At 46.3% G+C, this 72,089-nt stretch overlaps 2 protein-coding genes, 1 long non-coding RNA gene and 1 pseudogene across 4 annotated transcripts; 2 read left to right on the top strand and 2 right to left on the bottom strand.

Moving 5' to 3' along the window:
• Nucleotides 1-2,953: 2,953 nt before the first annotated feature.
• Nucleotides 2,954-6,411, bottom strand: LOC136470835 (sialyltransferase-like protein 4). The gene is made up of 12 exons (XM_066468569.1): nt 6,227-6,411; nt 6,069-6,142; nt 5,577-5,666; nt 5,256-5,333; nt 4,887-4,987; nt 4,599-4,791; nt 4,426-4,516; nt 4,280-4,347; nt 4,037-4,191; nt 3,870-3,951; nt 3,639-3,748; nt 2,954-3,463 (listed from the first exon to the last, which is right to left on the bottom strand). Exons 1-12 carry the CDS (start codon nt 6,336-6,338, stop codon nt 3,268-3,270), a joined length of 1,350 nt encoding a protein of 449 aa, XP_066324666.1. The 5' UTR covers nt 6,339-6,411; the 3' UTR covers nt 2,954-3,267.
• A 4,738-nt stretch (nt 6,412-11,149) lies between these two features.
• LOC136470834 (probable serine/threonine-protein kinase PIX13) lies at nt 11,150-15,358 on the bottom strand. 2 transcript variants are annotated; one of them, XM_066468568.1, is made up of 7 exons: nt 15,224-15,358; nt 14,968-15,113; nt 14,107-14,486; nt 13,301-13,436; nt 12,995-13,131; nt 12,729-12,852; nt 11,150-12,008 (listed from the first exon to the last, which is right to left on the bottom strand). In XM_066468568.1, the coding sequence occupies exons 2-7, from the start codon at nt 15,026-15,028 to the stop codon at nt 11,542-11,544; spliced, it is 1,305 nt and encodes a 434-aa protein (XP_066324665.1). In that variant the 5' UTR covers nt 15,029-15,113; nt 15,224-15,358; the 3' UTR covers nt 11,150-11,541. The 2 variants fall into 2 exon arrangements, with proteins under 2 accessions (XP_066324665.1, XP_066324664.1); XM_066468567.1 differs by lacking the exon at nt 15,224-15,358 and having other exon boundaries at nt 14,968-15,209.
• Nucleotides 15,359-48,271: 32,913 nt separating this feature from the next.
• Nucleotides 48,272-68,608, top strand: LOC136476944 (protein trichome birefringence-like 12; annotated as a pseudogene).
• A 171-nt stretch (nt 68,609-68,779) lies between these two features.
• LOC136475350 (uncharacterized) lies at nt 68,780-69,485 on the top strand. The gene is made up of 3 exons (XR_010763164.1): nt 68,780-68,976; nt 69,189-69,353; nt 69,437-69,485. It is a non-coding gene; the product is annotated as an uncharacterized lncRNA (long non-coding RNA).
• Nucleotides 69,486-72,089: the final 2,604 nt, after the last annotated feature.

The following is a 72,089-nucleotide window of genomic DNA, read 5'->3' as shown; positions in this document are numbered from 1 at the left end:
AGGAGTGTTCAAATTTGGTAATCAATATTCTTTTTTTATCACAGGCTATGTGCTGCTGGTCTGCTTCCGTTTGCACGCTTGGTTGAGCGACACCGGCATAGGAGTGCGCGTTTTCTGGTTGACCGCACACTCCTCTCTGATTGGGTCGACCGTTGGAGACTAGAGACGCACACTTTCCACCAACCTATAGGTGAGGTGACCGTCACTCTACAGGACGTCGCCATGCTGTTCGGTCTACCTCTCGCTGGTGCCCCTGTCGGCCCTGTAGTATTGCCGGGGGACTGGGAGGACCAGATCATGCACCGTTTCCGGGGTGTGTTCCAGCCGGGGGAGGGAGAGGATGAGCAGTTTGGCTTCCACGACTGCCATGGCCCTCCGAAGGCGTGGTTGTCTCAGTTCCGTGCGGAGAGGCTCACGGAGGACGAGGACGACTAGAGGGTCCAGCGACACTTGGAGGCGTACCTGTTGTGGCTGTTCGGCTGGGTACTCTTCACCAGTTCTCACCATGACACCGTCGACAAGCACTTGGTCCACTACCCGGCGCAGATAACGTACGCACCACTTGGGGTGATTCCCCAATACAGTTGGGGTTCAGCGGTGCTTGTAGCTACATACTGGGCTTTATGCGACGCTTGCACTCGGAGGACTACGACATGTATGTTGTCTGGTTGTCCGTTGTTGCTGATGTTGTGGTCATTCGAGCGGTTCGATATCGAGAGACCGGCCCTATCGTCGTACGAGCCGTACGACGACGAGATGTACGCTATTGACCAGGTTGGTGTGGCCGACGAGCTCGACGCCCTGACAATGGGCACACTCTGGCTGTCCCGTGACATAAGTATTTTGTCTATACCATTTGTTGAATTATGTTAGTATTATGCTTTCAATGTTCAACAAGTTTGTTCTTTGCAGCCGAGGTGGGCACCAGGCACAGGTAGAGGCACATACAATACGTACGTCGCTGCGTTGGACCAGCTCACAGCTGACAGGGTTCAGTGGACCCCGTACACAGCACTTGACATACAGCACCGTGTTCTACGTGGCTTGTTGGAGACGTGCTACGTGACCAGGACCTGTGGTACAAGAGGAAATGACTAGTGTTCGACATCTTCGTCGAGCCGTATTGTCCGGAGCGGGTGGCACGCCAGTTTGGGTGCTCGCAGGTCTTCCCCCTTCCCCGACTTCAGCTTGACGGGTCGCACAGGTAAGTCTTGTTGTATTCACATTTCTTCATGATGCTGGTACAGCCTTGTTCATTATTAATTCTATTGTAGGATTTCAAGGAGAAAGGTCAAGGTATAGTGTTTGAGCAGTCGTGGGTGGATAGGATGATGCCTTGGGTCAACGCCTAGGCAGAGGCGGCCGTCGACGTGCACAACCTAGGTGCGCCATTCGACGAGGGCACGTACTGCGAGTACTTGTGTTGGTTCCACGGAGCCACACGCGTTCGTTGCTTCCCCGTGCTGGTACAGGCCGCGCCGCACGAGGCCAAGATCATCGACACGTTCACGATGGAGCCACCCGCTGCTTTCCATGCGCTAGTAAGTAAATTTGTAAACTTCTTTGTCCTATCGTTACTTTGCCAATGAGTCACAACAATTAATGCAACAATACATGCCTGCCTTGTAGATAGATATCTACAGCGACGAGGGCAACGAGCTGCTTTTGTATGCCCAACGGTTCGAGCAGAACCCCCCAACGGTTGGTAGGATCGAGTTGATTGCCGCCCTTCGACGACTGGGGCAACGTTGCTTGGCGGGACTACGCCGGGCATCATGCCGCCACACCACAGACGTAGTTGTTCACGTCCAGCAGGGTGAGGCTCCAGCGCCGCCTCCACCTCCGCCTCCAGTCGTAGGATTTGGAGGACGTGCTCATTCTTCGCACCCGACGGTTGGAGTCCTAGGTACTTTTGCGATGACCTTCCCATTTCATCATGCATTTTGTACGTAACATGCTCTTTGTGACCTTATAATTTTTTGGTAGGTGGACGTGCTTCTTGCAGTGACTACACGATGGGTACTAGCAGCTTCGCGACCTTTTGCACCGACGACAGTCTTCCTTGGTTCCCCGATGAGGTCGGGCCCTCACAGCTTTCAGGTGCACCTCTGCCTACTCAGCTGACTCAGCCGACTTCGACCCCGTCGACACGCCAGCGCTGTCCTCCAGACCAGCTCACTTACCCTACGGCGCAGATTCGTCACCGAGGAGCACAGGGCGTCAAACGTGGATGTCGTGCTGGTTGACCTATATTAGTCATATGGTCGTATGGTTGCATGCATGTGAACAAATGTACTCCTGGATTTCTGATGCCTCCAACCGTATTAGTCGCTTTACAACCATTTAATGGAGGCGACGCTCCAATAACTTCCGACGCCTGCATCGAGGCAAAGGACAATTCAGCGGGCAAACGATGTAGGCTTTTACAGGTTTGGTCCATGCACCGCGCTGGGTTAATATTACAATGTGTTTGCCTTCAAAAGTTTGTAAGGTTCCTTAGGTTATGGTGCGTAATATATGTTTATATGTTCGGAAAAGGAGAGCAAATGTTTTTAGTGTTGCAGTGATAAAGTTAGTTTTTCTGTCTGATGATGGTTACGTTCGAAAAATAGATCATATCGGGTCATAAAGCATGAAATAGTGTAATTGGGTGCTGGATGGCCAACAGGCATGGCGGTCGCTAGAGGGCCGACGCCTGTCGGTCCCCCAAAAGCCGATAGGGACTGTCGGCCTTTCAGCTGCCGACAGGTCTGCTTTCGACGCCGACAAGACGGCGTCGGCTGCCACGTCACCCCTATCGTCTGCTGAGGTGCCGACATGAGACCAGTCGGCCTTCCTGCGGCTTCCCAGTCGCCGACAGGATGCTATATCTACAATTTTTGTATAATAGCTTTTAGATTTGCAATTATTCATTAAAAATATTATTTAAAAAAAAATCATCCACCGCCCACCATTCTCACCCTAATAGACAGGACACAGCACACCAAAGATCTCACCAAAGTGGCTCGCAATCAGGCTAGCACCACGCCTCCTCGATATGTATATGCTGGTCTCCACTCTCCACCAGCCAAAGCCCTTTCATCAAGATAACTTTCTCTACACTCGAAAAAATTATACACCAAACATTCTCTACACTCAAAACATTGTACAGCAGCTGCATAAATCAAAGACCCCGGCCTTTTCGTTCCCTCAAGCTGCACATTCATCACAAGCATTCAACTCCATTTTTTCTTCGTCTGGGCACTGATGCCATGATCAGCCGTAGTCCTATCTATCAGTGATCATGCAGAGGTACCCACCCCCTGCATTCCGCTCCAGGGGATACCTGGTGGCACCTTTCATGTCCTCGAGGTGCTTCATGGCAGCATCTCGTAGACCAGATCTGTTTGGTTCCTTCCCTTTCCTGCGCTTCTTTATCATGGTGCAAGTCCCCAGAGGGCTATTACTTCCAGCCCCAGGTCTCCTGCAGTGACAATTGCAAGTTTGAACTTTCAGTACAGTTACCATCAGTAACGGTTCATCAGTTTTCCTAATACAGCGCCGTGATTCAAGGAGATACAGACACTGAAGAAACACATCAATTATCCTGATGAACAGATGAACTAAATCACAAAAGAAAGGAAGGCCCCGAAACTTACTTCAACAACTTCTCAGAAGCAACTCTGGCAGCCTCGATGGTAGCCCTGGTAGGCAGCCACTTCACTGTCCTGCCAGGATCACCTCGCATCGGTGAATGGATTTTTACCAGCTGCACATGATATATTTTTAATATCAGTACACCACATTATCATGGGTAACAAGCAAAATAACATAACATAATGGATGTAAACAGTTTTGTTAGCTAAGATTACAGCAAGAAAGAAACTCACGCCAAGACATTCCATCATCTGATAATATGCTCTACCATGTAGTGGAGTGTGTCCCTTTCTGACCTCTGAAAAGTACCTTGTCCTGAAAGATAACAGCTCCAGCTGTAAGCAAAACTGTAGACCAGAATTCATTACTGTCACTACGTGAAGATCAACCATTCACTAACCATTCCTTGTAACCTGGGTCTACTGTGAAGCCATACATATCAACACTGTCACAGATGGAAAGGGCGAATTCAAGAGCTTTAAGCCCTGTTCCTTTAGCTGAGGAACCAAATGATGTGCCTAGCATGAGGTATACCGGATTGGTTATTGGAAGTTCCTACATAGCAAGAGTTCCAGCAGCCAGATAAGAAAATATAGAACATGTACTCAAGGTGGTCTGATTTCTAACATGGAAGTTAAATTACCCGAATCATTTGGTTCATAATATCATGTATTGTCGTCTTAACGATCAGTACTTCTTTTTTTGTTTTTTCTGCAACCATAAAAATTAGCATGCCTTTTCATATTGATATCCCACTTATAGGGGACAAAAGATAGATGGCAGACTTACCATCTAACTCAACAACTTTATCTAGTGCCTTTGCAGATCCTCTATTCAGAAGGCGAAATGTACTCTTTGTACCAACATATTCAGTGTAATTCTGCAGTATGGATAGAACGAGTTCAGGGAACATCCAAATGTAGGGGGGAAAACTGGCCAGCTAACAAATCATCTTAACAAACCTGGGTGGGTGCACCATTTTCTCTGAAGACGGCATCATAAGAATCAATTTCATCCCCAAATTTAGTTTTAAGAAGATCACCTGAGTTCCCAACAACAGCACATCTACCAAATTGGTGAGGAACATATGGAGATGTCTCAGGTAGAACTAGTGAGAGCTTTTCCATGCAAAGGCTTCTGTTCTGGCACTTATTCCTGCAAACTCAGAACTATATATGCTTAGTAATCTATTGGAGTTAAACCACACTTTATAAGTCTAGGTTAAATGGCAAGGATTTGTATCTACCCACAGAAGGATTCCTTTGTTGATCCTTCTCCATGCATACTCCTCCCAGCCATTTGGCAAAGCATCAATGTACTCCTTTGTGAGTACTGTTGTACTGTTTCGGACCTGGGAGAGAAAAACTACTTACTTAGTGACCATATCAATAGCTAATCATGTAGCTGTGAAGAACTATAGACCAACATTGCAGTACAGTGTATGTAATGGTGTTCATGAAATTCAGATGGGGCAGCTGAAAAGTGACAGAGTACAACTTTGTCAACATTGCCAATGTTGTCAGGCACTCGTCATATGACTTTTGAAAGCAGCGCTATATGATATTGGATTCATTGGGTTCAATAAATCACATAGACTTATGAATACGAAGTATGATCACCTGCTCCCATGAGGCTACAGCTTCGCACAGATTGAACTCAAACGACAGACCTTCAACCTTATGAGTGATTGGATCTCTCTGCAAAAAATTAGTCCATGATAAGAGCTCCAAAAAATGGTCATACACCCTAGTTACGAGAGGAGGCCGACATAGTACTATATTTGCTGGCCAAACATGCAGCAGAGTTTCAAAAGCATATAAGATGCTAGGTAAGCACAGAACCAAATGTACTTTGCAAGCTGATCCATAAGGCTGAAATGGGGAAAGTCCTGCCTGTATCAAGTAAAAGCTTTGCTTGACACAACAAGGAAAAGAACTTACCCACTTAGAAACTGTGTCACTTGGGTATTGTATCACAACTCGACAGTAGTCCTCCCCAGTCACCGCTTTCAGTCCTAGCCCATTTGCATCCTGCAGATTTTTTAAGCAAGCAAGTAAGGTTTGTCTGAACCAAGACATCAATGAAGATCCTGAGGCTGCTAACACTGCAAACCTATGCAGCAACTGCCATCCAATTGAACTATAGATACGCTATAATCCCAGAAATTTGTATTCGCACCAAAACAAAAACCTCACTGTCACTGTGCTATCTCGTACACACTAAACAGTGCATTTCAGAGTCAGAACAATTGGCACACGGAATGAAGAATTTTGAAGCAATCACCCTCCCAGTCCACCACAGCTGGTGGCTCCGACGAGTTAGTGGCCCCCAGAGGTCACAACCACAATGCGGCACGAGATGAGCAGGAGCACTAAGACAAATCGAATGGTAATCAGCTGATCCTGAGAGGAGTTTGACGAGCAAGACCGTACCACGCACTTGCTGAAGCTGCCCCGCAGCGCGACGAGCGCCACCAGGTCCGCCTCCGAGAGCCGAGCGCCGCCATCTGCACGCACCCACCAATCCGGCGTCAGGGATCTCCCGCACGACACGCAAACTGAAGGACGAGAGAGGGGGGGCGGGGCATTACGTGAGGAGGAGACGCCGGAGAGGTAGATGAGTATGGCGGTGAGCCCCGAGAAGATGGCCGCTGCGAGCGCCAGCGGGAGCACCCGCAGCGCCGGAGCAGCCCTAGGCGCCATGATTCGGCGGTGTGCCGCCTCTTGCCGGAGCAGGAAGGGGAAGTGTGGGGCACACCGGCACACGCCTCGGTTTGCTAATCCCGAGTAGCGCAGGGGGGCGCTTGCATAATCGCATGTTTAGTTTAGCTAGCTAGCCCAATTGCATCTTTAGTCTGTGGGCCTCTTGTGCCTTAGTACTGAAGTGGGCCGTGCACATTAGGCCCAACGTAGCCACTGAACAAACAGCCCAGACCAATTCATTTAGCAGCACAGAAGTAATCAACTCCATTCATCCTGCGTCCCCTTTTAATTCCTGTGATGTGATGTCATCTTTTTTGTTATATATACTGTATAAAAATTACTGCAAAGTTAGTTTCAAAAAAAAAAAATACTGCAAAGTTGATGTGAATGAAACTCGTATATGTCTGGTTCCGAACAAAGGTTGTTTTTCGTCCACTGGAACTTTGACGGTGAAAAGTTTTCATCCCTCGCTGACTCTTCTCCGGGAATCTAAGAACAAGGAAAAAAACGGTCTACGCGTTGGAAACCTGGACGTATTACATGTACCACACCAGTGTCGCAATCAACACGCGTCTTCCTGCCGGAGTGTCGTGTCGGCACAGTTACGGCGAGGTTAATGGCGGTAAAAGGCGCGAGGCGACGTCCTCTCCGGCCAAGTCTTGGCGGCGACTCGCTTGCGGCGCGTCCCCGGCCTGGATTCCGGCGATGGCTTGGCTGGACCTGAGACCGAGAGAGATGGGCCTGGGTTGGTTGGTTGGTCGGTGTCACACCCAATTTTAAAGATAAAATTGAATGCACAAAACTCGTGTATGTCTAGAGATCAATCACACACACAAGCTGACAAATTACATAAAGTATCATCACGATGTCCTTACATCATATCCATAATATAACTTAGTCTTACATCACACAGCGGAAAAATAAAAAGATAACTCTCTCGTGAGCTTCATCACAGGGAAGGTCAACTGATTGACCACAAGCCTAAAAATCCTTAGGGAAATCCTCATACCCGTTGTCATCTATTACCCATCCGGGATTTTTATTCCAAATAAAGAAAATAAACAAGCATAAGTACATCCCGTACTTAACAAGTTAACATGGGGTTATGAAGCTTAAAAAGGTTGACACTGGTTTACTGCAGTTAGCATTTTTAGTAAGTCAAGCTTTTATTCTCAAGTATTATCAAATTATGCTTAAGCTCCCATTTAATCCCATATGAACAGATATCCGGGTTAAGTGTATCATATATCATCATAGAACAACTTAAATGATCATCAACAAGTATCCAGTTATTCTGTGAGTTTTTCGGGCCGCTCGTGACCGTAAGCACGGCTGTTATAACAGTTTGTTACCCTCTGCAGAGGTGGTGCACATCCACCGCGAGTCATGATTCCCATATGCTCGGGTTAATTACTCCCATGTCACTGCCAAGGTGAGCGGGCAGGGTACACTATGAAGCCATTTCATAGGTTTCTCTAACAAGTTAGGGCCGCTAGATTTCCTCGGCAGGCAGATGTAGAAACCCTCTTTCCTATGGCACATATCCATCGCGGCTATACACATAGGAACAGAGGCAGCCCTATACCCAACGTGGCAAGCCCCATTTGCGTCAAAAAGGTAACATCTAACTAGCTAGAAAAGGTCCTATTATTGAGCTAAAGTCAGAGCCATATGACTCTCCCGATTGCACTGTCAGTCCCCGCTTTTGCCGACAGATAAGTCCTTATGGAGGATCGGGAGCAACATGATCAATAGTCATTTGCACCTTCGCCCTATGAAACAGTTGTTATAAATCATGTTATACTTTTAGTTCCATAGAATCATTCATCATCATGTAGATCATGTTCAGTTAGAGCACTAACAATCTACCCATATGCAATTAATCCATAGGAGACAAGGGAACAAGTCATCAACTGTCTAGAATGTCCTTAGGGTTATCAAAATTAGACACATGCACATGAGTAATTGATTAAAGTGAAATAGGACATCAAGGTAAGCCCATGCTATACTTGCCTTGGTTCACAAACTCTTGCTGGTCCTGCTGGTCGTCGAAGAATTCTTGGTCTCCAACGTTCTCCTCACCGTCTGAACGCGACCAACACGGCAACATACAATATTCCAAAGGCATTCATGCAAAGCAAACATTCCTATAATTAGAACAGTACACCAACAGTATAGAAAACAAGATAAAATATTTGTGAAAATAATCTACGTCTCGCTACGATCACGTCAACGCAAAGTTCACGAAAAACGGAGCTAAAATGCGTAAGTTATGATTTAAACGGGATTTCCTATAGCAATATATTTAATTAAATCTAACCATGAAATTTAAAAGTTCCAATCTTGACTAACAGTGATTCTAACATGTAGATTATGAAATTACGAAGCTAACGCGATTTGAACGGGTTAATTCGGAGCTAAAACGATAATTTTATAAGCAAAACAGTTCAAATGACATTTCTGTAAATACTGAAAACGTATTTTAGATTAAAGCAGTGAACTTTACGCTTTCAAAACGAGAATGCGTACTCGGGGAAATGCGCTTTGGACTGCGGGTTCTATTTCGGGAAAAGAGAGGGGCTCTTTAACAAATTGACCCACGAAGGGGTATCAGTCACTGATGGCCGTTGATCTCGCGATGGACGGCTAGGATTATTTCGGAGGAGAGAACAAGGGGGGGCTGGCCAGAACAGTGCTCCAGGCGGCCAGGCGCCATGGCCGACGACGAAGACTCGCCGGCGAGCTCGGCTAGGGGGGCCACGGTCCATGTAAAGCATATCTGAAAGCACCTGGAAGATACGGAGGAGCAGGGGATCACGGCTAGGCCAAGAAGGTGGCCAGAGGGTGCGGCCGTGGCGGCGGTCGCCATGGACGGCGGCCAGAGAGCTATCGACGCTCGCGGCTACGGCGCTAGAAGCCACCAAACGCCAAAGAAAAAGGTCGGGGAGAGAGAGGGGAGCATGGGGACGCTCACAGCGGGGAAAATCAGGGTCGGAGACGGCTCGGGGAAGACGGGCGACACGGACGGCGGTCTTCGGTGTTCTCCATGCGCCGGTTACGGGCTCCGTGGCGTGAGCGAGAGCGAGAAAATAGAGCGGGGAGCGAGAAGGGGACGCGCGGGGGTTCGACTTTGCTTAAAAAGAGGCCGGGGCGCGGGGAGGGGGCGCTCCCACGATGCGCGTGGAGCGGGGCGTCGGTTGCGGCAGCGGCTTGACCGACTGCGGTTGCGGGAGGAGGGTGGGGGAGCTGACAGGCGGGGGCCGGGCGTCAGCGGCCGGGGAAAGGGAGGCGCGGCGGTAGTTGCTGCAGCGCTGGGCTGGCGGCTGGTGCGGAGCTGGGCCGACGCGGGACGCCAGGGGGAGGCGAGCGGGCCGTAGAAGGAAAGGCCTGCGGGCCGAATCTGAGGAAGAAAGGAGGGGGAAAAGAAAAACCCTTTTTTAATTCAAATTTTCCCAAATTCCTTTTCCAATGATTTTTTATTCCTATTAAGTTTAAATAAAAACCACTCAACAAATTAAAGACAATGCTCCAGCATGAGTGCATCAACATGTATACATCCTTATGATTGATTTTAATTTCATAAAAAAAATATTATTTCCCTAGATTCAATGCTCACATAAATTGCTTAAATAAATTAATTTGGTTATTTTTTTTTTTGAAAATGCAAATTCAGGGTGTTACAGTTGGCAGGTCGGAGACAGGAATGAGTTGGACTATTGGACCTTTGCTTGGGCGTCAAAATGGTCGGCCAGCTGGCCCAGTAAGGTCCAGACAGCCTGTCCCATCCCACACCCCTCTTTGCGTGCGCGCTGCTCGGTCAACCAAGGACGTTCACGGGATCTACAGGATTTTGGCGTATTGATTGACTTTTCTCACGCTTTGTTTGCGCTCCCACCTCTCATAAACGTTACGCGCTCGATCTTTCAGTTATTCTTCATCGGATATATAATTTTATTATGGTTCAGCCATAGAAAAAAAAAGTATGAATTACCTCTTATGAGTTGTTAATTTAATCGTATTTCCTCTGTTTTTTTACATGTAGATTTGTCTTAAGTCCAACATTTTTTACTTTGATCATCGATTTCAAAACAATGAGATCCAACCTAGGAGAACTAGGTGGGTTTTCATTATATTATAAGAATCATTATAAGAAGAATAAATAGGTATCCAGATTCAGTCCAAGACGGAACTTAAATCTGGGTGGTTGGGTGCATTGCCACACCTCTCACCCAACCAGTTGAGCTAGGCTAAACTTCGTGATCATCGATTTCAATATAGTTCACATGTTGTGAAAGTATATGGATGTTTTCGACATGTGAACTATATACTATTATTATCTAGTTCAAAGAAAAACTATATACTATTATGGAAGTAATTTTTATAGTGAATCTAAAACACACAAATGTTAGACACATGTTAACCTATACAACATCTTTAAAACTGATGGTTAGACATGTTTGCTAACCTATACAAATTTTAAAATTGATGGTCAACATATTTGATTTAGGAAAAAACTAATACGATGTGTAAAAAAATAGAGGGAGTACTAATTGGTTGCAGACGCCTGAATACATCAATTCTCTTATATTTCGCACCCCTTTTTGTTCTCTTTCACAACACGCACATTATTACTTTTTTATTAAAAAAAGGTAAAGGCGAGACTGGTATAGTATTTTATATGGCTGATGAAATAAATTCTGCAGACATTTGACGCAGGCGCAAGCATCACCACGTTGATGCACTTCATGGACCCATGACCATGATGATACAGCTGAGATTTCAGAGAGACCAGCAACGATCAATTCAACACGCTCAGCACAGAAATCTATCCACATCTTCTCAAGTATAAACTCCACGTCCTTTTCCAAAGGTTCATGGAAAAACAACAACACATACACAAAAACCTATCCTTTTTCCTTTTTCTTTCGCGAAATTACAATTTGAATGGTTATTCCTTTCTTCTATTTCTACTATTATATTGGACTATTGGCTACAACTTACAACAACCACCACCCTTCTTGAATTCCTTGCTAATTAATCTCATAATACACCTCATCATGACTGGGCAAGAACCACCTCACGAGCCATGACAACACCACACCAGCAATCACCAGCAGGCATGGCATGAACAGCACACAGATCAGGCAAAAAATTACGCCATTTACATGAAGAATCGTCATCATCCGTCACTGCCGGAGTAGTGTCACCGCGCAGCCCTGCCGGCATGGCCATTGGCGGCCCTGGACGCGCCACGGCCGCGGGGCTCGCCACTAGCGCGCGGCGACCGCTGGTGCGCCGCGCCGGTGCGGCTGTGGTGCCGATCCCGCGACGATCCGCCGCCGCGTGCCTCCCGCGCCCGGCTCTTCATCGACTCGATCTGCTCCAGCGTCTCCACCACCTCCTTCATCGACGGCCGGCTCCGGGGCTCGCCGGCCAGGCAGTTGAGCGTCAGCTGTGCCGCCTGGAACGCCTGCTTCGAGTTGTACTGCCCCTCGAACCTCGGGTCCATGAGCCGGGCCAGCTTCCGGCGGTCGGCCAGGTACGGCTTCGTCCAGTCGGCCAGGCTCAGCTGCCCGCTCGGACGGTTCGGGTCCAGTGCCCGCTGCCCGGACAGCATCTCCAGCATCACCACGCCGAAGCCGTACACGTCGCTCTTCACGTACAAATGGCCTGGACAAATCATCGGTTCATCAACATCAGCAAGCAGCTCAAGGAAAGTAACTGTACTGTAGCAAACTCTGCATTCGGATGAGAAGAATTTGCTGGAAGGATTAATGGGTAAACAGATTGCACATCCTTGTCATGGTTTTTTTTGTGGAAAGTGACAAGGCACTGGAATGGCCATGCATGATCCTTGTGGGATATTATCCGCTTGGGGGCAGCAAGTGCAGGTGCAGGTCATTTTTAGTAGTGCCCCACTACTCTAGGAATTCAGTGACAGCAAATCTCTCTGTTCCCTTCTACTAGTAGTTAGAGACTTTAGAGTAGGAAAATGGGTTCTGCATGGATTCTGTTTCGACGTCCATGGCCATGGTCCAGTGTTTGCATCTTCTGGTGTACAAGATTCTAAATTAAGCAAGACAAATGTGTAGAGTCTGATGCATACCGAAAACATGGGTGAGGGTGACCTGGATGGAGACTAACAAAGGTGTGAATATACTCAAAGTGACGTGAATGATATGTATGCCTGCTGTTTCACACAAATCAAATGTGGAAATGTCTGCAGGGCGAGAATAGCGTGATATTGATTGTGGGGGACAACCGAATCTACGTCGCGTATGTTTCTGTTTCAATGTGTGGAATGACTAGCACGTGGAGTGTTGACAATTCATTTACAAGGGAAGCAGAGTATGATCGTATCAGTTGGTGAGAGGACATGAGGACACATACCGGTTGCTACGTACTCTGGAGCTGCATAGCCATATGTTCCCATCACCCTGGTTGTGATATGTGAGTTGCTACCAGTTGGCCCAAGCTTGGCAAGGCCAAAATCAGAGAGCTTTGCGTTATAGTTCTGCCAAGAAAAATAAAGCACTGTCACTATTTGACCTTAATAGCGAATTGATATATCAAAGGTACATTGCATAGCATTTGCCTGTAGGGGCTTAGGCCCCTTCAGTTCCGTCAAAAAAAACATTGCATAGCATTGAACTTACCGCATCTAAAAGGATGTTAGACGCTTTGAAATCACGGTAGATTACTTGCTTTTCTGATGCGTGCAAGAATGCAAGTCCTCGAGCTGCACCAATGGCTATCTTCAGCCTCAGTTCCCAAGACAGCGGGGCGCATCCTCCTAAAGGGAAATGCAATTAGTTGGCTCCAATATCAGTAAATAAAAATCACAATATTATGATAAAAAAAATTTGGTTCCGCCACTGTAAGCAAGGTGATTTCCAAACTTGTTCAGTGAAATGTGCACGGAACTTCATCGAGGGTATTTTTAATGAGCAGTAAGAACTCACTCCTGAATAGATGGTTTTCCAAGCTCCCTTTGGCCATGAATTCATACACGAGAAGAAGTTCCTTGTCCTCCCAGCAGTACCCCAAGAGCTTCACTAGGTTCGGATGGGAGAGCCTTCCTAGAAAATTTATCTCCGACTGCAGGTAGATTGAGAAGTCTCCATTAGCTATGCTAGTTAACATTTAGCAAGACGATGACATTTATTAGACTAAACTAAGAGAACTGAGTCAATTATGGCCACAATTAGCAAATGTGGCACATCGATGAAATTGTTGAGTTTTCTGAAAATGACATACTTCACCAAACAAAAAGTTTTTTTTTTCTTCTCAAACGCGAGGCACCAAACAAAAAGTAACTGCATTGTGAAAAATATGTTTCTGGTCAGCATTGGACCATTGGTACTACCGAGATAACGCAGCTGAATTAAACAATCAGCCATCACACATGTACTGAACTGACAGACAGGTCATCAGAAGTTAAACAAAGCATAAAGAACCATAAAGCATCCAGTGATCAGGAGAACCTTCAAAATCGTTGTGCTTCTTTTAAGCTCTCTAGCTCTATTAGTGCTGTATCACCAGAAACTGAACTGCATCTGTAGCTAACAACAAGGCGATTGTTTTGCTCGTACTGGTACCATGTACCATCATCAGAGCAAACAAAACCAAGTCAAAGCCTAGTTGTCACGATCTTATACTAACTAATGCAGTAATGCTCATCAACTTGGCATCCTCTATTCCAAGATTATCATCGTTGTTGTTTAATACAGAATATATAGAAGGAAAGAAAAAGGAGGCTAGATTTTACCTGCCATTCCTCGTAGCCCTGCATGCTCTCCGAATTGAGCTTCTTGACGGCAACAACCATGCCGGTGCCGTTCCTGGTCGGGGCCATGGTCTTCTCATCCACCCACCCTTTGTAGACTCTCCCGAACCCCCCTTCACCGAGGACGCTGTCCGGCCGGAAGTTCTTGGTGGCCGTCTTGAGCTCCATGAATGTGAAGGTGCGGAGGTTGGGCGCCTCCAGGATCTGGCCGTCGGGGTACTTGGCCCCCTCGTCGACGAACCCGCCGCTGGTGCTGCGGCTGCCGGCGGACGCCATGAAGCTGCTGCTCACGGAGGAGAGTTTCCCCGTGGTGCTCTGGGTGGTGGTTATGCTGCCGCTCGTCTTGGAGGTCATTGTCGTCCCTGTCACACACGATTGGGCAACGATTAAGTGTGATTACTGAGTACGGTGGGAATTAGTGAAGAACATGGAGAATTCAGCAAAAAGCTAGCCTTTTCCCACCCCTCGAGAATAAAAACTGCGAATTTCTGATAAATAAATAAAAGTGAAGAGCAAGAATTGAGCACGGAGAAGTGCCTTTTCATCACAAATCTGAAATACCCCCGTCTCTAAGTCTCTACTGCCATGATACATACAAGGAACAGGAAATCCTAATCTAGGATCCTAAACAAAACATGTATCTTCAGCTAGGCGAACTGCAGGATGAAACTTCCAGGAAACAAATTGAGCAGAAGCCAGGAAAGTTTTCTCGACCAGGATAGGCCGCCCCAGCCTCAGGATCCACGAATTGGAAGGATCACATGAAAAATTACAGGAGAAAGAAGAAGACGAAGAAGGGGGAAAACAAAACAAAACGGGTTCTTGATTGATGTAGGCCCTCACCTGGGCTAGACGGCCTGAAATCCTCGGCCACCCGATCCTTCCCGCCGCAGATGTTCCCCATCTCCGGTTCTCTCAGAGCTCGCTCCCTCTGTCTGGGTTCTCTCGCTCTACAGGGGAGGAGCCGAGGAGGAAGAGGAGGCGGAAGTCTGGAAGAGCCCAGAACAAAGCGTAGGAGAGGGGGATGGCGAAGTCAAGGAGGGGGATATAAGTACGCAGGGAGAGGGAGACTGACTGACGAAGAGAGAGTGCAGCTGACCGAGAAGAGAAGAAACCGAGCGCTCGCCGGCTCGGCCTCGGCGAAGTCTCCGCCCCGTTTCAGTTGCCCGCCTGCACTGCCGCATGTGGCTGGCCTACCCTGGACCGGAGGCTCCGGAGCCCAGTTTCAGCTTTCCCTTTTTTTTCTCCTTCATTCACGACAAACTGCAAACTACCTGTTTGCTTTCCATGGATTCGTCACCAATCTTCCTCCTCCGCCTGCGGCTGCGTGTAAAAGCATGCCTGAAATATCCTATTCTTAATCTGGGCAAGCAGGGCACTTTATCTGCTGCATTTACCTTTTTGGAATTGGACAAGACATGTTGAACCGCTTAATGCCAATTTTGTTTCAGTTTTGCAGTAGAAATGCAGCTTTTAACAGTGAACTGGACATTCTATATATAGAAACTTTGCCGACGACAATGATTCAGTACAGATTATGTCTAGTACTGTTTATTAGTTATTGAGCATTTTACATCATACACAAGAAAAAAATGTTTTAATTATGCTGTCAACTAAAAAGTGGTACCGTAAGTTCAGGTTTGCAAACCGTAGTTCCTGCATATTTCTTTCTTTCTTTCTAAGAGAAAGCAAATGTCATGACTTGGGATTTGTTGGGATGTAGGAGTAGTACTACGTAGCTTAGACTGGGTCCAACCCAACCCAACAAGAGCCAGCCAGTGGTTTGTTTGACCAGCCACGCTAACCTTTCACGAAATAGTAGTAAATGTTCTGCAATTCCATCAAAAAGCAGATGGACAAGGACAGAGACTTCAGAGCATGCACCGAGTCATGAGATCTTCAGAGGTTTGACAATATTGGTATGGTATGTACAGGTGCTAGACTGTGTCAAACAAAATCATCTGTACTACACTGTACATGATTTTTTTATTCTATTTCTCTCGCTCGAGTATCAGATTGTGGAATATTGCATTTTGATTGGTTCTTGAGTGTGAGTATAGACAAATCTAAAACCATGTTTACATCATGAACCCCAAATGTTCAGTCTATACCATCTCTTTTTCTTTAAGATGTGTTCACACATTCTAGAAAAGGATGTGTCTTTTATGGACTTGTGTTGTGCGTACAACATTTGACTTGATTTTAGATTGAGCATCTTTTTTTTTTATCTTACCCTTCTCTGTTTGAGGCAAATGTTGGCGGTAAATTCGAATAGAATTTCAAAATAGATTCAATCCTCGCAAGGCGTTTAGAAGTATCACCCTTCTTATAATCTTGAAGATTTGGAAGGAACGAAAATGCAACAATATTCAGAAAGTGCGAAACAAGCTCTCTGCCTCTTTTTGCACAAATCAAAACGGAATTGCAGCAGGAGCAAAAAAGTCTAGCGATTTTTTTTTTGTCGAGAGAGTAATCGACTTTGGTTTTCTTTGCCCATTATTAAAACAGGCTGTCTGTCTACCTCTTCTATATCAATGAAAAAGGCACACTCTCGTGACCATTCGTTTAAAAAAAAAAGATTCAGCTGCAAGTTAGTAGAAGTTGAGTGTATACAAGACAAAACACAAGCAGCCAAGCAATCACAAGAGCCTGATGCAAGCAAGCGAGCATCGCTTCATCTGCTCCCTGAGACTTGCCGGTTAAAATCAGATATGTGACTTCAAATTCATGGTAAAAAATAATTATGCTTCATTTTTCGTCAACTTCGATTGATGTACATGCTTTGACAGCTCATCGTAACGCTCCATGAAACACGAAAGTAGCAGCCGTGGAACCGTTCTTCGATGACGACTGAACATATTGACAGGCAGAAGAGAGAAGTTCAGTAAAAAAACTCCTACTTTCTTTATATCTTGTGCCACGCAATTGGTCGGTTAATCTCCAGTTATTTCTCCATTTCACCCACCAGATATTTGTTTATGCAATGGCATGTAGAAAGCACAACAAGAGGATCTTGGAGCAATCTTTCAAAAGAAAAAGGATCTTGGAGCTAGTGATGCAAGCACTGCACTGCATCTGTACCTATCCGACAGTTGGGAACAAATAGTCCTAGCTCCATCATTTGCAACTTACAGTGGTTGACATTCTATCTTGACAACTGCATTATTTCAGGTTACATTACATCGATCATTTCATACATGTGTGTATATATATAACAAAAAGACAAACCTAAAAGCTCCAATTAGCATATATAGTGCTTCTTATACTGATCCATGATCTGGTAGGAAAGGCAGATCATATAAGTGGCGAGCTGTGACTCCCTAACAGCATGTGGTTGAAGCCTGCAGAAAACGCATGCTATGGTTGACTTGATGCAACCAATTAAACGCCACTAGTGGTAAGCCTTAAAAAAATTAAAACTACTAGTTGCATATCTCCTGATGCTGATGCATTGCATAACCCTTAGGAAAATGCCAACCCTTTCCCTTTTTTTTTTGTCTCTTTTGCTCTTTTTGAACAGAAGCAGCACTTTGCAATTTAGGGGTCGCAGAATGAGATGATGACTACAACCATCTTCTAACTACAAGATCGGCGCAGTCGTTTTCTTTGCATCTTCTCATCACCTTCCAATGGTAGGTTAATATATGCATGGTGAATAAGTGAATATATAGTTTGTCACTCTGAAAGTCCATTTCCCCCCTTATTTATATTCTAATAAAAGCAGAAAGACGTACAAGGGAATAGACTACAGGGCACTCAGTCATGGGATCTTCAGAGGTTGACATGCACTTGGGGCTTGTTTGGATCGGCACCTGGAAATGACGCCTGGGCCAGGCAGCTTCCCCAGGCCGTCGATTTCCAGCGCCTGGGGCTGGATCGACCTGCCTGGGCGGGGCTCCCCAGGCGAGGCCGCGATCCAAACAAGCCCTTGCAGCAGGTGCTACTGTGCTAGACTGTGTCAAACAAATCAACTGTGAATTGTATGTTTCTCCCAAGTATAAATCTGGAATGATGTGGTTTAAGAGTATAGACAAATCTAAAACCATGCTTACTTCATGAACCCAAACATTATGTCATCTCTATCTCTACTCTTTCGTGTGTTCACATATCCTAGAAAATTGAAAGGATGTGCTCAGAACATTTGACTTGACTTTAGCATCTTACTTCTAAGGTTGAGAAAAATGCTGGACTAAATTTAAAATAGCAGGTTTCTAATAAAAGAGTCCAAGTCGGTTCAGCACCAAGTAGCATCTCCGTTTAGGTAAATAATAAATCTGGTATATATCCTCATGTTTCCTCATATGACAAGGTGATGCTGGTTAAAGCCAAGAGAATATTTGACTTGAAAACACAGTTTTTTTTAAAAATAAAACTTGAAAACACAGTAAAATTAATTATCCGTCGCTTTTGTCAGCTCATTGGATGACGCTTGAAAGTAGCAGCCACTGAACCATTCTTCGTCGATGAGGACTGAATAAATTGATACACACCAATGACTGATTCAGTAAAAAGATTTATTTACCTTTTATCTTGTTGGGCCGATTGCTTGGTTACTACTAGTACAAACTATCCAAACTTGTCTGTTCCTTCACCAGCTAATATAATCTTGCTGAGCTTTTGTGATATATATATAATATATATATCCAATGGCCAAATGGAGGAGACATGCACGTTGATTTTAGAATAAAAAATACCACTTGAAAGATGACATCACATGAATGTGAGAATCATTTTTAAAAGTGATATTTAGGAGAAATTATCTATAATTTAGACTTTGGCACATATTAGATGAACAATTGTAAAACAAGCTATGTGCCATGCTCCTAAACAATTAAACCATGTAGGTTTGCTTCAAGGGTTAAAAGTGAAACCGAGCAAGCCTACCATAAGATATACCTAGTGTATGCAAGATAAAAGATTAAACATGCAAATGCAAACTTAGACATGAAAAGAAACTAGATGCTAATTGAGATTGCAAGAAATTAAATCTAGTTACTTAACATAGGAAGAAGAATTTGGGTCCATAGTATTCACTAACCCACTTGGTAATTACCTTGTACATAATGATGCACCCCATGAAATGCACACATACTTTGCCAAGTCTTCAAATTTTCCGAAGTCCATCGGACATCTCACTTCCCTTTCGGGATCCAAACCTTCTTGGTGCTCTTCATGTTGAAAATGATCTCCTTTGGCATTCAAATACGTTTGGCCCCATTGTTGTCTTGCTTGTTCACCTTGATGGCCACCACCTTGTCATTTTTCTTCTTCTTCAAGAGATAAGGTGTGGAGGCCTTTTTGTCCACCTTGTTGGTGTAGGTGTTGGTGAGCTTGCTTGTTTCCTTTTTGTTTTTCTCTTTCTTCTTAGCTCCTCTCCTATTCTTCACCTTATACTCATAGGACTTGTGGCCTTCCTTGTGGCACATGTAGCAAACCATGGTTTGTCCTTCATCAAGCTTCTTCACTCCCTTGACGGTATTATCTTGATGAAGTTGGGCTTGCTCCATCTTGCCTTTCACTTGAGTCAAGTCCTTGGTGAGGCGAGCCACTTCTTGCTTGAGTTGCTCATTCTCTATTGCGACCTCTTGTGTGCATGTTTCTACAATAACTTTCTCAACACAAACTTGGTTGCACAAGGGTGAGTCTAAACATAAAATCATTACAAGAAGTAGAGTCATCCTTTTTAGGCATGTCAAAAATTGAACCTTTCTTTTTATGTGCCTCAGTGGGGGTTGTACCGACGGCTTCAAGATTTGCAACTTTATTAGTTAGCTCATCACAATATTTGCACATGGTTTATATTTTAGCAAGCAAACTTTTATAAGCATCTTGTGAGCTAGCTAACTTTCTTTTAATTTTTCATTTTTCTTTACAAGTCGCTCATTATTGATTGTGTATGCATTTGTTATTGCACTAGCCTCAAGTTGCTCAATTTTAATAGATAATTCAATATTGAGATTAGCAAATGTCTCATATTGTTCAAGCAAGGTTTTATATGCTTCTTGTGAATTATCTAGTTTTTCTTGCAATATTTTTAGCTTCTTTTGTTGGCTAGTGCAAGCCTTAGCATATTTAAGATTTTTCTTGCACAAGTTCATTAAGAGAAGGCATTTCATCATCACTATCACTCTCACTAGAGGATGAGCTTTTGTTACCTCGTGCCATAAGGCACACACGAGAGGAGCTTGATGATGAGTGTTTGTAGCCTCGCCTCTTGTGATGGTCTTCTTCTTCACTTAAAGAATCATCCCATAACCTTATTGATGTGAGGGCTTTGTCCTTGCACGTCTTCTTCTTTGTATTGGGTGTGGGATTGTTTGGACAAACTTCTACAAAGTGCCCTAACTCACCACATCCATAGCATCCTTTCTTTCTTTGCTCATTTCTTTGATTGGTGAAGATGAAATTTTGAATTTGGATGGGCACACCCTTGATATTGAGCCTTTGGATCATCTTCTCCACCTTGTTGATAAGTTTGATTGATTCTTCATCAAGGTCGGAGGTGGAGGAGGAATATTGATCATCATCACTTGAATCTTCTTCTTCATCATCATCATCTTCTTCTTCTTCATCATCTTCACTTGAGGAGCTTGAGCTTGAGCTTGTCTCAACTTGCTTGTCCTTCATCTTATTTTTCTCACTACATGCGAGCATTTTGCCTTTGTTTGATGATGAGGCTTCTTGTTGACCCATCTTCCGTGACATTTCAAATGCCACTATTTTGCCAATGACTATGACCAGGGTCGTGGTGCTCAAGTCCTCCATGTTGTGAAGGATGGTGATGATGCTTGTATATTTTTTTGTGGTAGCACGGAGATGATCTTCCTCACGATGTCCGCATCATCTAGCTTCGTTAATCCTATTGAATGGAGCTCATTGATAATTAGATTCAAACGAGAATACACATCACGAACAAGCTCATCATCATTCATTTTAAAGGAATCATAATTTTGTTTAGCTAGACAATATTTTTGCTCATGGACATTTGTTGTGCCGTCATGGAGCTCTTGGAGTTTTAACCAAATTTCAGGTGCCGTATTTAAAGTGAACACTTGGTTAAACACATTCATGCTAGAAGATTCAAACAAGCAATTTTTAGCTCTGTCATTGAAATGAATTTTTTTCTTCACTCTGTGGGTTTATCAAGATTCTTAATGGGTTTTATCCTGTCACAAGTGACTCTCTAAACACTCAAATCTACCGTCTTAAGGTGACAAGCCATTCTAGCTTTATAGTAGGGGAAGTTAGTGCCGTCAAAGTGCGGAGGATGCCGTACATCAGCTCAACCACTCTAAATAGCGTCAGCTCAACGGCGGTGAAGCCAAAGGTTCAAATTGAGCCAATCTGGCTCTGATACCAATTGAAAGGGACCGTGACGCCTAAGAGGGGGGGCTCGGGGGCTCCTATCGGGTTCATAAATCCGAGGTCCCTAATGGACCTACTTCACAGCAAAAGCTCGGTCCAGCAGACAACGTTGCGAACGACGCACAACTCCTAGGCCGGCCTGGATACCTAACGATAGGCTAGAAGGGCGATCCCGTCTCCAACCAGAAGGCCTGGCCAAGGAGGGACGACGCTCGCTTCTGACTCTGACTCGCCTCTCCGACCGGAAGGCCTAGCCAAAGAGGAACGACGCTCGCTTTTGACTCTGACCCGCCTCTCCGACCGAAAAGCCTGGCTAAGGAGGGACGATGCTTGCTTTCGACTTCGACCAGCCTCTCCGACCGGAAGGCCTGGCTAAGGACAGGACAATGCTCGCTTCTAACTCTGACCCGTGTCTCTGACCGAGAATACACCAAACCTCTTCCTATGGCTCTTCTCCGATGGGCGCGGCTGGAGTCGACTGGGAACGACCGAACGGGGGCGCCCGCTCAGTGAGGACCCACGAAATCAGGCAGAGCAGATAAGGTAAGGCGCATAAGTCAACCGCAATACCAAAGACCGTACCCTGCACACTTGCATGATAGTACTGTCAGCCATGTCAGAAGGGTACTTTGCAAACTTCCAGACATGTTAGGACACGAACAGTGTTGTGGGCACCGACATTTGTCCTACAGCACGGTAGGCGCCGACATTTGCCATACTAGAAGAACATAATAGAACCAACCACATGCATCAGGGCGTCAACAATATTGTGGGCGTCGACAAATCGTCTCGTACCCGACGGCATGGGCAACAAGACTAGGTAGCACACACTCCCTCTCTCTCACTTGTAAGGTCGTCCCCTTCATCTATAAAAGAGGATGCGCCCTCTCCCAAAAGGGGGATCGATTTGACAAACAACAGACAACACACGGATCATTCCGACTTACTTTCTGCTAGCTTTAGATATTCTAAAGCTACATAGAGCATACGTTCCAATACTTAGCACACGTAGGAGCTCCCATCACTCTCAGCCCTTTTGTCCAGAGTCCGACCAGACCTCTGATACTGCCCATCTTATTTCCACTCGTTTGTAACCCCACAGCAAACTTCGAGCACCTAGGCTCAGGAATAAAGTCACCGACTGACTCAAACTGGACGTAGGGCATGTTGTCTGAACCAGTATAAACCCTATGTCATTGAGTGCTAGGCCACACCCGATCACAATATACAACAAAACGACAAATATTTACTAGTTGGTCACTTTTCGCACCGACAGTTGGCGGCGTCCATGGGGAGGACGCCGTGCGTTCATACTTTTGTTCATCAGATGGCCCACCTTTCCACCATCTTCAGCATGGCGGGCTCAAGCGATACAACTCGCTTTGGTTCGCTGGAGTTTCCCGCACTCCCACCTGTTGGGATGTGGGTTCCTCCCATCTTTGAGCCATCCGAGACCTTCCTCTTTGGAAGCCTGGACTTCGTCGCCAACCGGCTCGGCGTACTTCGCCTCCATGCGGAGGCACTTGTCCTGGCGCCCATCGGAGGAGGAGCGCCCTCTGTCGACTCTGGGTCACCCGGCAACCTCAACGATGAGACGCCTACACTTCGCTCTGAGCTTACGCTGGGCTCAAACCCCACTATGAGTAACATACATACTATTCTTTACTCGCTTTTTTATATTTTCTGCTGGCTCTCCGGAAGGACCTTGTTGTCCCTACCGTGACCGCCATGCGACCAGTTCCCCTACAGCCTCGCATCCCCTATGGACGCATACGCACAGGGACTCCAAAATATGCTGGCGCCGCCCCCTCTCACATTCGAATTCATGGGGATGGCGGTCTATGCTCCTGCCACTTTTCACGACCTCATGGATGACGATGTTGAGAGCAACAACTCCAGCATCGGCGATGTCGTGGCACCTAGCCACCCTCTGTCCTGGTAGTGTGCTATGGCGGATGTCTTGGGACAATCGTCGGTGGTAGCGGAGTCTCTACAGACCCACATCCCTCTGGACCCTCGCGCAGAGGCCCTCACGTGTGCACAGGAGCACGACGAGAAGCTACGACAAAGATGGTAGAACTAGCCGCCACCTGCGCCAGTGCTCTCGGCGTAGCACGCTGTGCCACACACGCATAACCCGACGAGCGGCGCTTGGGGTCGCGCCCGCTAGGTCCAACGTGACATCATAGATGGGAGGAACGATCCCCCACAATCCACTCAGGCTAGCCAGAAGATCGCCGCCACAGCGATGCTTCTGTGTGGCCTTCCAGAGCCTGTCGACCCCCAGGAGCAGGCGATCCACCGAAACCTCCAGGTGCTAGTGGAAACCACCACCGTTTAATAGGCGGAGAGCTCCGCATCGCGACACTGACTCGCGGCCTCTCTCCCCACCAGGGGAATAGGGGTGCACTAGTCGCATTGCTCCATCCGCTCATCTCTACAGTTGCTAGGCGCAGAACAGGAGGCCGCAACTGCACCATGGCCTGACTCGGCGCCCGCTCCACACCGACCACCTCTGCGCAAATGCCTCGGGCCGAACCGAGACGCTCACAGCGTCATCAACAACCGGTGCCAGGCCTGGCATGATGATGACATCCATCAGGCGGCGGTGAGAGCAGGCGGCATGGGCCCCGGTCAGACCATCGAGGGGAGCGGTGAAACGCACCCCAGGAATGGTCACTGACCCAACGACCGGAGTACCAGCCCAGATGGCCTAGGACCACGGACTTTTGTCCGACGCATCCAGAGAGCCTTGTTCCCACAACGCTTTGGACCACCTACCAACATCACCAAATATATCGGGGAGACGAATCCTGGTATATGGCTCGAAGACTCCCGGCTCGCCTGCCGAGCCGGGGGAGTGGATGATGACCACTTCATCATTTAGTACCTCCCCCATCTACGTGGGGGAACACGTTCGAGCATGGATTGAATTCCTCCCACATGATAGCATCCTTGACTAGGCGGATCTCAAGAGGATCTTCATCGGCAATTTCTAGGGGACGCATGTCCATCCTGGGAATTCCTGAGACCTCAAGAGCTGCCAACAGGAGCCCAATGAGTCCCTATGGGATTACATCCATAGGTTCTCAAAATGATGCAACTCCCTTCCTGATGTCGTTGATATAGATGTCATCCGTACGTTCCCCTCTAGGATAACCTGTGAGTCTTTGATTCATAAGCTTGGTTGTCTAAAGCCCCAGACCACCCACGACCTGCTCGATGTCACCACAAACCATGCCTTCGACGAGGAGGCGGTTGAAGTGGTCTTTAACGGAGGCCAGGATAAGGGCAAAGTGAAGCGTGAGGATCAAGACGAGGGCCCCTCCATGTAGAGGGGCAAAAAGCATAAGAAGGATCAGCGTCGATCGGCCAACTCCATGTTGGTCGCCACGACTGATCGCACGGGCAAGCAGCCCTAGCAGGGCCTACCTGACCACTTTGACAAGCTCATGGAGAGCCTATGCACCAACCACACCTACCCTGTCAAGCACCTCTATAAGGACTGCGAACTCCTCAAGTGCTTTCTACGATAGGCCGACGGGCCGAAAGAGAGAAAGGGCAAGGACACAACAGCCATGATCCTAAGGAATGGTGATGGCTTTCCTGATCCTGAGGAATGCCTCATGATCTTCAGGGGTCTGATGCCATCTACTCCAAGCACCAGCACAAAGTGCGCTACAGAGAGGCATGCGCCACCAAAACGGCCATCCCCTCCTTCCTTAGTTGGTCGGAATCTCCTATCACTTTTGATCAGAGGGACCATCCCTCCCACGTCGCCAAATCGGGTCATTACCCACTTATCATCGACCCCATTGTCCACAAGAAGCGCCTTACCAAGGTGCTGATGGACGGAGGTAGGGGCATCAACATCCTCTACGTCGACGCCCTCGATTCCATGCACATCCCTTGGTTGGAGCTCTGCCCAATGAGCTCTCCCTTCCACAGCGTGATCCTGGGGACGCAGGCATACCCGCTCGGGCAGATTGACCTACCCATCATGTTTGGCGACCGAGCCAACTTCCACTTAGAGGTCCTTACCTTCAAGGTGGTGGACTTCCCAGGGTCCTATCACACCATCTTGGGGTGGCCATGCTATGTCAAGTTCATGGCAATCCCCAACTATACCTGACTGAAGTTGAAGATGCTAGGACCGAACGACATCATCACTGTGGGTAGCACCTTCTCGCACACCTACACATGTGACCGCGAGCATTATGAGCTCACCACTATCGTCATCAACTCGTTCGACCTCCTACGGCTTGGAGAATCGTCGACCCCAATAGTCCTGAACTGCAACAAGCCAACCTCCTCGACTGCCTTCTGCCCACTCGAAGAAACTAAGGTGGTGGGAATCGACCCCACCGACCTAACCAAGATGGTGTGGATCAGGACCCAGCTCCTGGCCAAATAGGAATGCGAGCTCACCGACTTTCTATGCACCAATCATGATATCTTCGCATGGAAACCTTCTAACATGATGGGCATACTGCGAGAGGTCACTGAGCACGCACTACGCCTCATCCTAGGCTCGAAGCTCACCAAGCAATGCCTGCGTCGCTTTGACAATGAAAGTCATAGGGCCATAGGCGAGGAGGTCGCCAAACTCCTGGCAGTCGGATTCATCAAGGGGGTACACCACTCCGACTGGCTTACCAATCTTGTTCTTGTCAAAAAGAAGACCGAGAAATGGAGAATGTGCGTTGATTATACCGGCCTCAACAAGGCATGCCCAAAGGACCATTTTCCTTTGCCATGCATAGACCAGATAGTCGACTCCACCTCGAGATGCGAGATCCTCTCCTTTCTGGATGCCTACTCAGGCTATCACCAGATCACGATGAAAGAGTCTGACCAGCTCGCAACCTCATTCATCACCACGTATGGTTCGTACTATTACATAACCATGTCCTTCAGTCTGAAGAACGCTGGCATCACCTATCAACGGTGCATGCAGCAATGCTTCTCGATCAAATCGACCCGCTCGATCAGCCTGACCAAGTCGAGTGACCAAAACCAACAATCGTCATCTATGTTGATGACATAGTGGTCAAAATGGCTCATGCTTGCGACCTGATTGCAAACTTGGTCGCAACATTCGTGAACCTCCGAAGGTTCAACATCAAATTGAATCTCGAAAAATGTGTTTTTGAGGTTCCAAAAGGAAAGCTGCTTGGATACAACGTGTCCAAATGCGACATCAAGGCCAACCCCGAAAAAATCATGGCCATCTCCAACATGGGCCTATACGCAACGTCCAGGGCGTGCAAAGGCTCACCGGCTGTTTGGCCACCCTGAGCTTGTTCATCTCTCGGCTGGGTGAGCGGGGAATGCCTCTCTACAAGCTCCTCAAAAAGATGGACATGTTCGTCTAGACTAAGGAAGCACAACAGGCTTTGGAGAGCCTCAAAGCGTCACTAACGTCGGCCCTAATCCTCGTCGCTCCTGAACCGAGAGAACCCCTCCTCCTTTACGTCGCGACAAGTAGCCACGTGGTGAGCGCCGCCCTAGAAATCAAAAGGTAGGAGCCGAGACACCACCTTAAGGTCCAATGACCCGTATACTTCGTTAAGGAGGTACTCATTGATGCCAAGGTTTGGTACCCCTGGGTGCAGAAACTTCTATACATCGTACTGATGGTGACCTAGAAGCTCCTACGCTACTTCACCGACCATGAAGTCTCGGTCATCACTTCATACCCGCTTGGAGACATCGTTCGCAACCACGACACCATGGGACAAATCTCCAAGTGGGCACTCAAACTAATGGGCCATGACATTAGGTACATTCCCTGTACTGCTATTAAGTCTCAGGCTCTCGCGGATTTTGTCGCTGAATGGATGGAGGTCCAGCTACCAACCCTAGACATCACCCATGAGTACTAGATGGTGTACTTCGATGAGTCCATAATGGCGCCTAGCTCGGGGGCTGGAGTGGTTCTAATCTCCCTGGATGGGAGCAGGCTCTGCTATGTGATCCACCTCCACTTTTCAGCCTCAAACAATGCCATAGAATATGAGGCCCTCATCAATGAACTGTGCATCGCCATTGAGCTCGATGCTATATGGCTCAATGTCCACGGTGACTCGGGGTTGGTCGTCAACCAAGTCATGAAGGAGTCCTCTTGCAAAAGCCCCCTCATGGCAACATACTGCTAGGAGGTCCACAAGCTCGGGGACTAATTCTAGGGGATCGAACTACATCATGTCCCATGAAAGGACAACGAGGCCGCCGATTTTCTTACAAAATTGGCTGCCAGGCAGGTTCTGACTCTGGATGGGGTATTCATCAATGACCTTCATGAGCCATCCGCCTGCATCCTGGAAGGTTCAATCTAGACGCACCGCGATGCCAACCCGGTGCTCGGGGGCTCCGACCTCGGTGCTTCCATGATGACGTCGCCCATCGACATCGTCGTGGTAGCACTCGATCAAACCAACCGGCGAGCGCTGCTACTCGCCTACCTCATCGAGGAGGTTCTCCCACCCAAAATGACTGAAGCACGATAGATCGCTCGGCGTGCCAAGACGTTCATCGCCATCGGTAACAAACTTTACAAGCGAAGTTCATCTGGAGCACTCATGAAGTGTGTCCCTATCGACCAAGGGAAACAACTCCTCCTCAAGGTCCATGCTGGAATCTATGGACATCATGCGGCCCTGAGGTTGCTAGTTGGAAAAGCCTTGCACCAAGGTTTTTACTGGCCCATCATGCTACGAGATGCAGAGGAGGTCGTCCGCAGGTGTGAGGGATGCTAGTTCTACGCTCGACAAACTCATTTACTAACACAAGAGCTCCAAACCATCCCTATCACCTGGCCATTCATGGTCTAGGGCCTCGACATGGTAGGACCCCTCAAAAGGGCCTGGGCGGCTTCACTCACCTACTCATAGTAGTGGACGAATTCACCAAATGGATAGAGGTGAAGCCCATCACCAACATTCGTCCGGAAGAGGTAGTCAAGTTCTTCCTTGACATCGTATACCATTTCGATGTTCCTAACTATGTCATCACTAACCATAGAACTAACTTCACTGGAAAGAAGTTCCTAGACTTCAGTGATGGATACGATATCAGGATCGACTGGGCCTCGGTCGTACACCCACATACTAATGGCCAGGTCGAGTGGGCCAGTGGCATGGTCCTCTAAGGACTCAAGCCACGCATCTTCGACCGGCTCAACAAGTACAATGGGCGATGGGTTGTAGAGGTCCCAGCGATCCTCTAGAGCCTAAGAATGACCCCGAACAGATCCACATGGTTCACACCCTTCTTCCTAGCCTACGGAGCTAAAGCAGTGTTGCCCTCCGACCTCGACCATGGCACCCTAAGAGTGAAGGCCTTTGACCACGACTAAGCTGTGGAGGCTCAGCAGGACGCGGTCGACCTACTCAAGGAGGCTCACGAGACGGCCATCATCCGCTCCACTCGCTATCAGCAAACTCTCCACAAGTACTATAAAAGGAAAATCAGAGGGAGGATCCTCGAGGTCGGAGACCTCGTACTCCGAAGAACCTAATCAACCAAGGAGAAATACAAACTCTCTCCACTATGGGAAGGACCCTAACGGTGACCAAAGTGATCCGACCGGACACGTACCGACTGAAGGATGACAACGGCGACATTCTCACCAACACTTGGAACATCAAACAGTTACATCGTTTCTTCCCCTAAAATTTGGTCTTACCGCTTTCTTTCATTCAATGTTCGCTCCTACAAAGCACCCCGACCCAAACACTTTCGTCCTGGGTCGCTCGGGGGCTCCATGAGGGTGCGATACCACCTCTCTTTTTTACTATCATATAGTAAATACTTTTTCCCAAACGAAAGGGTAGTCCACTCCTTTAATTACCCTATGTAACTTTGTTTTAAACTCCCAACCAATCACACCCTGCCACGACCTACGGTTATGAGCAGCTGAGCCTCATGGGCCCCGCCCGGGTTCTTAAGGTTGCAGCCTATGGGTCAAACAGGCAGGTGCAAAAAAGAAAGGATAAGAAATAGAGCTATGCTAGGGTAAAAACAAAGAATGGATGGGACAAGCTTCCCCTTACGAAGTGATTCATCAAAAAACAAAATTGATGTATTCATCAGTACAAAACAAATTGTTCACACGGGGCTCCCCCATGAACTTAACTTTTACATTTGCTAACTACTTCTACACTAATTCTACTATGGCCACCAGGCGGCATCGGCTGATGGCACGACCGATGAGGATAAGGGCTGCTCACTCTCTGATGGGGCAACATTCAGTTCGGTCAGAGGCAGGACGACACTCGCTTCCAACCCAGCCCCCACTCCATCCGTAGGCTGGGCGATGTCTTCTTGATGCATGCCTTTAGCCATGCTCACATGATGAGCCTCCATCACCCACTGCATGGAGACTTGCTCGGCCACCAACTGTATGTGTGGTAGCAAGCTTTCCTCGAGCGCATGGATGGCATGCGCGCTCTAGCCATCGGCGTACCCACTATAGATGGTGGCAAAGTTTAGGTCCGGGTGGTGCGTCACCACTAAGGTCAGCACTCCTGACATCCCGTAAAACATCCCGTCAGAGATAAGCGCCTGAACCTCATTTGGGACCTCCGCCAGCTGGATGGCGGGCGTGCTGGTGCTCGGCGTCGACCCGAACACCTCTAAGACAACGACCTGAGTGACATTGTAGATCTGGTCAAGCTCCCCATCGAGAGCACATCACTCTTCAAGGGACTTGGCCAGCGCCTCCGCACTCCGACCAATTGCTGCCTTGGCTGTCTCTAGCTCCTTCTCCAATGATCCAACCCTTCTACCTAGTTCTAGAAGAAGGACGACAAGCTTAGAAGCAAGGGAAAGGAAAAACAAAGACATCAACCAAAGACAGAATAGATACATACCGAGCTAGGTGCCGTTGAGGATGGAGAGCCCTTTCCTCTTGCTGGGTGACCTTCTTGAGCAGTCGGGCGTTCGACTCCTCTAGCCCAAGCGCCCGCCTCCAGAGCCTCGCTGAAACAACCTCAGACCTAGGAAGTGCTTGAGCCCAAGGGAGCACTTCCTAGTCAACCTCCGACCGGGTCTTCCGCTCGGCCTCCAGAACCTCCAAAGACTCCTGGAGCACCACCTCGGTCTCTGCTAGTCGAACCTCCATCACCTTGGTCTCTGCTAGCCAAACCTTCACCGCGTCGAGTCCCCGCTCGATGGTAGTTGCTCGTTCCACCACGAGCAGTTCCGCCGCCTGCGCTCCTGTCGCCTCGGCAGCCCAGTCTTGGGACTCACGGTGGGTGAACTCTAGCTGGCACTCGAGCTCATTGACCCACCATGACATCATAGCCTCCCGCTCCATCTGAGCATGCTCCTCCTGGAGGAAACGGGAGTTGTGGCTCGACATCTCCTCTAAACCCTGCAAAGCAAGAAGCAAACATGCTGAAACAACAAGCAAAAGACCAAGGAGTCAAGGACCAACGCTAAAAACATAGAAAACCTACCTCTGAGATGTGGGGAAGATCGACCATAACCGCCTGATGGACGGACTCAACCCGTTCCAATGCCTCCTTTAGCCCCGCCTTGGTTTGGGCGAGATCGGACTCCATTGCGAGTCCTCTTGATGTAGACTAGGACCGATCTTTCGAAAGGTATGATAGCGTCGATTGGTGGAGACTCGACGTTCACGATCTAGGCTTCGAACCAAGATTGATTTGGACCCCTGCTACCGTTACACCACTGCTCCATTGGTTATCAACCACGCAAACGCGATTGACCTTACTGAGAAGGCTTTCCTACAAGCGAATCGAGAACACAAGCAAGAACAGGATGAACGCAATCTAAAATTGCAAATAAATATGAGGCTTATGAAATCAAGAAGGAGTTCAAGTCTTTATTCGAAAGGACTAATCGCCACAGGCAAACAAGATCAAGAACTGGGGCCCTGGTTCACAGCAAGCGGCCTTGGCGGCGACAGTTGCAGCAAAATGACGTCTGTTTCACGAGGAAATCAAGAACTAAACAAAACCCAAACCCTAAGGAGAGCAACGGCTGGTATTTATAGAGTCTTGGGCGTCACCCCCCTGGACGTGGCCCCTAATGGGCCCAAACACGATACACGGTCCAACGGACCAAAAGATGGTGTCGCAGCACCCTGATAGATTCTGGATGCTGACTTGTTTCAACGATTCCCGTTGATTTCGAAGGCCTTTTGATGTGAAACCAATTGGGTTGGTTTCCTTATCCAATTATCTTCCCATCCATATGTGGATCATCGAAAACGGGGTCCGAATGCATCCTGGGTGACCAGTTTAAGGCAGACTGGTCCTGGAGCCCGAACCAGACTCGAACTTGAGTTGGACTCGGCTTCCACCACGAAAAAGATGAATTGGACGCCCATGCTGGACCTCCTCCTCTACTTGGCTTGTATGCGATGAAGTAGTAATGTCCTCATCATCCTCCCTTTCTTGAATTGAAGTCGTCCTCAACTGAAGTAGATCGTCTCCTCCATTGGATGACAGCAACGATGGTTCCGGAAGAAGACGTTCATCTTGGCGCCCCATCCTTCGCAAAGGTGGCTGCCATGGTGGCTTCCCTGTTGGGAATTCATCCTCCTTCTCCTATAAAAGGTTAGTACCAACAAGAGGCATAGCACTAGGAGTAGGACCAAGTGGACATATCGGTGATGTACAAGTTAGAGCATAACATGGTTCATCATGATCAACAAGAACAGATTTAAGAGCAAATAAAACTTCTTTCATGTTACTTGATGGTTCATTTGTTGGTTTGCTAAAGTCTTTATCATGGCCTTTCTTTTTCTTTTCAGCAAGTTCCTTTTCATATTGCACAATTTCAGCAGGTGATAAAGGAAGTAAAGCAATGGTCTTTCCTTTAAACATAAAAGTATATCTATTTTGCCTACCATGATGTACAACATTATTATCATATTGCCAAGGGTGGCCTAACAAAAGTGAACAAGCTTGCATAGGCACGGCATTAAAATCAACATAATCATGGTATGACCCGATAGAAAATTGCACACGAGCAGATTGTGTTATCTTTGCCTTACCACTATTGTTGAACCACTGAACATGGTATGAATGTGGAAGAGCACGTGTAGATAAACCAAGAGTCTTGACAAGCTCAGAACTTACTAAATTATTGCTGCTCCCTCCATCAATTATAGCACGAACATGGAAATTATTGATAATAAGGAACATTTGAAACAAATTATGGCGTTGCAGCTTGTCTACTGGCTCAACTTGTGTACTCAAAACACGCTGAACAAGGATTGATTTGTAGTCTGCAGTGCATGCCACACTATCAATTACCTCATCGGGATCTTCAGCACTATCCGCAAATTTATCTGCATAAAGATCAGTTGCAAGTGTAAATTCATTCTCTTCATTACTAGCACTAGCATACCCACCATCATCAGTAGCAATATATGCGTGTTTGCTGGGGTATTCTTTAGCAATATGTCCCATGCCCTTGCAGCGGTGGCACACAACATTAGAAGAGCTGCTAGAGGAAGGTGTAGCAGATCCATTGGAAGAAGGTGTGATAGGAGAATTCTTTTTTACAGGCGCTGGTGGTGTCTGCACATTAGAAAATTTACTCACCTCGGTTGGACGTGAAGGAATGGATGGAGTCGTGGATCACCTAGGTTGTCGTCCCTGTACTTCTCTTTCAGCTTTAATAGCATAATGATATAATTGGGAAAATCTTGTCCATTCTTTATAGTCAAGAACATCCTGTATTTCACGACGTAAACCTCCAAAAAATCTAGAACACTTATTCATATCATCCTCTTGTATGTTACTACATGCTAGACCAATTAAAAGCTCCTGATAATATTCCTCAATAGTTTTACTACCTTGATTTAAACGTTGCAGTTTTAATCGCAGATCACGCTGATAGTATGGAGGAACAAATCTTAATTTCATTCGTTGTTTAAGTACAGTCCAGGTTTGAGGTATTTGAGCATTAGCATTAGCATTAGCATTATTGCAAATATCATTCCACCAGAAAAGAGCAAAACTAGTAAACTCACTAGTAGCAAGTCTAACTCTATATTCTTCAGGTACTTGATGGGAGCTAAATTTTTGATCTACAACCATCTCCCAATCTAAATATGCTTTAGGATCAGCAGAACCAGAAAAAGGAGGTATCTTAAACTTGGTTTTAGAGAAAGGATCATTATTACCTTGGTTGTTACCTCCCATACCGCGTCGGTTAAAGTTCAATCGATTACAGTTACGTGCATCCTCAGCACGTCGGTGAGCTTCGGCTTCAGCCTCTGCGTCGCCATCGTCCTCCTAAGAGAGATCATCATCATCATCTTCAGGACGTGGTTTCGGATGTCATTGTTCAACATCTTCAATCCTCTTGGCCAAATTGGTGATTTGTTGAAAGATCTCATTGAACTTGTCATCAAGAACGGCATGGAGCTCATTCTTAGAAATACAGTCATTGAAATCTATAGGTGCATCCTCGTTTCCTTGGCCGCTGCCTCCAGCTTTTCCTGACATGGTTAGTAGAAAGAAAAAGACAACACAAATAGTATTATCCCTACCAACTACTTAGGTTGTGGACAAGGAAAAATAAGGCACACAACTCTCAAGCGTCTTACCACGGTCTTACAAGTGTTCTTACCAAAGCAACAGGCGGTGCAATCGGTCGGTGACTGTGATACCGTTGTAGCTTGAGTGTAACAGTTGTAAGGCGAACCTGTACTTGGTTAGAAGAAAGTGGAGCTTGGACATGCACAATATAGTAGCAAGGAATAACAAAATTCGCAACTGAATAGCAAAGCTAAATAAGTATCCCAAGTACTTATCTTAGTTGCTGGCCTACTCATGTTCCAAGTACCAGATGTATCAAGTGATGTGGATAGCAAGAATATGATTAGAAACAAGGTAGAAATTAGCACACGCAAATACAGCTCAAATGACGCTCTCTATGTGCTCCTCTAGATATTGTTCCACTTTTGCCCCTCTCTTTTTTCTCTATTTTTGGGCTGTCGTTGTTTTTTGGGATTCTTTGACTTTTTCTTTTTATTTTTTTGATATTTTTTCTTCACTTAGGAGCACAAAAGAAGTAACCATAGAAAATTTGAGCTTAAACAAGTGAAAGACGTGGCCTGTGGAATTTCTAGAAGACGTGCTCGAAATCGACAAAGACCTTGTGACCACGAAAAGAGGATATTGTGACCACTTTTTGACCAATCTAAAAATTTTGAACCTCGACAAGCCAGGGGATGGACGGATCTAAAATTTTTTTCTAATCGATTTGCATATATGGAACGTCGAAAACAGAGTTCGTATGCGAAAACTAGACCAGTTTTAAGAATGGACCTCGAATTAGAGGACAAAACAGGAACAATGTGCGCAAAATTAGTCACGACAGCAAGGATTTGATAAAAACAGTAAAGACAAGTGTAAAAAATAAGATGGCATGGACTAGGGTTTGATGAATACAAAGGAATCACAGCAATACTTGAAGGTGTTCACGGAATTATGATGAAAAATAAAGGGGAAAACACAAACTGGACTTAAAAACGATCTAAAACCAGCAACAAGAACTTGACCTAGGGCACAAACTCAACAACGCAAATCAGAGATGAACTTGCACAGCACAATGAGGCTATAGGATAGGGAATATATGACGATGTATATTTTTTTGGCTTTTTGTGGACTGTAGGTAATGCAAAAACAGTAATAATCTAAAGGGGGAAACAAAGTTATACCTAACGGGCAACAAGGTCTCTGATACCACTTGATGTAGACTAGGCCCGATCTTTCGAAAGGTATGATAGCGTCGATTGGTGGAGACTCGACATTCATGATCTAGGCTTCGAACCAAGATTGATTCGGACCCCCGCAACCTTTACACCACTGCTCCGTTGGTTATCAACCACACGAACGTGATTGACCTCGCCGAGAAGGCTTTCCTGCAAGCGAATCGAGAACACAAGCAAGAATGGGATGAATGCAATCTGAAATTGCAAATAAATATGAGGCTTATGAAATCAAGAAGGAGTTCAAGTCTTTATTCGAAAGGACTAATCGCCACAGGCGAACAAGATCAAGAACTGGGGCCCTGGTTCACAGCAAGCGGCCTTGGCGGCGACAGTTGCAGCAAAACAACGTCTGTTTCATGAGGAAATCAAGAAGTAAACAAAACCTAAATCCTAAGGAGAGCGACGGCTGGTATTTATAGAGTCTTGGACGTCACCCCCTGGACGTGGCCCCTAATGGGCCCAAACACGATACACGGTCCAACAGACCAAAAGACGGTGTCGCAGCACCCTGACAGATTCTGGATGCTGACTTGTTTTGACGATTCCTGTTGATTCCGAAGGCCTTTTGATGTGAAACCAATTGGGTTGGTTTCCTTATCCAATTAGCTTTCCATCCATATGTGGATCGTTGAAAGCAGAGTCCAAATACATCTTGGGTGACCAGTTTAAGGCAGACTGGTCCTGGAGCCCGAACCGGACTCGAACTTGAGTTGGACTCGGCTTCTACCACGAAAAAGATGAATTGGACGCCCATGCTAGACCTCCTCCTCTACTTGGCTTGTATGCGATGAAGTAGTGATGTCCTCATCACCTCTCCTCCCAAGTAAGTCCTAGAGCTGCACCTCCTCCTCATCCTGAAGGATGAACCGAACCTTCCTGGGGTCATCGAGGGAGGGCCACACCAGGTCGTGGGTCACCCACAACCCACTGAAAGGCCCAGCAGATGACCGGACCATCACCAACTCCTGCAATGGCAGGACGGTGGGTGGCTCCACCCTGGTGCCTGCCTCGCCAGGGCAGGGGATTTCCACCTCCTCGACACTACGGCCCGCCGGTGGATGCTCTACCTCCAGCCTGGCTATGTCACCTCTCGACGCCTCCAGCTCCGACCAGGAGGGTGAGCTGTGCGTCCCTCCGCCAGGTGAGGTAGGGAGCCTGATCTCCCTACTCTCTTCCACCATAGCCAGTGCTGGTGGGATCATGAGGGTCACCTCTGACCCAGCCGTCGCCATCACCACCGGGATTACCGCCATCAACTCTGCTGCCGCTACCGCTGGGCCCACGATCGGTCAGGAGGGCATAGCCCCTAGAGGGGAAGGTCGCACCACCACCAGCATGCTTTCCCCGCCGCTCGTCGTGATCCGCTACAAGCTAGGCCTCCACTCCTCCCACACGGGAGGTGGGGCGATGCTTAGTCCTATCAATATCTGGCCACTATCAAAGAAAGTACAGGTCAGTCGCACTAAAAAAAACTCAACTGTGAGATAAAAGAAACATGGGTACATACCTAGGCGCAAGGGGCAAGGCCCTGAAGCCCCGACCCACTAGCAATGAGCCCACCAGATGACGACCACTCATAGGTCGTGACCTGTGCCCCCCACATCAGCCGAGGGGTAGGTTGACCCCGCCGGTTCCCGATCGGCCTGCTAGCCACCATGACCACCGGCTTGCGGCGCACCCACCGAAGCAGCTGGTGGGGCATCACCCCCGTTGTGGGTCGCACACTAGCACTGGCCCCGAAGACATGGGGGTACAAGCCTGCTCCTCTGACCAGCTAGCCTACCCTGCCACGCTTGGAGCAGGGAAAGGCGACGCCAGCAATGCCTTCGAAGGCCGCGGTGACCACGTCCGCTTTGCCTTTTGCTCGACGATGGCGTTCGAGCTCGTAGCATGCTTCCTTGACACGGAAATGTCGCCACACCTCTCCGCATCCCACCCGTCACTGACAGATGCGGACACAGGCTTGTGACGCTCCACCGAGGTTGTGATGACCTCCCGGCCTCCTCCATCCTCGAAAGAGCTCACGTCGCCACCCATCTCTATGGGTTCCTCCGATTCGAGCTCTGCTTCCATGTCGCTCCTATTCTCCCCAGCCCGCACCCACTGGGTAACCTCCTTCTCCTTCTCATGCCTTCTTCGAGCCTTATCAACTCTCTTCTTCTTCTTGGCGTCCACCGCCTCCTTCAGGGTAGCTTGCCACGCCGCGCCCTTTGCCCCCCTCAAAAGATGCAGCCAAGATTTGTAGCCAGCAAGTCCCTACAAAACGGATGACTCAAAGTTAGAACAAAGGAAAGCAAGAGAAAAAAGGTCATGGGAAAGGACAAAGGGATTGTACCAGATTAGACAGCTTCGCTGCATGGAGAGGTCTGAGCTTCCCTTCGAGGGACTCCTTATTCCTCAGCTGCAGCACCTGGTCGAGCCAACTCTAGACCTCATCCTTCACCAACTCCTCTGGCAACGCGTGGTCAGGATCCATCAGGCCAGAGTACATCCACATCGGTTGGCTCCTCTCCACTAGTGGGGCGACCCAATGGTGGAAGAAGGTGTGGAACACTCTCAGCCCGTCGAGGCCATGCACCAGCTTCTGGAGCTCTGCCTCAATGACCTCCTACTTGTTTTGCTAGCTAGAGGCCCCTCATGACCAACTCTCCGGAACGGCACCTCCACTAGGTTCCTAATATAGAACCACTCCCTGTGCCGCCCCCAATTGGAGTCACAGAGGGAGTATACGGGGTAGGAGCCCGATAGCCTTGACTTCTTCTATAGGGCAAAACCCCCCACCGATGCGTTCCTGGGTGGCTTCCCCTCCGACAAAGCTCGTCCGGTGAAGATCCATCATAAGAGGTCCACGTGCGGCTCCATCCTGAGGAAAGCCTCGTAGACAGTGATGAAGCCAGCAATGTGCAGCACCCTAGTCAGATTGAGGTGCTACAACTCTAGGCCATACTCATTGAGGAGCCCACACAGAAACCAGTGCGCGGGATATCCTAGCTAGTGCTCATGGAAGGCGGGGAAGGATATGACCTCATCGGCCTAGGGTCACAGAAAAGCTTCCCCTACAGGAGCCCTCTAGTGTGCCACCTCCTTCGATGGGAGCAGCCCCTTCTCAGTGAAGGCGACTAGCACTGCCTCCAGCTCAACATTGTGCTTCGGATTCATGAAATGGATCTGTCAGTTCTCTCCCTCGCTTTACCCTCTCTCACTTAGGAACCGCCATGGCACATGAACATGCTTGGTGAAAAGGAAGAAGGAGGAGGAGGAGCAGTTGGAGAATAGGTGAAGGATTGGGACGAAAACCCTCTCCCTTCCCCTATTTAAGGAGGAGACACGATAGTTGGAGAAAGGCGAAGGATTAGGGTGAAAACCCCTCTCCCTTCCCCCATTCAATATGGATGGGATGCGGTGGGGCATGTCCTAACTAATGGGACGTGCCCTGCCCAATGAAACAACACCTGGTTAGATGGGACATGGCCTAGGAATGGCCCACCACTACCACACGCCGAGCGCGGGAAACAAGGTGCAACCGCATGTAGACGGCCCTCCGCCTCCCTAAGCTAGACTTGGAAGGGCCCAACGATGGGATCCCCATCAAAGAGAGACCAACGAGCTTCCTGAGTCAATCGAATGGCTCAGGTGACTGCTAAGAGACTAGTAAGGAGCCGTGGGACACCCCATGTGGTCCATGCCAGCTCCGTCATGAACGACGAACACGGATCCCATTCGGACATCTCCGATAAAAGCTCCCCAAAACTCATCACTTGAGTCATCAAGATAACTTTACCAAACCATCTTACTTTATTTTTTGATAAATGATCATCCATCTATGCAATCATACACGCATTCACACATTCATCCATACAATCATTCATTCATCCCATACAACCAAAGCATTGCATATGCAATTTATGCATCACAACGCTTTGAGTTGCATCATGAAACGATAGTCGCCTCGTTCAACATGAGCGACGACCGACCAAGGTTTGAAGGCTGGCTCACAAAGGGCTCAAGGCTGCCTCATGTCAAACAGAGCCATGGGAGAAAACTTAGATGAGCCCCAGTGGGCCTCGCCTAATCTGCTCAGAAGTAGACAGGGTCATCTCAACCTTCTCGTTTGATCCTAACCTCGAGCCATGCCCACAGAATCTCCATCGAGGGGAGGCTAGCGGGCCACCTGAGTCGGTCTCTGGAACAACCTGGGCATCTACCGGGACACGGGTTAAGGAGCAGTGGAATGCCACATGAGGGCTATGCTGACCCTGTCATGAACGACGGACCTAGATTCCACTCGGACATACCTGTTAGTGAGCTCACCGAGCGCGTCGCTCAAGCCATCGAGGCAAGCGACGTTAGCTTAGCCCCTCCGGTTGTGGAAACCACGGATAGGGTAATGTATAAAACTAGACCCACCCATACCAAGCCCAATGGGTCTCAGGGGCTTAGGTCACCTGACACCGACTTGGGAAATCAACCGACCACGCAGGTCGTGGGTGGGACAAACACAGGCGAACACCCCGAACAACAGTCTACGGCCCCAGGAAAGAGTACCAAGATGCTTTGCCTCCAACCGACTCACTAGTCAGACATAGGCTCAGGGGCTACACCGACCGGGTGCGCTCGCACGCACCCTTTAACAAAATGAAAAATTCCCCCGCTGGCAAAACAAAAAATCCCCAGATAATTCTACCCAAATCGCCCGGGGGCTCAGGGGCTACACCCGTAGGTGCGCTCGCGCATACCCGCAGCCAAAACAAAAAATTCCCCCACTGGCAAAACAAAAAAAACCCAAACGATTCTACCTGAATCGCCCAGGGGCTACATCCGTGGGTGCGCTCGCGTGCACCCGCTGTCAAAACAAAAACCCCCCTAGAGTAAAAGGATCAAGATGCACAAGAGGGGGGATGAATTGGGCTAATTCTAAAATTCTTTGCAATCATTAAACCCTACACTTATCCCACTTCACCCCTTGTGCCTAGAAAGTGATTCTATTGATCTACCACATAAAAGCTTAGCACCCTAAGTTCCAATCCTACTCTAGCATGACAATTCTATGAATGTAAAGACAAGAATCGAATTGCTCAAATGTAAATGCTTAAAGTAAAGAGAGGAGAAGAAACACGGCGATGTTTTGCCGAGGTATCGGAGAGTTGCCACTACCCACTAGTCCTTATTGGAGCACCCACGCAAGGGTGTAGCTCTCCCTTGATCCACGCAAGGATCAAGTGCTCTCTACGGGTTGATTCTTCAACACTCCATCACGGTGAATCACCCACAACCTCTCACAACTTGAGTTGGGTCATCCACAAGCTCCACCAGATGATCACCAAACTCCCAATCACCACCAAGCCGTCTAGGTGATGGCGATCACCAAGAGTAACAAGCAAGAACTCTCACTTGACCACAACAAGCCTAATGAAAAGGGTGGATGCACACTTGCTACTCTATTTTCACTAATGAGGCCTTAATCTTGGATTCTCAAATCTCAATCACCTCACTAGGCTCTTGCTCTCCTAAGCACTCTCAAGGGTGTTTTTAGCTGTTGAAATGGGCAAGAGTACCCCCTTGAATGAATAGAGGAAGTATTTATATCACCTCATTCAAAACGAACCGTTATGTGCTTGAGTCAGCACTCTGTGGGGGTGACCGAACGCTCCGGTCAAGGTGACCGGATGCTCCGGTCAGTTCTCCCTACCATAGAGCCGTTAAGTTGTGACCAGACTCTGACCTGCGTCCGGTCAGCACTAACCAGACACGTCTGATCACGAAACTACTCTCTAGACCCTTACTGATGTTGAGTGGACTCTAGCACCCAACGTCCAGTCACATTGCTATTCAGCATCTGGTCAGTAACTGAAACCTGACCAGCGTCCAGTCAGCACTGACCGGACACGTCCGATCAGGATTCTCCCTCTCTGGAACCTTACTAGAGTTGACCGGACTCTAGCACCCAACGTTCGGTCACTTTTCACTCAGCGTTCGGTCGCATCCAGATGACTTCATTTGATCAGATGAACTGACCGGACTCTATTACCAGCATCTAGTCACACCAGAACCAACGTTCGGTCAACATTTGACCCTCCATTCACTTCCAACTCAAAATCATATGTGAATGAAGTTTTCTCTAATTGATCTAAGGGCTACTTTGGAGCTACCTAGTGCCTGGCCAAAGAAGAATGACGCTTGCTTCCGACTTCGACCTGCCTCTCCGACCGAAAGGCTTGGCCAAGGAGGGACGACGCTCGCTTCTGACTCCAACCCGCCTCTCTGACCGGAAGGCCTAGCCAAGGAGAGGATAACGCTCGCTTCCGACTCTAACCCACGTCTTTGACCGGGAACACACCAAACCTCTTCCTACGGCTCTTCTCCGACCAGCGCGGCCGAAGCCAACTAGGAACGACTGAACAGGGGCGCTCGCTCGGTGAGGACCTATGAAATCAGGCAGAGCAGATAAGGTAAGGCACATAAGTCAACCGCAATACCAAGGACCATACCATGCACACCTACAGGACAGTACTGTCAGGCCATGTTAGAAGGGTACTTTGCAACCTTCTAGATATGTCAGGACACGGACAATATTGTGGGCGCCGACATTTGCCATACCAGAAGAACACGATGGAACCAACCACATGCATTAGGGCGTCAACAGTATTGTGGGCATCGACAAACCGTTTCATACCTGATGGAGTGGGCAACAAGGCTAGGTAGCACACACTCCCTCTCTCTCACTTATAAGGCCGTCCCCTTCATCTATAAAAGGGGATGCGCCCTCTCCCAAAAGGGGGATCGATTCGACAAACAACAGACAACACACGGATCATTCCGACTCACTCTCTGCTAGCTTTAGACATTCTAAAGCTACACAGAGCATATGTTCTAATACTTAGCGCACTTAGGAGCTCCCGTCACTCTTGGCCCTTTGGTCCAGAGTCCAACCAAACCTCTGATACCCCCATCTTATTCCCACTCGTTTATAACCCCACAGCAAACTTCGAGCACCTAGGCTCAGGAATAAAGTCATCGACCGACTCAAACTGGACGTAGGGCACGTTGCCTAAACCAGTATAAACCCTATGTCATTGAGTACTAGGCCATATCCGATCACAACGTACGGTAAAATGACAAATATTTACTAGTTGGTCACTTTTCGCACCGACAGGGGGTGAATTAGGCAACTCTAAACTATGGCCTCTTTTTCTACCCTGAGCAAAACCTATGCAAAAGATAAACTATCTAAATGTGCAACTATAATTTTGCTAGTATGTTGCTATCTCTACCGCAAAAGGAGTTATGCAACCTAGGTTTTAAACCTATCAACTAGCCTATCACTAAGCTAGGAAAGTAAAGCACACACCAAGATTGTAATGTAAATGTGGAAGCTAAAGAGTAAGGTAGAGATATGCAAACTCCCATCGACGACTACGGTATTTTTACCGAGGTATTGAGAAGCACGTAAGCTTCCCCCTAGTCCTCATTGGAGCCCCTCGCAAGGGCCAAGCTCCTGGTCGAGTAACTCTGTGGATAGCCTCGGTCCTTCCCCATGCGTAAGTGGTATGCCTTCTGACAAGTCTCTCCTAGATGCTCTCCGCTGTCTTCACTATCAAGCTTCCAGCCAAAACACCGTGGGCCTTGTTCCTTTCGGTACGCGGTGGCAGCCACACCACAAACGCGGTTGGTGTGATCTCGTAAGACTATAAGCCCCTCCAATGTACAACAATGGTGCGCGCAAGCACCGAGTGATAAGAGGTATGCAAACCTCACTAAACATTAGGCCTAAACCTAGAGCAAGTGCATAAGTGGTGGTCTAATCAACCTAAGCACTTTGTAAAGCACCTACGCTAATCACCTAATGAATCACTAAGCACTATGCAAGTGAAGATCACTAAAATGGTGTATCAACACCCTTGATATGTTTTCTCAGCTCTCCACATACCAAATGGCCGGTTGGGGGTCTATTTATAAGCCCCATGGAGAAAGTAGCCGTTGGGGATGAAACCTAGCTTTCTGCAACTGACCGGATACGTCTGGTCGTCCCGACCGTTGGAGCGCGCGCGTTGATCGAACTTTGGGCCAAGTCCGATCATCATCGATCGGACGTGTCTGGTCGTGCTGGCGCCGTTCTGGACTCAATCGGACGCCACTGCCTGGCGCGTCTGGTCGTCCACAGCCGCTGCGTCCGGTCACGCTGAATTATTGCCGCGACAATGAACAGTGAAGTTCATGCGTCCGGTTACTACCTCGCTCAGCGTCCGGTCGCTGCTGCTGACGCCTGCTGTTGCCGAGCAACTGATCGGACGCATCCGGTTACTCATAGGGGCTACATCCGATCACCTCTGCCGAGCTCGTTTCTTCGCGATCTTGAGTCCGGCTTGGTTCCCATCTTCGTGCTTGGACTATATTTGATATCTTGGGTCTTCTCTTGTGCTTCTAGGGTCTTGCTTATGGTGTTGATCATGGGATCATTATGTTGCCTTCGTCCAAGTCACGTCTTGCACCCTATTAAACTATAAAATAATTACTTGCAAATTCATTAGTCCAATTTGGTTATGTTGGTCATCAAACAGCAAAATCCAAAGTAAATGGGCCTAGGGTCCATTTTCCTTACAACAATCACTATAATTAATCTGAGCGTCATTGCTGACCGGTCGGCCGGCCGTTGACTGGACTCCATATATGCATGCATATCGTCGATATCGATTGATCGATCACTTGCACATATCTCTAGGAGACTTGAGACTCTGACTAGCGTGGAACACAATTACTCTCTCTGTCTGAAATAAATCAACTTTTAAAAGTTATACAGTACTAAATTAAACTGTTTTGAGCTTCATCAAATTTATATAGAAGTACATCATCAATATTTGTGAGACCAAATTAGTATCATCAGATGCATGATGAAATTATATGTTCATATATGTATTTATTTGGTTGGATAGATTGTGTTACTAATTTATATAATGTTAGTCAAACTTAAGATAATTTGATTTAGGGTGATTCTAAGATCATAATTGTTTTATTTTGGGATGAACGGCGGCGAACCTTTTTGAAATGGATAAGCTTTCCATTACTCATCGGTCGTGGCCAAATCGCCGGATACCAAACCCTCCAAACCACGGAGTACCTAGCAGCATCCGTGGCCATATAATCAAACAATCTCATCAATCACATAGATGATGACGACAGCTTCTGATTAGAAAATGAAGTGAGGACATATATGTCTTTTGTATTCTCTATTAATCTTTCCTAAATTTTTTGGAGCGCGCTGTGTTACAGGATACATGGAATATGAAATAAGGGACATAACAAGTGTTGGATTTGAACTTAACATGAAAAATAGTGGCGGTACACGGTTGAATGAGCGAATGAAATGAAAGAAGCATGCAATGTGGTGTTGTACACAATGTACCCATCATCAAATTTAATTCAAACACAAAATGCAATGACGACGGCCCTGTTCGGCTCGCTAAAATTTGGCTGCTGCTGATGCTGATTTGTTGTGAGAGAAAAATTGATCCATCGTTAAAAAGTACTGCTGAAGTAGTGCTGAAAAACAAGGTGGACAACATATGTGTGAGATCATCAATATGTGTGAGAGATCGATTAGAGATGCATCAAGATCAAATGAAACTATGAATGAAAGATAGATATATGCGTCGTCGTTGGCCGGTCAACACAACATGTATGATGTATGGACCTGGTCCGAGGGGCGATCAGCATGCATGCACTTGCGCTTTGCCTCGGCCTCGCGCCAACCATAAATGCTTCGTTGGGCTGGTAGAATTTTGGCTGAAGCCTGACTGAAAACACAGTTCTGATTGATTTGTTGTGAGAGAAAAATACTGTTCCGAAAGAAAAAAAGTCGAACAAATCGAATATGGGGTAAGCCGAATGGAGCCAAAGTTGCGTCATGTATGCATCTGTACGTGGATCCATATACAAATGTACCGAATGCCTACCGTACGGTACGCGTGTCCTGCACTGTACGTACTACGTAGGACGTATGTATCTGATCTCTCCGCAAATATACGTATAACGTAGGTCTATAGGCAGATCGATATACAGCTGTGTACTTATATTCTCCTTAAAAAAATGAAAACTTGATTATTATCTAAAAAAAACTATTATTTATGAAAATCGAGTTATATCCATCAAAATATTGCATTATTGTTGTTATGATAATGTCTAAATAAAATACGAGTGTTGCTGCAGACGACTCGCTCTACCCATATATATACGAAGCTTGCATGCATCTCTAAGCTAAATATTCTGATTGGTGTGCTAAGAGCATCTCCAAAAGTGCCAAAAACAGTCTCCAAAGAATTTTGGTAAGATTGAAAAAAAAATACATCTCCAACAACTCTCAAACCCACCTCCCAATCTTTTGACACTTCAAAAAAAAAAACACCCCATACGCGTAAAGTTATGCGCGCATATCGTTGCGCTAATCTAGAGGTGGAAGGACGTAGGGAAGAAGTAGGACATGAGGTTCCTAATGCAAATGTATAAGAGAGAAATAAAGTATAAAAGTGATTAGTGTGATTTAGAAATAATTTATGATTTCTGATGTAAAATTACCTTCTATCTTTTAGGCGTGAAATTTTGAAAACAGTTAAAATTGTAGCTTTTTTTATGTCTTTCAATATATTTTGCAAAGGATGAAAAACTTTTTTTTGGGATTATTTTTTAGATACCGGTGGAGATGCTCTAAGGATGTCCGTCTGTCCGGACATTGCCGTTGATGGCGACGACACTAGCCAAACGGTCCAAATCTCCACTTCCATATCTGCTCGCCCCCAACCTTATCTGCTCGTGAGCCCATCGTCTATTCCTCTCCATTCACCGCACCACCGTCGCGTCCACACCGCCGCACGCATGCTCCAGCACGACAATGCCACCGCGGTGCTCTCCACCGCGCGTGCTCCGGCCCGCCACCGCACCCGACCGGTCGCCGACCTCTCTCTCTACCACGCTCCATCGCCGCAACGCGCCATTCTTCCTCTCCTCGGGCTATCCACCCGCCGCGGCGTTCTCCACCTCACCGGCGTCCTTCTCCACCGAAGTGGCCTTCTCAACTAGAGTTGCGCGCCACTCCGCGGCATCGAGCTCCGCGCCAGCATCGAGCTCTACGTCGACGAGCATCCAGTCGTCCAAGTAGCGAGTAGATGTTGCGCTAAAAACACATGTTGCAAGTATATGTTTTAAGTGTTTTAGATGTATGTTGCAAGTGTTTCGTATAGATGTTGCAAAAATAGATCGAGATGTTGCATATGTTGCAATGGTAGTACACGTATATTGCAAACCTCTATTCCTAATGTTTCATTTATTTTTCAGACGTATATTGCAAGTGTGTTTGTCTGATGTTGCATATGTCTCTCACATATGTTGCAAGCGTTTTATCTGGATGTTGCATGTGTTTGCAATGATTTTCAAGTGTTTTCAGGTGTTTTTGCAATGGTTTCAGACTCATGTTTCTAAGTGTTTTATTTGTTTTTAGACGTATGTTGCAAGTGTTGCATCTGGATATTTTAAAAAGTAGATCGGACGTTGTATATGTTGCAATGTGACCTGTTGCTGTAGCTTCTTGAGGGGGTGCGAGGGTGGGGCGCAGACGCCGCGTGGGGCGAGCGGGGGCGCAGAGACTGTGTGGGTCGGGTGGGCGTAGACGCCGCGTCAAGTCGGTCGAGGTGCAGGTGCAGGTGCGGGAGCGGGGTGGAGGCGCGGGTGTCCGGACTCCGGAGGCTAGCAACGCCGATTTTATTTAGTCACAGAGCGTCGTCGAATGTATTGTAGTGAAAGCGTCGTCGAATGTATCACTTGATAAAAAAAAATAAACCGAGATAATGGGCTGTTCCATCCATTATCCATTGCCGACTAAAACAGCCCAGCCCATAAACTCGTACGGCCTGGCCCATCAGGAGAGAAGAGAGCTGAGCTGGCAATCCTCCCTCCCTTCCCCACTGTCAGTGTCAGTTCTTGTGCTTTTTCCCCTTGATGAAAAGAAAAACTGCCACTGCCAGTCGGTTCTTCTTCTTCCTTCTTCGCCAGCGGTGGCTGCTCTCTCTGACTCTGAGGTGGCCCGGCCCCGGACCGACGACCGAGACGCCGGCAGCCAGCGGTGAAGCTAGCTCCGTCGACGATTTGAGATTTCCTTCCCGGTGCCCATAAACTCGTCTGCACTCGCACGTGCGCCATTGGTGGCCAAGCTCCCAGATCGACTCTTTGCATGCAGCAGTGCCACCCACCATGCCCATTTCCTCCTCAGCTTTCTTACCAGTGTACTAGATGTTCTACCATTGCCGAGGAGAAAGCTGGTTTCAGGACTTCAGAGGGACGCAGAAAGCTGGGCCATTTGCTCACGCAAGCCCTGTAGATTTGCGTATCTAATCTCAAATGTGCTTCCAGATATTTCTTTCCGTTTTTTGTTTGATAAGAAATGGAGATTTCTAAGCTTGTGCCATAAAGCATGAGTAGTAGTAACATAAAATACTCTCTTGAAAATCTATACTGTAACTAGAATCGACGTACCCAGTGCAGAGAGCTTCTGCTCTATGCGGGTCTAAAGAAGGGTGTCAGTGGCAAGTCTTACCCTCGCCTGTGTAATGCGAGGAGACCGCAACTTGAATCCGGGACCTTCCAGTCACAGGCGGTAAGACTCTACCGATTACCGCTGGTACCAGGCCCGCCCTTCATACTACGGCCCCGTTCGGCTTACCCAGAAACCGGCTTGTTCGGTTTGTTTTTTCAGCCGAAACAGTGTTTTCCTCTCACAACAATTCAGCCAGAACAGTGTTTTTCAGCCAGTTTCAGCCAAGTTTCAGCGAGCCGAACAGGGCCTACAACTAGAATGCATTAATTTAATTGCCATAACATCCTACTGCCCATATAAGAACAAAACACATTCTTTGTTTCTTTTTTCCCTTGAAAAAAAGAAGATCATACTGTAGCTGGAGCATCGAACCTTCCCTTTGCAATGAGGAGGAAGAGGCGGCGTCCCTTTCGCCTGCGCCAGCGTCGGCGGATGCGAGCGCAATGCGTCGCCTCCGCCTGCGCCTCGTCCCCCTCCTCGCGATCGCCGCGGTCCTCGGCCTCCTCTCCTTGCCCTCCCGGCGGTCCCCGCCGCTCCCCTGTGGCGCGGCGCCCTCGGACGCGACGGCGGGGCGGTGGGTGCCGACCCCGGAGCCCGTGGCGGCGCCGCTGTACACCGTGTCGTGCCCGTTCCACTGGGGCTCCTACAATTGCCTCCGCAATGGCCGCCCACCGCTGGCCCCGCTCTCTTGGGCACCCGCGCGCTGCGGCGGCGCCGTCGTCCTGAGGATCGACCCCGCGGCGTTCCTCGCCGCCGCCAGGGGCTGCCGCGTCGGCCTCGTCGGGGACTCGCTGTCTGAGAACCTCGTCGTCGCGCTGCTCTGCGCGCTCCGCTCCGCCAACCCCGACGCGCGCAGGTGGAAGCGCCGCGGCGCCTGGCGCGGCGGGTACTTCCCCTGGGACGACGTCACCGTCGCCTTCCACCGCACCGTGCTGCTCGCCAAGTACACGTGAGTGAGTACTGCTCATCTGCTTGCTCCTCAACGCTGTTGCTTTCTTTCTTCCTGCATCTGGTTTGTTTGGACATCAACTTTTTCACTTTTAGTGATCAAGTGCCTGTTTAGTTCCCAAAATTTGAAAAAATTTTCAAGATTCCCCGTCATATCGAATCTTTGGACTCATGCATGAAGCATTAAATATAAATAAAAAATAAAACTATTTACACAGTTTAGACGAAATTCACGAGACAAATCTTTTAAGCCTAATTAGACTATGATTGGACACTAATTGCCAAATAACAACGAAAGTGCTACAGTACCATTTCCCAAAAAAATTCGCCAACTAAAGAAGGCACAAATATGAAGATTCAAGAATTTGCAAAATAGAATCATGAAGCTCACATGGTGGTAACTAATGATACAAAAGGTGGCAGCCAGTGGAGAACCCGGAGGAAATTCAGGGGCTGTTTGGTTCCTGCAGGAACTCATAAAATTCATGTCACATCGAATGTTTAGACACATGTATGGAGTATTAAATATAGACTAATTACGAAATTAATTGCATAACTTGCGACTAATTTGTGAGACGAATCTTTTAAACCTAATTAGTCCATGATTTGACAACGTGGTGCTACAGTAAATATATGCTAATGACAGATTAATTAGACTTAAAAAATTTGTCTCGGAAATTAGCCTCCATCTATGTAATTGTTTTGTAATTAATCTATAATTAATGCTTCTTATTAGTATCTAAACATTGGATGTGACAAGAATTTTAGGAGCGACTAAAGAACCAAACAACCCCTCGAAAGGATGGGATAAAAGGGATTTACAGAGTGGATGTGGACATTCCTGCTGATGAATGGATAAACGTCACCAAGTTCTATGATGTGCTAATTTTCAACACCAGGCACTTTGGTTGCTGTTCCCAAACTTGCAGTTTTTTTTTGACATAGTTTGTCCATGAGCAATGTTCGACACATTTGTCCATAATCAGGTGGGGGACATACAAATTCCCAAAAGAGACTCCCCTTGTTTTCTACAAAGATGGAAAACCAATCGAGCCTCCACTCAGCATTCCTGACGGCCTGAAACTAGTCCTCAAAACCATGGCGTCTTACATCGACAGGGAGCCCCCGAGCACGACGCTGAAGCTATGGCGCACGCAGTCGCCTAGGCACTTCCATGGCGGCGAGTGGGATCACAATGGCAGCTGCGTGACCGACAAGACTCCTCGAGCATGAGGTACCATTGCTACCATTCTGAATTTCTGATTTCTGACAGGCGGGGACATCATCAGCTTGCTCTTTCAGTTCCAATATAATCCTGCATTTCAAATTTGTGAATTTTTGGTTTGGGGGCGTGAACAAGGACGCGAGTGTTAAAAGTGAATGGAATGAACAAGATTTTTTTTTGAACAACTAACTGTTTCATTGATCTTTTTGGATTATATATAAATGAAGGGTCACGTTGTACGGACGTGACTGTTTGGAAAAGTTAACTACTAATCTAATCTCTAATCCTAACTGCTTGTACGGACGGATGAGATCATCTATAGAAGGACGTCTGTTGGTGTACCGCCGCCATTTCATAACACTCCCCCTTGATCGAATCTTTTTTGAGATTAATGCAATTGTATGATTGGATTCCTCGAAAAACCCCGTGGGAAAAAACTAAGGAATATGTATGTATAGATATGCTATAAAAACTCCTTTAAACCTTATAGGAAAATAAGGAGAAAATAGCATATATGATTGTGATTTAAATAAATCACTATGTCACTGGTATCCCATAAAAAACCTCTATGGGGAAAAATATTAGAGATACGACATATAGATTACTTCTCCAAAAACCATTTCAGGAAAAATATGAGGAGCAATACAAAGTGATATGTGGCTAAAACTCCTATAAAAATCCAGTGGGAAAATTAGGAGAAAATATGACGACATATTATTAGTATTGTCTCTTAGATAACTCACATGAAAAACTTTTTCAGGGAAAAACCATAGATGAGTTGTGAGGGCAATATGTGTCTTTGATATTTCCCACAAAACCCCGGTGGGGAAAATAGAAAATATGACACATGCTTATATTAATATTACCTCATTAAAAACTTTAACAAGAAACCTTGTAAGTAAAACTTGTGAAAGAAAAGAGTATAATATGATGTTGGTACAAGTCAACATTTAGGAGATGTCTCCCCTTGATTCTGGCAAATCTCGAAGTCGCCACATACCAATTCCATGTACCAATTTTTGAAACACAGAAGTTGGTAAGGACTTAGTAAATAGGTCAGCGAGATTATCATATGACTTGATTTGCAAGATGTCTATTTCCCTGCTTTCTTGTAATTCATAGGGATAAAACAGTTTAGGAACAATATGCTTAGTCATATTGCTCTTTATATAACCTGTTTGCATTAGTGTAACACAAGCGGAATTATCTTCATAGATAATTGTCGGTGATTCAATTGAACCAATACTACATGACTGTTGTATGTGGTTAATCATTTTGCGAAGCCATACACATTCTCGTGATGCCTCGTATAGAGCAATAATTTTAGAATGATTAATAGAAGTTGCTGTCAGAGTTTGCTTAGAAGACTTCCATGGAATAGCTGTACCTCCATGTAGGAATACAAATCCTGTTTAGGATTTTTTGTTATGAGGATCAGATAAGTAACATGCATCAGTATAACCAATCATACTGGAATCATGATTTTTCTTGAAGAATAAACCAAGATCCTTTGTGCCATTAAGGTATATGAGGATACACTTCGCTCCCGTCCAATGACGACGAGTTGGGTCCGCACTATGCCTAGCTAGTAAGTTCACTGTGAAAGCATCTAGGCCCCTAGTTGGGTTTCGGTAATTAATGACAATACGAGATTACTATGACTAATGTGTGTTTTGCAGATACAATTAAGTTAGGTCGTGGTAATGGAAATTGATTGGGCAATCTTGGTCGTCATGCCCCTACGATGGAAATCATTTCGGTTTTCAAAGGATGGACGACAAGGTTAAGGATGGACTAGTTCTAAGTGTCGTTTGGAGTTGAAGAGATACTTAGAGTAGTTTAGAACTTTATTTTTTCTTTGGCCGTACTATTAAGGGGGTATGGACGGGTAGCTTGACCTAGGTAAGTCTAGTGGGTTAGGTGTGGTGCACACATATCAAATCTAGCACTAGGTAGCTCCTAAATAGCCCTAAGATCAATTGGAACAAACTTCATTCATATATGATTGTGAGTTGGAAGTGAATGGAGGATCAAATGTTGACCGGACGTTAGTTTCGGTGTGACCGGACACTGGCACAGAGTCCGGTCAGTTCATTTGATCAAGGTGAAGTTGCCTGGATACGACCGGACGTTGAGTGAGGTGTGACCGGACGCTAGGTGCCAGAGTCCGGTCAACTCCAATAAGGTTCCAGAGAGGGAGAATCCTGATCGGACGCGTCTGGTCAGTGCTAACCGGACGCTGGTTAGGTTCTGGCTACTGACCGGACACTGAGCAGCAAAGTGATTAGATGCTGGGTTCCAAAGTCTGGTCAACATTAGTAAGGTTTCAGAGGGTAGTTTTTGTGACCGGATGTTGGTCAGTGTCTGGTCACAACTTAACTGATTGGTGGTGGAGTAAACTAACTAGAGCGTCCGGTCATCTTGATCGGAGCGTCCGGTCACCCCGTAGTGACACATAACGGTTTGTTTTGAATGAGGGGTTATAAATACTTCCTCTATTCACTCAAGGGATCACTTTTGCTCATTCCAACAGCTGAGAAACACCGTTGAGAGTGCCAAGAAGAGCAAGGTCCTAGTGAGATGATTGAGATTTGAGAATCCAAGAGAGATGCCTCATTAGTGAAAGCAAGAGTAGCAAAGTGTGCATCCACCCTTCTCATTAGGCTTATTGTGGTCAAGTGAGAGTTCATGCTTATTACTCTTGGTGATCGCCATCACCTAGATGGCTTGGTGGTGATTAGGAGCTTAGTGATCATCTGGCGGAGCTTCTAGATGACCCAACTCAAGTTGTGAGCGGTTGTGGGTGATTCACCGCGATGGAGTGTCGAAGAATCAACCCATAGAGAGCACTTGATCCTTGTGTGGATAAGGGGGAGCTACACCCTTGCGTGGGTGCTCCAACGAGGACTAGTGGGGAGTGGCGACTCTCCGATACCTCGACAAAACATCGCCGCGTTCCTCCTCTCTTTACTTTGAGCAATTCAATTCTTGTCTTTACATTCATAGAATTACCATGCTAGAGTAGGATTGAAACATAGGTTGCTAAACTTTTATGCGGTAGAACAATAGAAACACTTTCTAGGCATAAGGGGTGAAGTGGGCTAACCATAGGGTTTAATTATTGCAAAGAATTTTAGAATTAGCCCAATTCACCATCCCTTTTGGGCATCTTGATCCTTTCAATTGGTATTAGAGCCTCGTGCTCATGTATTTAGGCTTAATCGCCTAGAGAAAGATGTCTCATGAGGATGAACCTCCTCCTATCTTTGAGGGGGATGATTTTCCTTATTGAAAAATCCATATAGAGGCGTATTTAGAAGCTCTAGATGTTAGAATACTTAGAGTCGTCTCACAAGGATTCCCAAAACCTTGGGATCCCACGCACCTTCAAGGCGATGAAGTGAACTATGAGAAATGGAATGCAAATGCTCAAAACACCATCTTTAGAGGACTTTGCAAAGATGTGTTTAACCAAGTGAGGAACCATAAGGACGCCCATGCACTATGGTCGGACATTTGTGTGCTCCATGAGAGAACTAAGAGTGAGCGTGATGAACGCTATCATCTTGTAATGAAAAAGCTTAATTCTTTTGAGATACTTCCTAAAGCGAGTATTAATGAAATATACTCACGCTTGAATGTTCTTATAGAGGAAGTCAATGGGCTTGGACTCACTCAAATGCAACCATCAGATGTTGTTAGAAAAATCTTGAGTGTCCTCCCCATTGATAAATATGGGCATATTGTGACCATGCTTCATCAAGGTGATCTTTCCATCACTACACCGACTCAAATCTTGGAAAAGATCAATGCTCATGAGATATACATGCACATCATACCATAAGATGGCTCATCCTCTACCAAGAAGAAAGACAAAGACTTAGCATTCAAGGCTAGCCAAGAGAAGGGCAAAGCAAGAATTGAATATGAGAGCTCAAGTGATGATGAAGTTGATGATGCAAGTCTTGCTCTCATTGTGAGAAGAACCGCCAAGATGCTAAAGAAGCTCAACAAGAGTGGCATCAAGTTCGATGGCAAAAAAAAAATTCTTCACTAGCACTAGAAGGAAGCCAATCTCTGAGATGGATTGCTACAATTATGGAAAACTTGGTCATCTAGCACATCAATGCACCAAGCCCAAGAAAGACAAGTACAAGAAGAAGAACAAGGGCAAGAAAGATGACTCAAGTGATGAAGATGAAGATGAAAAGAAGAAAAATAAGCCATACTGTCGACGAAATATGGTCGGCAGTCCACCGAGGGGGGTGCCCGTGGTGGTAGATTATCGGTAGGATGCGTGTGATCAGGAACCAGATGGTGACACAAGGCGCAGAGACAGCGATTTAGACAGGTTCGGGCCGTCTGATCGACGTAATACCCTACGTCCTGTGTCTTTGGTGTATTGTATTGGGATGTATACAGATTAACCTGTCCTCTAGGGGACCCTTGTCTCTCCTTATATACTCCGAAGAGACAAGGTTACAAGTAAAGTATCCAATTTGGTACTATTACAATATCTAGTACAACTTGTAATCATGCCATGTACGCCTTGATCTCACGGGCCGGGCCACCTCGGATGGTGCGGCCCATGTACCATCTTGTGGTACCCGGGGGTATATCCCCCACAGCTAGTCCCCGAGCGCCATGTATTCTGATGCGACACGCCGTTTCAACCTTCTCTGAACAGTGAGGCTTGAGTTCTTGACATCTCCGACCACCGTTATCGCCGAAGAAGTAGGTTGTCCGAAGAATGTATGGTGCTCTTAAGAAGAAAGAAAAAGATTTCCGTCCTGGGAAGTGTGCCCACTTGTATTTCTGAAAAGAAATGTAAGTGCGTCTTGAAGCGTAGCATCTTTGATCATCAGAGGCGTAGTGGTCAAAAAACAAGCACATTCACCGCAAGGTGAAGTGTGCCCACTTAGTCCTCGAGCCTGGTAGTAGGTGACTTAGGCACGTGGTGCCAGGGTTTAAAAAGAATTACCAGTTAAATTGAGAACCCAATTGTCGTACAGGCGATACAAGATGCACCGACAGGTGCATCGTACCGATGTAGTCCCCGAGCTTGCTGGAAGGCGAGGTACGAGCCTTGTAGCAAGGTCTAAGTGAGAAAAAAATATCCCAACTGTATGCGAGTTGCCAGTCACATGTAGTCGAGACGCAAAGTCCCCGAGCCGTGGTTGGAGAGTGGTCGAGGCAGTCCCCGAGCACAGGTCGAGGAGCGAGCGACGAAGTTCCCGAGCCGTGGTCGGAGAGTAATCGAGGCAGGCAGTCCCCGAGCACAAGTCGAGGAGCGAGCGACGAAGTCCCCGAGCCGTGGTCGGAGAGTGGTCGATGCAGTCCCCGAGCACGGGTCGAGGAGCGAGCGACGAAGTCCCCGAGCCATGGTTGGAAAGTGGTCGAGGCAGTCCCCGAGCACATGTCGAGGAGCGAGCGGCGAAATCCCCGAGCGTAGCTCGAGATCCCTGCAATATAAATATATAGAACGGTAGTACATGATGTACAAAGTAATAAATTATGGAGAAAATGACGCTCAGCAGTCATTTGTAAATGAGCATGATGTGATAAAGCAGTTGGTGCTTTGTAAACATCAGTTTTAATGTGAAGTTTGTGTTTATACTTAATATAAACTGTCCGACCAGTTAGTATATAGCTGAGTCTCCAGCCCTAGCTAGCCCGTTAACCATAACGCGGGGCGCGGAGCCCGTGCACGTGTAGGAAGAACAAAGCGTCGCTAAAGAGCCACTGCCGACCACCCATAACGCAGAGGGCAGACGCTCGTGCACGTGTAGGGAGGAGCCGGAGACAGAGCCGTCTCTGGAGGCGTCCGAGCGTCAACAGGACTGGTCGAGGATTTGCATTAAGTATAGATGTATGTCATCTTTAAGATGGTATACATGGACAAATATTATTTGAAGAATAATCATGACGAGGACGCTGTGGAGAAACGTCGTAATGAAAATTATATTAAATATAAATATTAGAAGTGTACTTATCTTTAGATAGAAATCTGGTCGGTGGCGATGAAGTCATCCGGTCCTCGAGCTTTTCGACTTGTTGTCATGACTGTGGTCGCGATTGTCGTAGCGCCGTTCTTCGCGGCGATCATTATTGCGACGTGGTCTGGTGGTCGATGTGGTCGGAGCTCGGCGGAGCCACTCAGGACGTGGTCGACGTGGTCCGTGGTCGACGTGGTCGGAGCTCGGCGGAGCCGTTCGGGACGTGGTCGACGTGGTCGGAGCTCGGCGAGCTGCTCGGGACGTGGTCGACGTGGTCGCAGTCGACATGGTCGGAGCTCGGCGAAGCTGTTCGGGACATGGTCGACGTGGTCGTAGCTCGGCGTTGCTCGCGATCGGCGATGGTGTAGGAGCAGTAGGAAAAGCCTTTGCCGTCGATGGAGTATTCGTCGTCGTCGTTGGCTTGTGTGGATGGGCGTGACTTGTTCGTGATTCGACACGGCTCGCTAGACGGCTCGGTCGGCTCGCTTGGCGGCTCGCTTTCTTCCTTGTAGATGTATATACATATATACAAGCTACATGTGTTGTTAGCTTTGCATGGCTTCCCTAGATCATGCACGTCTTCTATTGATCGAGTCTTCACTCTTGAGGCTATCAGAAACCAGGGTATCATGCATGTACATGCTGGTGACTCCCAGCCGATTGGATCTTGAAGGATACGACCGCCGCCACGGTGCTGGCGATGTTCCATGTTCTTGTCCTTGTTTCTGCTTCCGATCTTCACGGGCTACTCCGCACGGGCAGGAGCACAAGGCCGTCGCCAGACCTCCATGTACTAGACTGCGCTTGTTCAGGTTGTACTTTGGCATCAAATTCGATGCCCTCACGAATGAGCTAGAGGTTTGCCGATGAGATCCGCAGAACGATGACGAGCATAGTTGGATTCCTCACGTGAGATACATCTTGATTATTTGCCTCCAGATCTTGTCAGTCGGTGTACGAGCGGTGCCGGCAGTACTCCAGGGCTACGTAGCCTAGGGCTACGGTTGACGACGCATAGAGCCGGACGTAGATTGACAAGGAAAATAGGAGCACCATGTCCTATTGCCGATATGCCCAGCCTGATTAGTAGAGGATGCAGAGCCGTGTGCACCGATCAGAGGATCCGTCGCTTTCCATGTATCGAAGCTTGCAGTTGTGAGTTCGCAAAATTCGCGCCGTGACGTCTGGCATACGTGCATGTATCGAAGCTTGACATATGCGTTGCATGCATGTTAGATGCATCCGTGCATGTGCACATGTATACAAGCCTCAAGACTTAATTAGCTTGCATGCCGCCGTACGCGTGTATGCGGCTCACGCACATACATGCAGGCTTAATTAGCTTGCGTACGTAGCCATGTTGATCACGTAGTCCTTGGATGAAGACAGCAAGCGAGATTAGACTGTACGTGATGCATATACAAGTATATGCATGATTAGCTTGCATGCCTTCTATCTTGCTCCTTCCTTATTGGCTTGTTGTTCGTTCGGCTGACTCGTTGAAGTAGGTGGATACGCCGGCTCGGAGCTCTAGTTTCATGGACGCATCTGGGTCTTGAATCGTCGAGAACCCAGTCGAGACTTGGTGCCGCCGCCTGACTCGGAAGCTAGTACTTGGGCGCAGGCTGGTCTACTGGGTGAAGTCCCGACACAAGCTGGAGGGTTGCCGTCGTGAAGCACGGGTTGCCGCCGTAGTAGATTGATTCCGTCGTCGAGTAATATCAAGCCTGTCAGGCTTCTGAAGCACGTCGCCGTAGGAAGTCAGGTCGCCACGAGCGGCGTCGATCTTTAGATCCCATCTGGTTCGCCGTAGATCAGCGCGCACGATCCCCTAAAGGGGTCCCCTACCTGGCGCGCCACTGTCGACGAAATATGGTCGGCAGTCCACCGAGGGGGGTGCCCATGGTGGTAGATTATCGGTAGGATGCGTGTGATCAGGAACCAGATGGTGACACAAGGCGCAGAGACAGCGATTTAGACAGGTTCGGGCCGTCTGATCGACGTAATACCCTACGTCCTGTGTCTTTGGTGTATTGTATTGGGATGTATACAGATTAACCTGTCCTCTAGGGGACCCTTGTCTCTCCTTATATACTCCGAAGAGACAAGGTTACAAGTAAAGTATCCAATTTGGTACTATTACAATATCTAGTACAACTTGTAATCATGCCATGTACGCCTTGATCTCACGGGCCGGGCCACCTCGGATGGTGCGGCCCATGTACCATCTTGTGGTACCCGGGGGTATATCCCCCACACATACAAGAAGAAAGATGGCAAGAAGAAGGACTTCCACAAGAAGAAGAAAAATAGGAAGGCATACATCGTCGGTGATTGGCTCACGGATATTGATTCATCTAGTTGCTCATCCAATGATGATAGTGACAATGAGAAAATGGCCGCCATTGTGATTGACTCTTTGTCATCTTCACCGACACCACCGTCATCATCCTCTACACACCTATGCCTTATGTCCAAGGGTGAACGAAAGGTATCAAATGATGATGATAGTAGTGGTGATGATCATGCTAATAATGTTGATAGTGATAGTGATAGTGATGATGATGAATTTGAATCACCTTCATATGATGATCTTGTTAAATTGCTAAATCAATACACTAAGATCATTAGAAAGACTAGAGCTAAGAATGAAAAGCTTGAAATTAAGAATGAGTCTCTTTTAGCTAAATGTGACATAGCAAAAAAGGCTAGTGTTGAGCTTAGAGAAGCAAATGATGCTATGTCATCCAAACTCAAGGAGCTCAAATCTTTTAAGAAAGAGCTTAAAGAAAAACATGATAAACTTGAGAGGATACATAATGAGCTCATCACTAGCCACAATATGCTAAAAGAAGAATATACAACTCTCAAGATCAATCATGATAATCTTGTTATTGCTCAAAAATTTTTATCCAATGAGCCACATGATGCTACTAACGATGTTGTTAAGATTGATATAGCTACATCATGTAATGATTTAATTGTTGAGAGCATTGAGCAAGGATCTAGTGGCAAAGGCAAGCAAGTGGTTGAAACCGACAACTATGATGAGTATATCAAGCTTAAGCATGATAATGAAAAGCTCAAGAAAGATCTTGAAGAGCTCAAAACCACCAACACTATAGTGCTAGAAACTCTTGATCATGATAGTGATTTGATTCTTAAGAATGAGAAGCTCAAAAAAGAGAATAAGAAACTCAAGGAAGAGAAAAATAATGATGCACTCAAGGAAGAGAACAAGAAGCTCAAATTGGAGAAAGGGCATCTCAAGATTAGATTGAGCAAGTTCATAAGAGGCAAGCATCTTCAAAGTGAGCTACTAATGAACACTGCCATGAAGATGGATAGAAGTGGCATTGGGTATTTGGCAAACCAAGAGAAGAAGGCTCAAGCTCAACAACAGCAACACAAGTTAAAGCCAAAGCCAAAGAGGTGTTTTGAGTATGGACAAGAAGGCTACTTTACCCATGAGTGTCAAACTTCACCACCACAACCCTTGCTCAAGCATGCTAGACCCTTTGCTTTCAATGCTCATTACATGTTTAGAAAGGACTCTAGCGGAAAGATGAAAGTTATGTTCTTAGGACCTCCCAACAAGAATAGGCCTAAGAAAATTTGGGTAGCAAAGTCACTTGTTGAGAAAGTCAAGGGCCCTCAACAAGTTTGGGTTCCTAAAGCTTGATCTCTTGTGTGTAGGTGAACTACAAAACTAGTGGAAGTCATTGGGTAATTGATAGTGGTTGCACACAACATATGACCGATGATCCTCGTATGTTCACCTCACTAGATGAAGAAGTAAATAGACAAGAAAGAATCACATTTAGAGATAATTCAAAGGGCAAAGTGGCAATATCAAATGATCATTCAATCTCAAATGTGATATATGTTGCTTCATTGAGTTTTAACTTGCTATTCGTTGAACAATTGTGTGATCTTGGTTTTCAATGCCTATTTACCAAGAAGGAAGTGGTTGTATCTAAGAAAAATGATGATCAAGTGATATTCAAGGGATTTAGATACAATAACCTATATTTAGTGGACTTCACCTCCGAAGATGTTAATTTGAAGACATGTCTATTCATCAAAACAACACTTGGGTGGCTATGGCATAGAAGACTTGCTTATGTTGGGATGAGCTCACTCAAGAAGCTAATGAAGAATGATTTGGTAAGAGGGTTGGAGGATGTGAAGTTTGAGAAGGACAAGCTTTATAGTGCATGTCAAGCCGGCAAACAAGTTGCAAACACTCATCCTATAAAAGCTTTCATGTCAACAACAAGAGTGCTAGAGCTCCTTCACATGGACTTATTTGGACCAACAATATACAAGAGTTTGGGAGGAAATCTTTATTGTCTTGTGATTGTTGATGACTACTCAAGATACACATGGGTGGTCTTCCTTCATGACAAATCCGAAGTTGCATCATGCTTCAAGAAGTTTGCCAAGAGAGCACAAAATGAGTTTGAAGTGAAGCTCAAGAAGATTAGAAGCGACAATGGGAAAGAATTTGACAACACAAACATTGAAGCATATTGTGATGAAGTTGGGATCAAGCATGAGGTCTCCGCAACATATACACCTCAACAAAATGGTGTAGTTGAGAGAAAGAACCGAGCATTAATCACATTTGCAAGAACAATGCTAGATGAGTACAACACACCCGAAGCTCTATGGGCGGAAGCTATCAATACCGCATATTATGCATCCAACCATCTATTCCTTCAAAAGTTTCTTGGCAAGACACCTTATGAGTTGCTTAATGGTAATAAGCCGGACGTCTCCTTCTTTAGGTGTTTGGTTGCAAATGCTATATCTACAAGAAGTGGCAAAACCTAGGGAAGTTTTAAAGATATTGTGATATTGGTTTTCTTGTTGGTTACTCATCAAAGTCCAAAGCATATAGAGTATTTAATCATGACACTGGCTTGGTTGAAGAAACATATGATGTGGAATTTGATGAATCTAACGGCTCTCAAGGAGCACATGAGAATTTTGATGATGTAGGTGATGAACCATTGAGGGAGGCTATGAAGAACATTCCGGTTGGAGACATCAAGCCTCAAGATGATGTACAAGTGATCAATCCACCTTCTTCATCAAATGTGCCACAAGATGGTGATAAAGATGGGAGAGTAGAAAATGAAGATACTTATGTTTCCCATGATCAAATGGTGGTACAAGCACAAGATGTTGATGCTCCACAACCTCCCCCTCAAGTGGTTGATAGAAGAAATTCACCTCTGCTACAAGCTTTTCCACATGATCTCATCATGGGAGTCCATCAAAAGGTGTAATGACTCGATCTAAAAAACATGCTTCATTTATTGAACATCACTCTTTTGTCTCTTGCTTTGAGCCTACCTAGGTACAAGAAGCTCTTCAAGATCCGGATTAGATAAATGCCTTGCATGAAGAGTTGAACAACTTCATCCACAATAAAGTTTGGACTCTTGAAGAGCGACCACAAGGTGCAAGAGTCATTGGAACAAAGTGGGTGTTCCACAACAAGCAAGATGATAAAAGCGTTGTTGTGAGGAACAAGGCAAGACTAGTTGCAAAGGGGTTCTCTCAAGTTGAAGGGTTGGACTTTGGAGAGACCTTTGCACCGGTTGCAAGACTAGAAGCCATTCGTATCCTCCTTGCATATATATCACATCATAAAATGAAATTATATCAAATGGATGTTAAAAGTGTATTTTTAAATGTCTTTATAAATGAACTAGTCTATGTTGATCAACCTCCCGGGTTTGAAGACCCTAGATATCCTAATCATGTTTATAGGTTGTCCAAGGCGCTATATAGGCTTAAGCAAGCCCCAAGAGATTGGTATGAGCGTCTTTGGGATTTCCTCATTGAGAAGGGCTTCACCATTGGAAAGGTCAACACCACACTATTCACCAAGAAGCTTGATGTATATATCTTCATTTGTCAAGTCTATGCTGATGATATAATCATTGGATCATCAAATGAAGATTCTTGCAAAGAGTTTGGTGAATTGATGTCGAAGGAGTTTGAGATGTCAATGATTGGAGAGCTTACATTCTTTCTTGGTTTTCAAGTCAAGCAAATGAGAGAAGGGATTTTCATCTCTCAAGAAAAGTATACCAAAGATCTTCTCAAAAGGTTTAACATGGATGAATGTAAGCCAATCAAGACACCAATGCCATCTAATGGACATCTCGACCTAGATGAGGGAGGTAAAACGGTTGATTAAACTCTCTACCGCTCTATGATTGGTAGCTTGTTATATTTAACCGCATCTAGGCTCAACATCATGTTTAGTGTGTGTATGTGTGCTAGATTTCAAGCTAATTCTAAGGAAGCTCATTTGATTATCGTTAAAAGAATCCTTAGATATCTTAAGCACACACCAAGCATTGGCCTTTGGTATCCCAAAGGAGCTAGATTTGAATTAGTTGGCTATTTTGATTCGGATTATGCCGGTTGCAAAGTTGATAGAAAAGGCACATCTGGAGGGTGCCATTTGCTTGGTAGATCACTTATGTCTTGGTCCTCCAAGAAGCAAAATAGTGTGGCTTTGTCCACCGCCGAAGCAGAATACATTGCCGCGGGTACTTATTATGCACAAATACTTTACATTAAGCAAACTTTGCTAGACTATGGTGTAGTTTTAGAAAAAGTACCACTTTTGTGTGACAATGAGAGTATGATAAAACTTGCTAATAATCCAATTCAACGCTCTCACACTAAGCACATAGATATCCGCCATCACTTTCTTAGAGATCATGTTGCTAAAAATGATATTTCACTAGAAGTTGTAAGGACCGAGTATCAATTGGCGAATATGTTCACTAAACCGCTAGATGAGGCAACATTTTGTCGGTTGAGGAATGAGCTCAATGTGCTTGATTTTAGCAACTTCACTAGAAAATGAGCTTGTGTTGTCCCTTGCATTGCATTGTAACATACAACATGTTTAACTTTTGATAATGCATTTAGGGTTTGTCTAACATGGTTAAGATAACCGCCGAAAAGCGTGTGAAGAAGCTTAACCTTGGATCAAACTTGACAAGCAACTTGATTTACTTTCAAGTATTGCATTGCATATGCATGAATGTTGTTTTGTCATTTCTCTTCAATCACCCTTTTATTGCCTATTTTCTTAAAAAGAATTATAGCCTAAGGCAAAATATTTTGAAAAATTTAAGGGTTTGAGAGAGGTCACTCACATCAGTCCTAATTGGTGTTTATTTGGGTCTTATTGAAGTTGGGACTTGATTGGGAACAAGCAGCACGAAGGACTTTGAAGATTTGCTCAAAAAGAGTGACCGGACGCTGCACCAGACTCTAAAGTCCAGCATCCAGTCAGTTCATAGGTGGTGAATAATTGCTGCGAAGGAGTGACCAGACGCTGGAACTGTGTTCTCCTTGCGTCCGGTCAGAAGGTGATCCTGTGTTCGGTCAAGCGAAGAGGACGAAGATAGGATCAATTGGACTCTGGCTGCGTCCGGTTAGTTGGGATCGGACGCGTCCAGTCGCGACTCGAGAGGTTTTGGACCTCTCTGGAGTCGACCGGACTCTAGGTGGCAGCGTTCGATTGTTGCCACCGGAGCGTTCGGTCAGTAGATGTCATGCGGATTTTGGACTCTTTTCTGTTTCCTTTTCTATTCTATCACGGGGACCCCAAATAATCCAATCGCCAGTTGACCTAAGGCCACATCCACCGCAAATCCACTGACTTTTGCCGCCGCCAGAGCCCTAGCCGTCGTCTGCAGTGCCACCCTAGCCGCTCTATGCCTCCCCACGCCCATGCTGCCGCACAGCCACACCTCCCTACGCCCGCACGCCACCGCTCACCTCGCGCACCTGCTCCGCGACGCTCCCACACCTTCTGCCCATGCATGTGCCCTGCTACAGCATCGCGCCTTGCTCCCTACCACCGCACCGACATTACCAGCGCCATGCACCCGAGCCTTAGAACCTTCATTGCTGAGTCCAGTGCCGCATTGCCTTGTCAAACCCTAACCCTAGGTGTTTTCCTGGTGGTGCCCTCATGATTCATTCCTCTGCTTTTCGAATCACCAGTTTGTCAGGTAACAAGCCCTCGTTTTCAATTTTGTATCTATTGCTTGCTTTCTTAGGGTTTAGTATCTCTAGATGTATATTGAAATTATTCATATATCTGATCTATTATAACGTGTAGTGAGTCGGTGTTTCTGAGGTCACTTTGGCAGTTGTCAGTTAACTCAGGGCCAAGCTCATGAGTACGGATCGAGGCCAAGCCTCGGGAGTGTCAGAGACTGTTGTTTCTTGTCTGAGGTAGCAGATCGTTCTAGATGGCTCATGTCAAGAACACCGAAGGTGGTCCAGGTGATGAGGATCTGAGGCCTCCGCCTCGCTTGCCTACTAATGTGAAAGGCAAGGCGATGAAGAAGATCACATCGAAGAAGCGGAAGTATGTAGATGCTAATACAGCGAGAGCAACCGTAGTTGCAACTACCGTAGAGCATGCAGAGAGAAAAGGTGCTAGGAGTGGAGTCTAGATTGTAGATCAGCTTTCATCAACATAGAGAGCAGCTATAGAGCAGGTTAAGCATCATCATGGTAGTCTAGCTAGGACTATCATGCTTGAGGGACACCATGTTGCTTTGGAGAAGACTCAGCCTTAGGGGGGGCCATAGCAGCAGACAGAGCAGACACAAGAGGTAGAGCAGGCTGAGGAGACAGAGTAGGCACCATAGCTTTGCCGCTCTAGTCGTACCTATACCCAGGTGACATCGAGGGCAGAGACACAGTGGAGGGGTTCTCATCCGCCTCCTAGACCATAGGGTCCATCTCCAGTGACTCATCTAGATTTGAGGGCCGCCACGGCCAAGCAGGTGCAGTAGCTCAGATTTGTGTAGTTTGAGGAGTGGTTCCCGCCTAGGAGGGATGAGCTTGCTTCTAAGGGGTTCTATACACCACTACAGGAAGATTTTTATAATACATATCTTAACAGTGATGTTGCATTCAGATCTCAAAGGGTTTATTCTATTGAGGCCATTGTAGCAGCTGTAGGAGAGCAGATACGTCCACACCTCTCTTACTTGCTAGGGCTGATAGATTTACTTGGACGGACAGGCCGATATGTTCCATCCTAGGTCCGAGAGTTCTATGCTACACTTTGGATTGACCCAGCTCATAGGTTCATTCACTTTGCATTCAGAGGCCAAGACTACAGGCTGATGAGCTTCAGGGTTTGGGAGATACTCAGGCTATAGGATTCACCCATCCGCATTCATGAGGTTTGCTATGGACACATAGAGCCTCCTAGACACCCTCACAGTGGTCTTGTGCCTCCTACAAATCTAGTTCGCCCTTGCTTCACAGAGCCATTCAGCGAGGGGTCGAGCAGGACGTGGGAAAACTACACATCACGTGGATTTCCTAAGGTCCTAGAAAACGTAGTAGAGAACCATACGGAAAACTACAAGAACCCCTAAGAGGGAGGATGCCCCTCGAGTATAGTAGGGAATGAGTGTTCGCTGGCTGAGACCCTAGGCAAACGACTGTGAAACCAAGCAATAAGACAAGGTGTCTGAGGCCAAAATTTCTTCTTTCTACCAATGATGCAAAACAAAAAGAGCTGAGGCAATGTTAGGGTAGAAAACAGGACTTAGATGCCTAGCATGGATGTTTGACTTTGGGGCTTCAAGTGCAGGTATTTCCTTCCACTCCCTTGATTTGTGCATGGATGTAGCAGAAGGGCCCGTTCTGACTCAGGGGGGGGAGCAAGCTCGGCTCCTAAGCTCGTTTGCCCAGCTCGATGGGGAAGACGCACCCATGACTGTAGTTCCTTGTCAGAGAAGAAGCCCTCATGGCTACCACCATCGCCATGGAAGAAGCCTCCACGGCCACCATCGCCGCTAGATCCGGTGACCTCCCGAGCACGGCCACCTCACCAAGAAATGAAGAAAGCTAGAGCTCGAACCGGGCGGAAAAAGCCAACGGGCCATCAAAATGAGCCATGCTGGGCCCCAAGACGTCGATGAAAATGACCAAGTCGGTCTAAATCGAGGGCATGAAAAAACAAGGCGAAAACATGTGAAAATGGGCGAAGTCGAGGACACGAAAAAACAAAGCGGAAACATGTGAAAACGGGCAAAAACAGGTCATGAACGGGCCAAAATAGACCACGAACGGGTCGTGGGCCCTGGTCCCACTAGGGCGGCCCACGGAACCTGGTGAAATTAAATCACTAAACAACACATTTAGAAAGCAGTAGTAGTAGAAGTAAAATTAGGCACCTAGAACGATAAAATCACATTTAGAAAGCAGTAGTAGTGCTAATTGGTACTTACAACAACACATTGAGAAAGCATCTTCTTGTTATTCCATTCTTGGTTTCATATGTGGCACAGAGCATCCACAATAAAGTTGGATAAGTGACCATGTGGTTCGAGGGATTTCACAAAATATAACTCACAAATATGATGGTCCTCTATGTCCACTACAACCTTTTCTTTCATCAGATTGATCAATTCTTCATCTTGAATTTTGGCCTTCTGTATGATATGCTTGTAGATCTCAGACAAGCTACAATGTTCCGCCAGAATCTTCTTTAAGTCTTCATTATGTTGTAGCTAGAGGTTCTGTATTTTTTGAAATTCTGCCATCATAGTAGATCGATGACACCTCATTTTGTTGTCTAGCTCTCTAGAGAGAATATTCCCCTCATTGCCCCCACATTCCTCGACCAAAACTTGAACTGATGGAAAATTAAAGACTATTGAGTCTCCTATCACCTGAAAGGCCAAGGGAATAAATAAAAATGACTGATAACATTGATTTTAATGGATTTATATACACTAATCTAAAGTAGGGATTTGTCCTAACCGGTTGAATTCTTGAAGTAGGTTTCCTAACCATGGAGGGTTTGGGCTTGGGCTTGGGCTTGGCATTACCCTTGCCCTTGCCCTTGCCCATTGAAACCTCAGGCACACTGTCCTTGACCTCAGGCACACTGTCCTCGACCTCAGCCACATTGACCTTGAGCTCGCCAACCTAAAAGGCCACCAACGTAAAGACAATATTTTTTTAATATTCCAATTCTGGAGTAGAAGCATGTTTGTTGGTGCACTCACCCTTTCTGCGATATTCACTTCCTTCGATACTTTAAGTAGCAGTTCCTTAATTTCTTTTTCACCATAGAAATCAATGCATGGAGGATCTCTTGAATTATCTTCCGGCAGAAAATTATCAAGGAAACATATCTGTCAAGCACAATTTACCATTAAACACAAAAAAAATATTGTTTGTAAAAGAAACTGCTTTAAATTGTGCTTTTACAAACAATATTTTTTTTTGTGTTTAATGGTAAATTGTGCTTGACAGATACATTTCCTTGACAATTTTCTGCAGGAAGATAATTCGAGAGATCCTCCACGCATTGATTTCTACGGTGAAAAAGAAATTAAGGAACTGCTACTTAAAGTATCGAAAGAAGTGAATATCGCAGAAAGGGTAAGTGCACCAACAAACATGCTTCTACTCCAGAATTGGAATATTAAAAAAATATTGTCTTTACATTGGTGGCCTTTCAGGTTGGCGAGCTCAAGATCAATGTGGCTGAGGTCGAGGACAGTGTGCCTGAGGTCAAGGACAGTGTGCCTAAGGTTTCAATGGGCAAGGGCATGGGTAAGCCCAAGCCCAAGCCCAAGCCCAAACCCTCCATGGTTAGGAAACCTACTTCAAGAATTCAACCGGTTAGGACAAATCCCTACTTTAGATTAGTGTATATAAATCCATTAAAATCAATGCTATCAGTCATTTTTATTTATTCCCTTGGCCTTTTAGGTGATAGGAGACTCAATAGTCTTTAATTTTCCATCAGTTCAAGTTTTGGTCAAGGAATGTGGGGGCAATGAGGGGAATATTCTCTCTAGAGAGCTGGACAACAAAATGAGGTGTCATCGATCTGCTATGATGGCAGAATTTCAAAAAATACAGAACCACCAGCTATAGCATAATGAAGACTTAAAGAAGATTGTGGCAGAACATTGTAGCTTGTCTGAGATCTACAAGCATATCATACAGAAGGCCAAAATTCAAGATGAAGAATTGTTCAGTCTGATGAAAGAAAAGATTGTAGTGGACATAGAGGACCATCATATTTGTGAGTTATATTTCGTTAAATCCCTCGAACCACATGGTCACTTATCCAACTTTATTGTGGATGCTCTCTACCACATATGGAACCAAGAATGGAATAACAAGAAGATGCTTTCTCAATGTGCTGTTGTAAGTACCAATTAGCACTACTACTGCTTTCTAAATGTGATTTTATCGTTCTGGGTGCCTGATTTTACTGCTACTGCTACTGCTTTCTAAATGTGTTGTTTAGTGATCTAATTTCACCATGGCGTTTTTTTCTAGGATCAATTGTTAAAGAGGCAAATAAGAGCACATTATATCGAAAGAGAGATTACAGAAGAAGTTTTAAAGGAATACAACATTGTTTGTACTTTTTTCCTTTCTATTTATTTGTATTTGTATTTGTATTTGTATTTCACCATAATTTGGTTGGTTCATTTTTTTGCAGATTTTTGTCCCTGTTCTTCGAGGTGATCACTGGACATTGGTTGTGGTGGAACTTCGGACAGAAGTTATAACTGTACTTGATTCCCTATATGATAACCTTCAAGATTATCACTGGACATTGGTTAGATTTTTTTTCAACTTAAAATGCCTTGCAACGAGAATATATGAAGTTGTTTCGTTACACCCTGAGCAGCCTCAACTGACCCATATCCATCTTGCAGATAAGCTCATTGAAAGATCATCTTAGTTTAAAAGCTGAAAGAGAGATTTCAACACCAAATGTTCAAAAGCAAACAAACCTGTAAAAATTTTCAGCTATTTGCTAATTTCATACCTCAATTCGTGCTCACATCGTTATTTTTGCAGAAATGATTGTGGTTATCATATGCTTCTGTACATATTGGGATTTGAGGATAAAAATTTCAGCAACATTGATGCAGTTAGTCATGTGCCTTTTCTGTAACTAGTACTTTAACATTCCACAATCACAAGCTTCGGTGACTGCACAGTTGTGTCATATTTAAAAAAACTCGGCCGGTGGGGTACAGACCGCCCCCACGGTCTATTTGGCAGTTCTATCATATTTCTCTTTTGGAACGCTATTGATTGTGCCAATGGCTCATCTAACTGGCTTTTATGATAAAAATGCAGGATGCAGTGCTCAGGTGCCACCAACAAGTTGCAAGGATCCTCCTTGAGCACCAAGATAATAAAACTCCCAAGGAAAGCTTTACAAAGGGGGATTCAATGAAGAGGAGCCTAGAAGATGGAGATGAAAGAAATAGCAAGAAAGCAAAGCTGGCTCACAAGAGCAGCGTATGTTTACTATTGCCATCAACACATTTGCAAAGTCACTAATACTATTAGAAAACTAACACAATTGTTCTAAACTTGAACAGGCGGAAGTGAGTGAGGAAAACCCAAATGGTGAGGAAAAACCAAATGGTGGGAAAAATCAAATGGTGAAGAAGATGGGGATTTAGATGATGTGGATGGATCAAGTGATGAAGATGATGGGGATGCAAGTGACGCAGAGGGTGATGATCAGAATGCACCTGGTGACGCAGAGGGTGATGATCAGAATGCATGTGATAAGAGTAGGAAGAACAGGCCTGGAAATGCAGGGAAACAAAAAAAGAAGTCATATAACGCAACCAAGTTACTGGGAGTGCCACTGGCAAAAACTGATAAATATAAAGGAACCTCCCCGCTGATCTTTCAAAAAGGAGGGTACTGGGACCCAAGAACCACCTGTGGGTGAAGCACTAGTAGTGTTGAAAAATATAATTAACAACGAAAAGTACCAGAGGTACATTCTTTGCCTGTAGCTGTTGCTTTTAGTTGAGTAGTTCTTGAAACTTGCACTGATAATCATTTATTTCGATTTCCAATACCAGTCATACCTTCATTAGTCCTCCGGGAGGAATGGGGACTACTATTGCGGATATCTGGCAGCTATCTGGAGCAGATATTACCAAGAGCTTTGAAAGCAAAACATTGTGTGAAGACACGGTGGTATCGTTCTACATGAAGTGTCTCATGAAGGATGACAATTCTTTAGGACCAGAGTATTCAGGTTACATGCTTTTTCTGGATCCTAAAATTTCTGTAAGTGAAAATTTTCTGTGCAATGTTGCTTTAATCTTCTCATTGATTTTTTTTCTGTGCACTTATAATGTTGCTTTAATCTTCTCATCACAGGAATTGTTGTTGCGTAAGGAGTACCGTAAGGATAAGAATTGTGCATACATCAAAGTGGTTGTTGCAGAACTCGAATCACATTACAAGGCCGAACAATTTTTGAATTGCAGACAAGTAAGTACACAAGCAAGCAAATTTTAAAAGCCAGAGATGTATTTGAAAGCCCTTGTTCAGTATTCTTACACGGTATGTTTTTTTCTGTACAGATTTTTTTGCCCGTCTGCTATGAGAAGCATTGGACTTTATATGTTGTCAACTACAGCTCAGAACAAATCGATATATTGGACTCCCTCAATTGTACGAAGCCTGAAAAGACGGCTTACCACAAAAGATTCAACTCTAAGATAAGGACGGGGCTTTATGATGCGCTGCAGATTTTTACAGAAAATAAAATGAAACCATTTTATGAATGGGGCTTTCCATATGTATATGTATATGTATCTACTCAAGAACCTAGAAGCAATGACTGCGCGTTCTTTGTCATGATGTTCTCGAAGCTGTATGATGCGGATGGCGGCAAGCATCGGTCTTGTTACTTGGAACAGGTAATTTGTTTCCCAATTTACAGCTCATTAATTGATTTTGCAAACCATCTAACATGATTTTCCTTGTTTCTCTGAAAAATGCAGACAGGAAGTGATGTGCTAAGGAGTAATATTCTATTATACTTACTCTATCATGAGCTAAATGCATCAGTCACGGCAATACCACAAGATATCAAAATGCCAACTCCTGATGCATGAATGGACATGTAATTGACGATGGTAAAATCTCGTGTTTGGGGTGGACATGTAATTGGAGAAGATAAAATCTTCTGTTCTCGTGTTCAGGGTGGACATGTAATTGGAGATGGTAAAATCTCCTGTTCAGGGATGGTAAAATCCTGTGCTGGAGGATGATAAAACCACATGTTAGTGTGGATGATTTAGACATGTATGGTTGGGTTCCATTTGTGTACTTGGCGGAATTTGGCATGGCTCGCTGTGCATTTGTATGGTCTGACGAAGCTTTATCTTCTTATAGTTTAGGTGCTTTCTCTGTTTTCGGTTTTGTTGCTTGTTCGAGTCCGGTAAGAATGGTAAAATTTTGGGTTCTAAGCTGATAAAATCTGGGTACACAACTGGACTATCCTGTTACGGAATGAGAGCACAAGAACCAACATACACTGTTGAACAATACTATTGGACCACTACGGAACAAAAAAATTGTAGATCCAAGATTCCCTCCTAAAGTGAGTCCAAGACGGCCCAAGTCTATTTATAGATCCTCTTGGCTCAAAGAGCCACTGGGAGCTCGTAGACATGCCCAGACTCTGAGCAAGGTCTGCTTCTTATGGTCTAGTTGGCCACAACCAACCATGTGTCCCCTTTTCATACCTTGGACGTCCATCTCCAACGGTCACTAGGGTTAGGCGCGATAGTTAAGTTAGGATTGTACTCAGCAGGGTTGAGTCCGGTCACAAAGAAAACACGCGAGTTCGACCGGACTCAGCAGGGTCGGGTCCGGTCACAAGAAAACGCATGAGTCCGGCTGAGTATAGAGAGTTCCCTAAACGCTTAGAATCGATCGTACTTGGTACTTAGTCCGCACCGAGAGGTATAGACCTCGTCAGACCGAGTCTGATGCCCCCAATGCTTGGATTTTACCAGGCTATGTTATCAGATTTTACCATCGTAGGTGGATGATTTTAGCCCGGCATAATAAATGTTCGAAGCCCCAGTAGCGGCGCATTCCCGTCCAACTCTCGTTCCCAACCAATAGCGGCAAGCGGCTACATTCGTAGCCGCCGACGCAGGCAGGCAGGGACGGCAAGCAAGGTGGCGAGCGTTGACAGGCGCAGCCGCCGGCGTA

The sequence above is a fragment of the Miscanthus floridulus genome, chromosome 8 (assembly GCF_019320115.1).
Source record: "Miscanthus floridulus cultivar M001 chromosome 8, ASM1932011v1, whole genome shotgun sequence".
Classification (NCBI taxonomy): Eukaryota; Viridiplantae; Streptophyta; class Magnoliopsida; order Poales; family Poaceae; genus Miscanthus; species Miscanthus floridulus.
This window is presented reverse-complemented; position numbering and strand designations above follow the sequence as displayed.

Bases quoted from the DNA above. Each gene is read 5' to 3' on its own strand.
- LOC136470834 (XM_066468568.1), bottom strand. From the start codon at position 15,028: ATGGGGAACATCTGCGGCGGGAAGGATCGGGTGGCCGAGGATTTCAGG. The intron at 13,437-14,106 runs GTAAAATCTAGC...ATCTACCTGCAG, and splicing joins AGGGCTACGAGGAATGGCAG to TCGGAGATAAATTTTCTAGG. The intron at 13,132-13,300 runs GTGAGTTCTTAC...ATTTCCCTTTAG, and splicing joins GGAAAACCATCTATTCAGGA to GAGGATGCGCCCCGCTGTCT.
- LOC136470835 (XM_066468569.1), bottom strand. From the start codon at position 6,338: ATGGCGCCTAGGGCTGCTCCGGCGCTGCGGGTGCTCCCGCTGGCGCTC. The intron at 4,348-4,425 runs GTAAGTCTGCCA...TTATGGTTGCAG, and splicing joins TAAAGTTGTTGAGTTAGATG to AAAAAACAAAAAAAGAAGTA. The intron at 3,952-4,036 runs GTTAGTGAATGG...GTTATCTTTCAG, and splicing joins GACCCAGGTTACAAGGAATG to GACAAGGTACTTTTCAGAGG.